A 72089-nucleotide genomic window follows, 5' to 3' on the forward strand; every position below is an offset into this window, starting at 1 on the left:
GCCGCGAAAATGCCGCGAAAAAGCCGCGAAAAACGCGCCGAAAACGTTTTTCACGCACGAAAATCGCAGACGCCAGTGGGTGGGCGCCCTTACAGGGCTGACACAATACATGAAGAGATGGATCATTTGGAAAATGTCGCTTGAGTATTAAAAGTCTAGTGAATTTATTAACAGCCAACTGAGTCCGAATCAACAAAACTGGTAAGAAGGCATGAAATTCAAGCGTTTAGCGAGCTCCTGGAGCTGTGGAAAAGAAATACTTAAAACAGATAAAATGCTAACTTTATTAAAGCCATCTAGATGGGACGTGTGCACTGACATAATTGATAACTTCTGTTTCTTGTGACCAAAGCCAGATGTTCTTCTGGATCTTTTTTGATACATTTCAAGCCTTAACCTCAACTTCTGCGTTCAGAATTCGAGTCAACAGATTTGCATTCTAAGGCCCCAAAGACATGGATGTGTTTTAGTCCCATTATATGGCCATGATAATCACGGCCGCATAACGGGACTAAACAGAACCATTGATTTCAATGGTTTTGTTTATGCTACTGGGATTCTCACCCGTACAATTAACTATGTACAGGAAAGATAGGACATGACCCATCTTCCTGTTCTTTTTACAAACTTCTGCGCTATGGTGCTGGAGTTTGAACAGCCGAAGAGGAAAAAAACCTTGTTCATGCACAACTAAGCTCCATAGCGGCAAGTGTAGTTGCGCATACGGTTATCTTAAAGGGTGCTACGGAGGGTTTTTTGTGTTCTTCAGGTGTTCAAACTCTGCGTTATAGTGCAGGAGTTTGAAAAAAACAGTTAGAAGATAAGTCCTGCCCGATCTTTCCAACGCATAGTTAATACAACATGTACGAAAGATAAGTCCTATCTTTTCTCACCCGTACAATTAACGGGCGATGATCCCCATAGTAAAAACGAAACCATTGAAATCAGTGGTTTGGTTTTGTCCTGTTATGCGTTTTTTACTTGGATGAATAGCCAGAGGAAAAAAAATTGCAGCATGTCCTAATTTTGATCAATTGTTGAACAAAAAAAGTACCTGTCAATATGCAGTATCCCCAACATTGGATAGCACACGGACGGGATGTTCATGTGCTGTCTGCTCCAAGTTGTGCCCAATAATCTCAGACGCAACTTTTTAAATATCCGTGTGCATGTATCCTAAGGGCTTATTCAATTGGAGGGGGCAGGACAGGGAATGAACTTAGCTCCGCCCCCATCCCAACCCTCCCATTGCAAACAGTGGCGAGGGGTGGAGAAGGGGCGGGAGCTCAGTGCACTGCTCCCGGCCCATCCTGCCTCCTCCCCTTGCAGAGAAGGACAGCGTATATTGGCCGGGCGTGAAAACCTGACCGATATACACCTGTCTGAAAAAGCCCTAAGGTTTACTGAACTTAGATTTTTTTAATATAAAATTTTATAGACAATATAGATTTGGGAGATTTAGAGCTGCCGGCTGAAGTTGAGCATATCCTTGTAGAAACCGCATTGTTGGCATGGTCTACAACATCCCTCAGATATTTAGACTTTTTATTTGCATAGTGTAGTCTTCCATTTTACAAGTGTTTGACATCATGTTATCCTAGAGATAAGAGAAATCCAGTATGGTGGAAAACTTGAATAAGGGTACTACTTTTACATGGACCAAGAGTCATCAGAGTGATCACTCAAAACAGTGATTATTGGCAACTGTCATTCCATATAAACGCAGGACCCAACTGGGCAAGTGAGTATGAATTACTCACTTGTAGGAGTTGCTTGGTTTTTAGTGCCTGCCAGCCCATTTAAACAGGCAGTCGTTCATCTTTACACTCTGTTATGTTCTACCCCCATTCAGTCAGCAATTAGTGCTATGCTAAAAAAAAAGCAGCAGTGATAATCTTTTGGACAGCTGTCGGGTGGTTAAGCGCCCAATAGTTGCCCCGTGTAAAAGTACCCTAAAGCAAAACATATATCAGAAATCTCCTTCTGTAAATCTTCAAATCTACAATGAGTTTCAAAACTTCGAAGGAGAAATTAGATGGACTGTTGTTTCAGGCAGATACAAATTCTGGGGAATACATATTTGCAGGGATCTTTTTGATCTGCAGCCTGGGAGGGATCATCTCTCAGTCTATATAAGTTTTAAGGATGCTGTCATGTTTGGAATTCACTTGTTTGAAGCTTTTTTAGTTTATCTAGTTTCCATAAACTCAAGGAAATCTGAGAATATTGAGGATTGGGTTGTGTATTGTGTGCGAGTTATAATTGATCCAGAGTTATTACTAAGAACTTCAGTGTTTGAAACATGTAGGCCAAACCCCTGGTCTATATGTATGTTGCCATTTTTTTTTTATTATTTCAAAATATTAATAAAGATTTTGGATTTTGTTTTGTCTGTGCTGGAATCCACTTTTCTAACATATATGCAATATATAATTCTGGTGCTGCATTTAAATGTATCAGAGTAATCTTTGTGCTCCTCAGGAAGGGGAATGGTTAACACCTCTATAATGATGTGAGGGGATCAGATAATCAGCTGTGTGATCTAGCAAGTGGTGCAGAGAAACTTTTTTATCTGCTTTGACACTTTGCAACGTAAGTTTCAGGGAGTATTCAGTGGAAACCTACGTGTTTCTCTGATAACCACCATATATCGCCATGGTATCGCAGGTATAAATAGATGTCATCCAGAGTACTTGGTGTCTTAAATAATGATATACACTTATATTAGATACCTGGGGATGCACAAATTATGTTTCATAGATGTGCTAGTTGTCTTTTCTGATCCCTTGGTAGCTAGAGGCCACTAAGTGTCTGTATACCCATTCACATCGAACAAAGAAAGTCTTAGGACAATATATATAATGATTGAGCTCCACATATCAGTATAGAGCTATATAAAATGATTTATCCTCCATATTTAACAATGGAGCTAGGGAACTCTATACTGTTGTTCTAAAGAGGTATTCCAATGTATTTTTGGATTTGCCTTACCTATCAGCAATTTGGATTTGGCTGACGGTTTATTGACCCTGCCGACTTGTGTTAGCTTCACCTCCTGCTAATATAGATCCACCTATAATGTGAGGTCACGTTTAGATTTTTTTTCAGAGCCACTTTAAATTCTCAATCTTCCCCTGGCTACTATAATGCCTTTGGACAGTAGCCTGGTAGTGTAATAAATAAAGCACCCGGCTTACTATGTAAACTTATTATAGCAGACTGCGATGACAGAGCAGCAGAATAGAGTATGCTCCACACAGGAAAGGGCTGTTGTCAGCACTAACAGGGAGCTTTGATTAATTAAATGGAGGTTCACTTCTTGGTTCAAGTGCCCATCCAACGGCGGATTCACCGATTCCATAGTGGGCCAGTCCGAGCCTACTGAGTGGCATGATGGAAGTTAAATGTGACAACACTGCTGCGTGGCCGAGACTGCTAGAGAACAAAATCATAGTGTAGCGAAGAGGGCCAATGGGCCCGCTAGCTCAGAGGCTCAGTCACAATTGCAACCCCTGCGAGACCTATAGCCATACAAATAAATAAAACAATATCCGTTTAATGAATGTGCTGCACAGGATAATAAGGGAAATTGTGACTTTTTTCTCACAGGATATTCACTCATCGCATATTTGTTGCAGAAATGTATGTAATTGAAAATCCATCCCATACATCTGAATTGGCTCTCCTACCGAAACCTGACAGACCCCATTACAAGTCAATAGAATCCATCAGGATTGCCAACATAGAAAATCGCACTGCCGTGCATTTCCACAAGAAGTGACATGTCCTGAGACAAAGAGCTGATTGCCCAGTCAGATACTATTGGTCATCCTGAGACATCCACTTTAGGCCACCTGCACACGGGTGGAAATCCCGCGGCGGTATTTCCCGCGGGATTTCAGCCACTGAAAGTTTGCATAGGAGTGCATTACAATACGCACTCCTATGCAGACGGCCGCGGTTTGGCCGTGCGAAATCTCGCTCGGCAAACAAACGGCGGCATGCCCTATTTTTGTGCGGGGCACGCACTCACCCGGCCGCCGGCTCCGGGCTGCGCAGCAGCTGGCACATGAAAGAGCCGGGGCCGCCAGGCGCGGGTGAGTACGTGCTCGTCCCTGCAGGCTCTCGGGTCGGGTCCTGCGGCGAGAATTCTCGCTGCCGGATCCGACCCGCTCGTCTGCAGGCGGCCTTAAAGTGACCCACTGGTCCTGGACAAACAAAGATTGTGGAACTGGTTCTCTGACAACCTGATGCACACTGTGCGCTAGCGTGCATTGGTATTCTAAGATACTGCATGCTGTTCTGCCTGGCCAGTGCAACTTATGTGGGCAGAACTGGGCAACCAGAGCAGCGTGTAGTGTAGCCATGCACAGTGTTTACCAGATAGTCAGAGAACTGTACGGCCATCTTTGTTTCAGGACTGAAGAGTCACTTTAATTGTGTTTTCTTAAAGGGGTGGTCTCGCGAAAGCAAGTGGGTCTATACACTTCTGTATGGCCATATTAATGCACTTTGTAATATACATCGTGCATTAAATATGAGCCATACAGAAGTTATTCACTTACCTGCTCCGTTGCTAGCGTCCCCGTTGCCATGGTTCCGTCTAACTTCGGCGTCTTCTTGCTTTTTTAGACGCGCTTGCGCAGATGCATCTTCTCCCTTCGGCTGGTCTTGGAAGCATCGGAGTTTTGGCTCCGCCCCCTTTTCGCGTCATCGCGTCATCAGATCATCTGGTGCTCCACAGAGAGCTTCCTCTTTTCTTCTTACCTTCATACTATACATTCTGTAGACTTCTCTTCATTGCTGCTTAACAAAGGGTTGTAAAGAACCTCATTGTCCATAGCGCCCAATGTCAGGATCCATATTCATTTCACAGAATATCTATCCCTGACCACCAATCTCCATTCGTATTGCTCTCTTCGCCTTATTTTTTATTTTCCCCATCATATATCTCTATATACTACATTTTTGTTTTATATTATATTTTATTTCATGAACCACCATTTAGTGATGTCTATATTATGTAGTGTGTTCTCCAGCGGGACTGAAAAAGAGGCATATTTGCCTCGAAACGCTAAGTGTTTTCTGCTGGATTTTATCTTATTTTAATAAAAGAATTACATTTTTATTCAAATATGTGCACATTTTTCTAAAAAAAAAAGTTGCGCCACTGTATCAGTTTTTTTGCCCTTTTTCCTTCACTAAATGTGCGGAATATGTGTGTGGTTTCTATGCCGAAATCCGCATCAGAATCTGTGTGTGTTCCGCATCCCATTAGCCTGGGTTCGCACTGGGCGGATTTGCCGCAGAAATTCCAGCCTGAATTTAGCTGCGGCAAATCCGCCTGTGGCCGCTAATCCCGAGTTGAGCCAGCCATGTGGACAAGATTTCTGAGAGGGGGAGCGAGCTATCAGTGGCCACAGCAGCAGAGAGTCTGCATCCAGGACGCCAAATCCGGCGCAGCATAGCTGTCAGAAGCTGTTGCTGCAGCGCAGATTCGCTGGCCTCAGCGTGTTGGTTTTTTTTTCCTGCTGCAGCCATGCCGCTTCAAAACCCGCGGCTAAGTGCCGTTTGTTTTTGAGCAGCGGATTACCGTCAGAAATCTCTAACGTTTTTTTGCTGCGGCCAAACCGCGAGATTTCCGCCCAGAATCCGCTCAGTGAGAACCCAGCCTTATGGTTAATGGGAATCCATGCCATAAATCATACGGCACAGATTTTTCGACTCACTGATTTGAAATCCCTATTGCTGAAAAAAAGAGCAGCCAATTGTATCAGACTCCATCTGCTTACGGAACCGCTGCATTTGAAAATATAAATCCACTGTGTGCATGAGGCCCTACTCAGTAGACTTAGCACTTCATAGTTTCTATGACATTGTTTGAAAACAACGCTATGCAAAGTCATACAGAAGTCGTATAATCTGCAAACTTGGGTTTAAATCTGCTAATAGGAAGATGCCATATTAGCACATCATTGGAACATTAAAATTTTTTTATAATTGCTCTATGTGACTCTTTTTTTACATCATGTACAAATAGAGATAACTTTTAGTTTTGTTTTATAGAAATCAGTCACTATCATTGATTTCCAGAACCTAACAACCATATTCAGTAATGTAATACCACTTAAAGGGGTTGTCCCGCGGCAGCAAGTGGGTCTATACACTTCTGTATGGCCATAATAATGCACTTTGTAATATACATTGTGCATTAATTATGAGCCATACAGAAGTTATAAAGAGTTTTATACTTACCTGCTCCGTTGCTGGCGTCCTCGTCTCCATGGTGCCGACTAATTTTCGCTCTCCGATGGCCAAATTAGCCGCGCTTGCGCAGTCCGGGTCTTCTGCAGTCTTCTATGGAGCCGCTCGTGCAGAATGCAGGCTCCGTGTAGCTCCGCCCCGTCACGTGCCGATTCCAGCCAATCAGGAGGCTGGAATCGGCAATGGACCGCACAGAAGAGCTGCGGTCCACGGAAACAGAGGATCCCGGCGGCCATCTTCAGCGGTAAGTATTGAAGTCACCGGAGCGCGGGGATTAAGGTAAGCGCTCCGGTAAGCTTTCTTTACCTCCCTGCATCGGGGTTGTCTCGCGCCGACCGGGGGGGGGGTTGAAAAAAAAAAAACCCGTTTCGGCGCGGGACAACCCCTTTAATGCCAGATTTCTGCAGTTAAACATTCTTTGCAACTTTGCAACTTTGTTGCCCCTTTACACTCACATAGCACTTTTCTACAAGTGGACTGTGCTTGCCAAAAAGTGGCATGGTCTCCCAAAGCTCTTGAATTTACTATTATTTACACTACATTTGACAACCCTGCCTTGTTGCTGCACCTAACACAGTGGTGGGTTGGGAATAGCACTGTTACAGATCAGAGCCAAAGGGCCATTCAGCATCCCCCGTTTACTGCCAGCTTTCCGTACTTTGACATGCAAATGATATTGTATATCCAGGATTCCACAGGAATTGCGCACCGTAGCATCCGAGGAATTAAATAACTGCCATTAGAAAAAGCTGCATCCAATCGCCATCAATTTGACCGTATCTCCAACACATTTGTATGTGACAACTGACCATTGCAATTTAGTGGTGGCGAACCTATGGCACTCATGTCAGAGGCGGCACGCAGAGCCCTCCATGCTGGCACGTGCCACCATCAGCCGCTCACCACGTGAGTGAATACCGTCAGTGGTGCCACAGCTCCCCTGCCAGTATTCACTCAGCGGCGCTGATCCCAGTGCACACTGTGCCGTTAGTGTGCAGCTGTGATCCTCCTCCCCTGATGTCTCCTCCATGGTTCTGCAAGAGCAGGGAAAGGAGGCATCTGGCAGCACACATTGACGTCACAGTGTGCACCTGGGATCAGCGCCAGCAACGCCGAGCAGAGGAGCAGTGGCGCTTCCACGAGGAGGAGAGGGTAAGTATATGGGGCACCAATGCTACTGGGGCCACTGTGGGATGTCACTATTACTGCTGGGGCCACTGTAGGATGTCACTATTACTGCTGGGGCCACTGTGGGATGCCACTATTACTGCTGGGGCCGCTGTGAGGGGGGGGTCAGTGTTACTGCTGGAGCCGCTGTGTGGGCGGCCACTGTCACCACTAGGGCCGCTTTGGGGGTCACTGTCACTGCTGGAGTATGTTTACACGTGGCTGCAGAATGCCCTCAGTGGAAATTTCCCTGGGAAATTCTGCAGCATTACCGCATCCAAAAAGTAGTCAAAATGTGCACCCTGTCTATTTTGAACCAGCCTTGTCCTTTTTATAATGACGGAGGTAAAAATCATATGTCGTGATAAGCCCCACCCCTGACATGTTGGCACTTTGCGATAAATAAGTGGGTTTTGGGTTGCAGTTTGGGCACTCAGTCTCTAAAAGGTTTGCCATCACTGGTTTAAGGTATATGTTAGCACATAGCTGGAAGCTCAGTTTGCTGCCTCGGGTGCAGATCTGGCACAAATTTTATATGAAATTGCACAGCAAGCTGAACTATTTTGACTGGCAAATGCTGGAGGAAATGACAGAAGCCAGATGGTCTCCATTGTAGTCAGTGAGGCTCGTTTGGTGCTGTTTGATTCCATCATAGGACTGATTCATTTGATCAAGTATTCGGTTTTTCTGCTCCCATGATGGTGCAAGAAAACGGAAACCCTGAAGAGGAACCATGTGCTGGCGTGAACCCAGCCAGAAAACTCTAGTGCATAGACATGACACAACAGCGGCTCATCACAACCTGTACTACATTATCTCACTAAGGCTATGTTCATGTTGCATTTACTCCTTATATCCATAGGTCCGCATCCTGGCTCAAGTCCAAAGTCCCAAAACCTCAGCTGGGATAGGAACCCTGAACTTGAGGAGTACACAATATGAAAGATGTGCTGGAGCAGAGGCCCACATTGTTGTAAGAGTAGGCAGTACATGACAGGGTTAATGGAGAGGAAGGTGTTAATTAAGAGGAGGAGAAGCAAGGAAAGGGAAGGGTTAGAAAGCTGTAAAAGAAAGGGCAGGAAAGGAGGAGCCGCATTCCAGGAGCAGAGTGGAAGTTGAAAGAAGGAGCAGAATGTGCAGCAGGTCAGCGAGGAAGTCCCACCCGCCCTTATTGAAAGTTCATGGGGGTTGTTATGTTAATGGTGAAGGGAGAGCTAGTCATAGCAGCAGTTAAGGGGGTCTTTGGAGTCAGCAGGAAAAGTGGGGTGTGGAGGAAAAGCAGGGGCTGGATAGCTACATTCCCCCCTTTATTGATTATTTGGTGGGTCTGTTGCCTCTTGGCTCTGTCAGGCCTGAGTCCCTGCAGAGATGGTGGAAGTGGCTAGCCAAAGAATGGTTAGTGGGTCTCTGAGTCGGGAGGTAGGCGACTGGAGGCAATTTGGCAAGTTTGGGTCTCTCGAGTCAGTTTGCTTGCAGCGGGAGGCATTTTTTGGGAAATTGGGTGTCCCAAGTCAGTTGGTGTGTGGTAGGAGATATTACAAATATTTCCCTAGTTGGTGAGGCGATAGAATTGTTTGGGGCTCCAAGGCCCTCCCCCCCTTTTGGGATTAAAATGTTATATTTATGTAAATGTTATGTTGTAATAAAATGGCTGTTGTGGTCAATTTATCCAAAAAGAGAAGTGTCTGTGTTTAATTAGTTCGGGCTGATGGTGAGGAGGGAATAAGGCTGCAGCATGGATGACTCTGTTATACCCGGGTCATGCCTTATCTGTGATTTTTCTTCTCTATGTCTTCCATCCTTTACATTCTTGGAGCCCAAGATGGACTTCTCTGCTGCTGAGTGTGATGATCATCTTTTCTCCACTCCCCCCCTCTACAGACAGGTGACAGAAGAATGGTAAAGCCCTGGGATTGTCCAATACTCATGGTATGGTATGTACATGAGAATCCCTGGTCTTTATTGTTCTTCTTCTTCCTTGCACTTTGTGTCTACAATGGAGAATGATTTTCACACTAAGCAGCAGAGCAATCCATCCTGGTCTCCATGGATGATGGATGGAATAAGAGCGGCTGCCAAAAACACTGCACCTTATAATTGTAGACGCATGGAAGCTGGTAGAAAAAAACACGAGTTTTTTGCTAACTGTCCATGAAGTTACATATGTTTGGCAACTCAGATTATAACCTCTTATATTTGGAAGGTTTGGGCCTCCCTCGTCCTCGGTTGCCATCAGCTCATGTATGTATTTGTAGTTGCTTGCCCTGCCAGAGGAAGTGCGAAATGACTTTATTCAGTTTTATCACATCTGTGCGTTTAACCCTTTAGTCATGGAGACTGTTTGCCCCAAATTTTGGTAATCTGACGTGTGTCTCTTTAACATAGAATAACTCCGTAAAGGCTTTGCATATCCAAGTGATTCTGACATTGTTTTTTTCGTCACATATTGTACTCCATTTAGGTGGTAAAAATAGACCCATAGAATTTATTAATATTTATTTAAGGTTCCAAAACATGGAAAATTTGGGAAAAAATGTTATTTTTTCACATTTTCAACTGTAATATCTCAAATATGTGCAAACATACTGTACAAATTTTTGCTAAGCTATATATTTCCATCTGTTTACTTTATTCTGGATGCACATTTGAAAAACTTATTTTTTTAACCATTTAGGAGACGTACAAATTTAACATTACTTGTCAACTTTTTGAGCAACACTTTGTTTTCCTTCACCAAGCCAAGATTGCAGAGGCTCATAGGTGTCAGAATGATAGATACCCCCACAAATGACCCCACTTTAAAAACAACACCCCTTAATGTCTTCACTGTGGCGGGTCAGGAGTATTTTGACCCCACAGTTTTTTTTCAGGAAGTAATACAATTTAGAGGAGAAAAAATAAAATTTTATATGTTTGCAAATATGTCATTTTAAAGACCTATATATATAGTGAACATGAAAATTAGGATTTAGACCCGAAATGGATACCCCTGTTTGTCCTGTATTCAGAATAGAACAGACATTTAGCTTGAAGGTGATTTAGGCCCCATTGCCCACTTGTAAAGCCATTGAGCAGTCAAAATGACAGAGAACCCCCACGAATGACCCAATTTTAAAAACTAGACCCCTTAACGCATTCATCTAGTGGTGAACTGCATATTTTGACCCCACAGTTTTTGAATGAATCTAAGCAAAGCAGAAGGAAAAAATTACGATTTTCATTTTTTGGGCAATTGTGTCATTTTAAAAAGAGGTTTTTTTTGTACAGCACACATATGAATGAAGACTTTCACTCCAAAATGGATACCCCTGTTTGTCCCATGTTAAGAAATATACCCATTGTGGCCCTAATCTTCTGTCTGGCTGCACAATGGAGCCCAAACCGAAAAGAGCATTGAAGTTCAACTGTCTTTAACTTTTACGTGATCGTCATTATCCATTGGATAATGGCGATAACAGCGATCACATGACCTGAGACCGCTCACTGCAGCCCTCGGTCACTGCTCCAGGCTCTCCTTTAGCTGTCAGGAGCCAAAAGATTTAAAATTTCCCAGACCCTCCCCAGCTTCTGCACTTGCGTCCACTATTTTGCCAACATGTGCATGTACCAAAGTTGGGTAAAAAATCAGTGGATGAAGATCCCGTAGGGGGACATTGCCGGAGGCCTTAGGCCTCCTGCACACAGGCGGATTCCGGCAATGTAGGTCAACCTGGTGCCCCTGGAGTACCTGTCCTGTGGCTTCTGCACACGCTGCAGATGTGCCAGCTAGCACTCCATCGCACATGCGCAGTACCCGCCGGCTTTGGTGGGATGACACGTATTTCGTGATATTTCCGCAGTGCTGACTGCGAATGTTGCTGTGGGACAGACGGGATCAATTGACTTCAATGGAAGCAGGCCATGTGTAACCTGCACAAAATCGCAGCATGTTGCAATTTATCTCCACAAGCAAAAAATCGCAATCAATTTTTACTCGTGGAGATCAAATGGCGTTTTGGCCTTGAATACTATGGGCTGTATTTGCTGTGGAGTCCAGAGAAGGACGCCCGCAGCGGACTCCACAATGCAAATACGCCTGTCTGCAGGAGGCTTCATCTCCCCTCTCCGTGAGGGGAGATGAAACTTAAACTTTTTAAACTTTTTTTTTACTTTACTTGATCACTGTTATCTGTTGGATAACAGTGATCATGTGACTGGGAACCGCATACAGCAGTCTCCAGTGATATCTCTCTGCTCTCGGCTACACATGCTAGCCGGGAGCAGAGGGGTTTTAAATTTCCCAGGGCACAAGCCCTTCTGTGCACGTGTCCGAAGTTTCTATCGGGCGCGCATGCGCAGAAGGTGACGTGAGGTCCTGGAAGGACCATATCGCCGCGGGACACCACGGAGGATCGTGGTGAGTATTTTCACCTCCCCTCAAAGATCTGATTCACGAGGCAAGGTGAAACTTTAACTGTATATAACTTTTTTCAAATTTTCCGTGAACTCTGTTAACCAGGTAGGTGGGAGCCAGGAAATTTTACATTTCCCAGGCCATCCGGGCTTCTGCACATGCGTCGCCAATTTTTCATTAGCACACATGCAGAGGAGAGGGCGGAGCGTCCATTCCGGAGCAGGACATCGCTGGGCATCGCATAGAACCTGGGTGAGAAGTTTCAGCCCCCTTCATGGATGCAATCCATGAGGGGAACTTCAACTCTATCTTTTTTTCACTTTTTATTTACTTTAATGTGATCGGCGCTATCTGCATGCAACTGTCACATCCACAGCCTGCAGGGATTTAATCTTCAGGGGATGCATGTTTCTACGTCCCTAAAGGACTAAAGCCCACTTAGCCAGGACATAAAAAGGCAATGGGGCTGTCACTAAGGGGTTAAGTTACAGGGGAACATTTTGCAAAGAGTAGATTAATTTAGAGATACTCATCATTTCAGTGCTATTTTACAATAAAAATACACTTGAAGCTTTATTAGATGTAAAGACGTATTCACCTGTACAATTACCTAGAGGTAGTGTTACTACACCAGCAATTTATATTACATTTATTTTTGTGTCCTCTAAAGGAAATCATCACAGCGTGCATCAATGCTCAAATATTACCCATTGTACCTAATGTATAATATGCACATGTTAGGGCAATTCTTTTTTTACTAATAGTAAATGTTCAGTCTGCCAACCACTTCAGGACGTCAGGCAGGCATTTTTCCTACTAGGGCAGATTGTTTTATGCCTTACAGCTATGGGTATTTTTGCTTTCCTATTCATCAATAGTGGGGGGGAAACTTCTGAGATTTATCCTTCCCTCTTTCCTCTCCCCTCAGCTAGCTGAACTTAATGGACATGTGTTTTTTTCAACCGTAATATGTACCATAACTATGTGTATGTAGTACCCCAAAATTTTAGGTTGTTCTTTTGGGGATCCCTTATTATTATTCACCCTGTATATTTCTCGCTTTGTTATAGATGTAATTCTTCTTGGAAGTATGACAACAAATCTCCCTTAGGCCTCCTGCACATGGGCGGAAATTCCACGGCGGGATTTCCTGCAGAATTTCCACCCTTGCCCACTGACATAGGATTGCATTAGATAATGCAATCCTATGCAGACAGCCGCAATTTAACCGCGTAAAAACTTGCGCGGTAAACAAATTGTGGCATGTCCTATGCTGTGCGACCCTCGCAGAGGCCCGCACAGAAACATCACGGCTGACACGATGGCTCTGCTCTGCGCATGTGCTGGCTGGGTGGCAGCCGGCACGAAGTCGAGTGGAGAAGACACCTGGAGGAGGTGAGCCACGGGTCACTGCTGGGGCACGGCTCGCATTCCGCTGCGAGAATTCTTGGAACGGGATCCGAACCAGCTGTCTGCATGAGGCCGTATTGTTGGAACAAGTGCAACACATTCCCTAAGTAAATAAATAGCTACATACAAAAACATTTCTATCTCTGCTCCACCATCAAGTACAGAGACTTTGTTCGGTCTGCATTTTGATGACTATTCTCCTCTAGCATTAGGGAGTTGGCTATGCCTCTGGGTATTCCTCTGGCTGTACTGCCGTTTTGAGATTAGCCCAGAAAAGTTGTTGTTCTTCTTCTTCTGAAGGCCACTCAATGTAGGTTTTTGTGTTCATGAGTTTTCTCAGTTTGCAGAACCTTTTTGGAATCGTTGATTTCTTAATGGGTTCCAGAACAACTAAAATTGCAGTATCATTGTTTTCATCGAAAAGACGAAAGTGAGAGAACTCCAGCTCGTACTTGCACCACTCACTTTGGACAAAATGCTCTGATAAGATAAACAGGGTTTTGTGGCTTCTCTCCATGGCATCAATGATATTGTCAATTATCCATTTCCCTGGTACAAAATCCCGCTTATGATAACATACTCTCAGTGGGGAAATTCCATTTTCTAGCTGCGGTATCATCAAATTCTCAACCCACTCAGAGTCCCTTTCACTGTAAGATAAAAATGCATCATAACAAATATCTCTCTCTGATACCTTTAAAGGCTTCCGCTTAGCTTTTAACCAAGCCCAGGTCATTTTTGCATACCAAATACAATGAAGACAGTGGCAAAGCAGCATAATAGTGGCTACAACCAATATTGATATAATACAGGACACAGTCACAACTAATGTCCTATGGCACATTAATATAGGAAGACGTGCATCTTTAATCCGAATACCTCGTACTGAAGAAGGAGAATCACATATATAGTTGTCCGGCCATCCCAGAAGAACTTCATTATGTTGCTTAACGAGGGCCACAAACTGACAGGAGCAGATATAAATGTTGTCAGTTGCATCCAATTTTGTCGAATTTCGGAAGTGAGCCAAATCTGATTGGGAAAAATCACTGAGTCTATTTTTCCTGATAACTAATAATGTTAGGCTTGGTAACTCTGCTCTTATAGGTAACTTGGCCAATCTATTATCTGATATGTAGAGTTCCTTCAAATTTGGTAAATGGGCAGCAAATTCTTCTAGACGATTGACACTTATATCCAAAACCCCTAAAGTGTCAGGAAGGCAGTTGTCAATCAATTTTAACTTGGAATTAGAAACATTTAAGTATTTCAATTTCTTAGGCCAGATGCAGGAAGACATAGCGGAGTCACTAAACATATTATGACTTAAATCAATATAAGTCAATGATGGAATTTTTGAAAGAGTTATTGAGACTTTTGGTAATGAGGATAAAAGATTTCTGCTCACATTTAAGGTTTGTAGAGAAGGCCAAGCCCCGTAACCCTCAAAATAACAGGCTGCACTTTGCAAAAATAAATTCGTGAGCAGATTCACGCTCACATCAAGGTATTCCATCATCTTAAAGGATCGGGAAAAATTACAAGGAATGAAAAAAACTTTGCTATTTATGCAGGTGACACTTGTAATTCTAGGTAATACCTGATAAATTACACGAAGGTCTGATAACTGAAAAAAATTCGGTATGTATAGGTTCTTAATAATAATTGTTGATAATGATGAGTTCTCATTTTTCAGAAACTGAAGACTGTGTAATGTTCCCAAAAGCTCACTGTCCTCCAAAGTCAAACCAGTAACATTTTTGTATGTATGAATAATTTCTATGAACCTTGCTGTACTACTGTCAGTCAGTAAGCAGTCTTTACACATTAAAGTCCTCACCGTTGTATCCTTAAGCAGAACAAAGGCTTCCGAATCCTCACTGTTTTTGAAAGTCATATTCCTTATTTCTAACCAGGTAGCTGAATGTGTAATATCACTTATTATTTCTGGTAGTAAAGTTAAATTTGAAGCAACAGTAAAATGTCCTATATGTTGTATAGATTGTATGGAGCCCTTTGTATAATGTTGTAGATGTGAAATATTTAAGTAGAGTTCGTCCAAGCTGAGCAAACCATCAAAGTCTTGTTTATAAAGGGCAACAAAGTCTAGATTTCCAAATTTCAAATTCCTCAGGGAGGGCAGAGAGGAGAACATCGGCTTTTCACCAAGCGAAGTGTAGTGATTACCCAGCAAGTTCAAACATCTCAGCTTGTGAAGACCTCCAAACCAAACGGGTGACAAGCTGGGTAACTTGTTATACGACAGGTCCAATTCCTCAAGGTTTTGTAGTGACTGAAAAGAGTTATTGCTGATATTAAGGATTTCATTTCGATACAGCCGAAGCACTCTGAGGTTTTCGTATGGCTTCAGCTCATCATCTGAAATACTCTGAATTAAATTGTTAGATAAGTCCAAACCCTTCATTTGCCGTGGCAGCGTGGAAGGAATAGAAGTCAAATGTTGCGAGGAGCAGTCACAAAAATCCAAATTGTCACAGTAACAGTCCATTCCATCTTTTGCATATGTTGCCATTACTAACGAGTAGATTAAGCAGCAATTCAGTAGGTAACGCATCATTGTTTTTTCTAAGGCAAAATAAAGAAAATGATAAATTATCAGGGTCCTTGTAGACACATAATGTATATGAGAAAGCATATTAAACAACAATACATTAGATTTCAGATTCTACAAAAAATCTGGGCAAAAACCATGACTTGACCACATCATGTAATTAAGGGTCCTTTAACCTGATCGTTCTTGTGATTTTACACAGGAACTATGTAAGGACTGTGGATGTGGAATCACTGTGTCAACCTACCGGGTAAGTGAAGATCTGATCCAGCACGGCTGACAGCCGACCCCAGTGTGGGAGGTAAGATACCAGATGAACAGCCCCGTATACGGATGGAAACTAGGGAAGGTATCTTGCGGGGCACTCGTCCCAATAAGGACGACTCCACGGTATTCCTCTAGGTACTGACTTACCCTGGCGGGCCAGAACACCTATGGAGCAAAGATAGAACAACAATGGGGAGTACAGAAACAAAGAAGGAACAAGCTGACAAGGATAAACAGAGAAGCAGACAACAGGAATAACAGACCACAGAGTACACGAACAAAAGAACGCAGAACACAAGAATAATGCAAGGTAGCAAGGTAACTGCTGAAGCAGCAGCTGCACATGAAGTGTAGAGAACAAACTCTCAACAACACTGCAGCAAGATCTGAAAGACCTAGGGCAGCTATATAGGATGGTGATTAGAAAAGGAGCATCAGCAGAATAGGAGACCAGAAGCTATTAACCCTAGGAGTGCTGGAAGAGAGTGAATATACGTTCAGGGAACAGAGTGAATGGGACAACGCCCATATTTGCCAGACACAGAAGCTGAAGATTGTGTCTGAACAGTGCATCTAACAATACCTCCCCTTTTACGCTCCCTCTTCCTTCTGCCGGTTCTCCGCAGGAATTAATGAATCCGACGTGGAGCGTTGATGTTCTCAGATAGCTCCTATGACATTAACATCAAGAATATTTTTTACCTCGAAGATGTTCTCCGAACTAACTTGAGTGGCATTTGGTCTGGGATTTTTAGAAAATCTATTGAGCACAAGTGGTTTGAGGAGAGAGACATGGAAGAAGTTGGGGATACGCAAAGAGGGTGGGAGTTGCAGCCTGTAACAAACAAAATTAATTCTCTCCAACACTTCAAATGGACCCAAAAATCATGGGGCGAGCTTATAAGATGGAACTTTCAGCCTTATATGTTTGGAGGAAAGCCACACTTTATTCCCTGGGACAAGCTGTGGAGATGACCAACGCCTGCAATCAGCAAACCTCTTCATGGAAATGATTTACTTCTCCAGATTAACCCTGGCCTCCTGCCAAATCGTTGCAAAGCTCTCTGCTGAAGAAGCTGCTGCTGGAACCTCGGAAGTCGTGGAAACTGGCAGGGGAACTCTGGGTTAATGCCCATACACTATGAAGAAGGGAGAAGTCTTTGTGGAGTTGCTGACATGCTGGTTATGAGAAAACTCCACCCTGAACAGAAGACTGACCCAATTATCCTGGTGAGCATTGGTAAAATGGCGGAGATATCCGGTCAGGATCTGGTTGGTACACTCCACCTGCCCATTAGACTGTGGGTAGAAAGCCGAAAAGAAGTCTAATGATATATCCATCAATTTACAGAGAGATCTCCAAAATTTAGATGTAAATTGCACCCCTCTATCTGACACAATATGCTTAGAAAAGCCATTGAGGCAGAAAATATGATCAATAAATTTCTCGTCAAGTTGACTGGCAGATGGCAAATAGAGCAGAGGCACAAAATGAGCCATTTTAAAAAATCGGTCCACTACTTCGCATATAACAATACAGCCACTGGACGGAGGTAAATCTGTAATAAAGTCCATGGCAATATGCTGCCATGGAGCCTCAGATAAGGGTAATGGACACAAAAGCCCTTTGGGTCTCAGTTTCTGTGGTTTATAGTGGGCACAGGAGGGACAGGAGAACATGAAATCGCGGATATCCTTAATCATGGATGGCCACCAGTACCAATGGCGAATTAAGTCGCTAGTCTTGCATTGCCCAGAATGACCAGCTAATTTGGAACAGTGACCCAAGGATAGGACACCTCTCCTCCTGGCCTCAGGCACGAACATCTTCCCTGGCAGGATATCCTTAACCCGAGCAGGAGCTACGGTCACCAATCTGGCAGGTCCAATGATGCGCCTCTTCTGTGTCGTTATAGTCAAATGCTCTGGAAAGTGCTTCAGCCTTAATAATTTGGTTGGCAGGCAGAAAATACAATATAAAATCAAACCGTGCAAAAAAACAAGGTCCACCAAGCTTGATTGGTTGAGCCGTTGTTCAGTCTGAAAATCCATCAGATTTTTATGGTCGGTGTAAATTACAATGGGATGTGAGGTTCCCTCCAGAAGATACTGCCAAAATTCTGGAGCCATCCTAATAGCCAGTAACTTGCGGTCCCCTAGAGAGTGATTTCGCTCTGCTGTAGAAAATGACTTCAAGAAAAAAACGCATGTCACCTTCTTGCCAGATGCCCCTTTTTGCAGTAGGAATGACCCTGCACCCGAAGAAGAAGCATGGACCTCCAGAAAGAACTGCTTTGTACCATCTGGTCGGTGCAGCACGGAGGCAGACGAGAAGCTACTTTTAGAGCTTGAAAAGCAGAATCTGCCTTAAGGGACCACTGCTTGGCATGAGTTCCCTTACGTGTGAGAGCAGAGATGGGAGAAGTCAGGGAGGAGAAGTGTAGGATAAACTGTCGGTAGTAGTTTGCAAAGCCCAGGCATCACTGGATTACCCGAAGGACAGAGAGACAAGGCCAATTCAGTACTGCAGAGACTTTTTCAAGATCCATCTCCAAACCATGTTTGGAGACAATATATGCCGAAAACGGAAGCGACTCATATTCAAAAACGCACTTCTCCAATTAAGCAAGCAAATGATTTTCTCTTAATTGTTGGAGCACTGTGCAAACCTGCCTTTGGTGCGAGGGTATATTTGGGGAAAAAATCAAGATATCGTCCAAATACACAGCGACACATTGCTGAAGGAGATCTCTGAAAATGTTGTTAACAAACTCCTGAAAGACGCCTGGAGCGTTATTCAGAACAAAGGTCATCACCAAGTATTAGTAGTGTCCGTCTTGGGTATTGAAAGCTGTCTTCCACTCATCTCCCTTGCAGATGTGGATCAAGATATAAGCACCACGCAGATCAAGCTTTGTGAAAATCCGAGCGCCCCACAGGCGATCAAATAACTCAGGGATCAAGGGTAAAGGGTATTCATTCTTAATCGTGATCACATTCAGACCATGATAGTCAATCCAGAGCTGTAGCAATCCGTCTTTCTTTTTAACGAAGAAAAAAAACAGCTCCGGCAGGAGATTAAGACTTACGGATAACCCTCTGGCCAGGTTCTCTGTAACATATTTGGCTGTGACCTGGGTCTCAGGCAGGGAAAGAGGGTATACTCTACCTGGAGGAGGCACGGAACAGGCACAAGGTCAATTGGGCAATCGTAGGAATGATGCGATGGCAGGCATTCAGCTTCTTTCTTGTCAAAGACGTCCATAAAACCATGTTAAGGTTCTGGTAGGCCCAGGAGGTTACAGGGTAAAGTAACCTGGTGGACAGGATGCACAGGACGCAAGCACATGGTATAGCAGGTGGTGCCCCAACTTAATACCTCACAGTAGGTAGTAACCATGAGTGGTCTCTCGAGACGCCAGGCAGGAATTCGGTAGTGGTCCAGCAAAGCCTGTTGGAGGAAGTTGCTGTTCATGTTGATGTATCATCTCCTAGAATAATTCAGGAAGATCACCGTGGTTGGAGTCGGCGAGATCCATGGCTGCAGCGTACTGTAAGGACTGTGGATGTGGAACCACTGTATCAACCTACCGGGTAGGTAAAGATCCGATCCAGCATGGCTGACAGCTGACTCCAGTGTGGGAGGTAAGATACCAGATGAGCAGCCCTGTATGCGGATGGAAACTAGGGAAGGTATCTTGCCCTAAACTAAAAACTGGGAGACGGAGACCCCTGCCTACAAGCAGAGCATTCGTCCCCATAAGAATGACCCCACGGTCTTCCTCTAGGTGCTGACTTACTCTGGGGGGCCAAAACACTTATAGGACCAAGATAACAACGGGGAGTACAGAAACAAAGAAGGAAGGATAAACCGAGAAGCGGACAATGAGAATAACAAACGACGGAGTACACCAACGAAGAACACAAGCAGAAGGCAAGGTAGGAAGGTAACTGCCGAAACTGTGGCTGCACATGAAGTGAAGGGAACAAACTCTCAGCAACACTGAAAGGCCCAGGGCAGCTAAGGAGAACGGTGATTAGAAAAAGGAGCAACAGCAGAATAGGAGACCAGAAGCTAATAACCCTAGGAGTGCTGGAAGGGAGTGAATATAAGCTCAGAGAACAGAGTGAATGGGGCGACGCCCATACGTGTCAGACACAAAAGCAGAAGAGTGTGTCTGAACAGTGCACCTAAGAAACTATCCTCTCTCAGTGAATGGAAGCAGAGCAGGCTGGAGATCGTTCCGACCCGCCTGCAACCATTCACAGTAAACGGGCAGTTGTTCATAGATGAACGACTGCCTTTTTACATGGATCAATTAGTAGTTCGGTTCTTAAGAATGCCTAAACTAAATGACGAACAAATTATCATTCGGCGTTCAGCGTGTGCACGCATTGACACTGAATGACAATCGTTCAGATTTGCTATACCATCATGTCTTTTTGTTAGCTATTAAAGGGTATTATATCTACAAGATTACTTGGTTTCTCTTACTTAGAACAATGAAAATTTAAACCCTTCGAGTCATAAAAACACCCCAAAGAATGTTTTTAGAAATGCAACATTGTAGACAAGCTAGAACAAATATTTATCACTGTTTTATGGATAGGAAAGAATGGTATACACTTCTCTGTGGGGAAAAGAGGATTGTTTACCATTAGTAATAATGACTAGAGATGAGCGAATGTACTCGGCCCCGCCCCTTTTTTGCCCGAATACCGCGATTTTCGAGTACTTCCGTACTTGGGCGAAACGATTCGGGGGGCGCCGAGGGTGAGTGGGGGGTTGCAGCGGGGAGTGGGGGGGAGAGGGAGAGAGAGAGGGCTCCCCCTGTTCCCCGCTGCTACCCCCCGTGCCGCCACACCTCCCCCCGCCCCCCGGCGCCCCTCGAATCTTTTCACCCGAGTACTGAAGTACTCGAAAATCATGGTGCTCGATCGAGTAATTACTCGAAACGAGTACGTTCGCTCATCTCTAATAATCACCTGTGTATATCCTAGATCCTTTAGGTACCTAATGAAAAAAGTAACCATCATGCTTCCAGCATACCTGGACCTTCAGGTGACTTTTCAGAATAAGTTGCCATGAGTGTACATAAAAATTACACTGTATCTAGCCATTATATGAGTTCTATCCTGCATTTATCACCCTTTTTCCCTCTGCAGGCTGCAAATCTAATTTTCATTTCTCTCTTAGCTGGTGGGAAGAGACTGCTGTTATAATGTCTCCTGTGCATATAGGGAAAACAGCAGATTCTGCTCACTAACACTTAGTAGCACACGTCAGCATGGAGGACATTACAAAAGTCCTGAGCAATGTAGATTTAATTTTAGTATCTGTAAATCAGTTACCATTTAGTTGCTGCAGCATCTCCGTCTTTAATTCTTGCTTCCTCCTCTATCTAAAGACTTCTATTAGTAGCACGATTTGCTACCCTATTTCACTCCCTGTATTCCGTACGTCTCTTTTACTGGTGATGGACTTCATATGACATTAGGTAGTTGATAGCAATTTAGAAAAAAAAAAGATCACTAGTGACCAGCACTTTAGAGAGATGTTTCTGCATAAAAATAAAATTTTAGATAAATTAAGCTTTTTTGCATTTCCCTAGTTTTGATCCCAAGAACTGAAGATGCTGCCCATGTTTCTGGTGGAGAAGTGTCTGAAATGCAGTCAATCACTCACCATAAACATATATGGGGGATACAGAAACAGCTGAGTGCTCTCAATCATTTGTCTGTATATCTCCTATATTCTTTAATGGAGAGTGACTGTTCCTACATGCCCGCTTTTCCTCCGGGAACAGGGACTGAACAGGTCAGGATTTTTAGGGTCTCAGTGATTGGATGGTTACATCAAACTGTCAAAACAAAACAATTTCTTGTAACAAACTTGCAGCTAATAATCCGGGCAAAGTCAGGGGATAGTTCTGCATTTTGGACGTCTTGCCTTTTATAGTACTCATGTAGAATTATTCTTCAATAGCTGCTGCAGGTATTAATCCAGTTGATATATAGTCGCCTCCAGAAAGTAAGTGATTGTTCCAGTAATCCAGTTGTATTCACAACAGCTTCCTAAGCAGGAAATAGACCATAATGTAAAATATTGCTGCAAAATGTTAATGTTTTTATTTATGCTTAAAAACAGTAAAATTCCTTTAATCCAGAGTCAATAGGATTATAGATGCCAGATTAAAAATAACATGGATTATCAGGCAATTAGACAAGACACAATCTGCTGCTATCACTTTGTCTTTTAAGCTCGGTGCAGATTGCTTCTGAGCCTCTCAGTGGCAGTATACCTCCATGGAAGGCTCTGACATAATGGCACTGTGCAGGTATACAGCGGCATGTGTCATGCATAGAGTCTCATCATATAAAACTGTATACCACATGGTATTTGTTTCTTTTTTGCGTTGTTCCTCTGTATAGGAAAGTCTAGTCCACTGTGGTTTCCCATACATTTTATAATAGAAATCCTTTGGCCTCTATGGGGTGAATAGAGCACTATCGATGTGTTTTACCTATATACTGGGAACATTTCCTGCATATACGCTAAATGTAGCAATATACACTGAGTATTACCTCTAATAACTGGTTCTCTCCACATTATATAGCAGTTCTATGCTGGAAACAAATTGTTAATTCCCAGGCTTTCCAAGCTGGATTAAAGGACTTCCATTGAAGCTGTTTTTCTGCATCTTCATTTATTACCCTTGAATTCCATAGATTAACAAAAATCTCATGTCTTTTGACCAGTTTTATGAGCGTTAAGGAATGGCTTGAAATGCAAGGTCCAAAAGTAATCATAAATCATTCTTTGTTTGGTCTCCTAATAAGAGCATACCTGAGTAATTTGTGTTCAAACTTCTGCCCAATACGTAAATGGTGCAGAGCGGTCCGGTGGGCATGCCTGACCGTATTTGTTAGCAGCCTGTTGGTCAACCTTCTAGGATTCTCAGACACGGATGATGCTGTAGGCATCGTCCACGTAGTGCAGCGAAGTCTTACACGATCGTCAGCTGGCGTCAACTTTCCCTTTTGTGGGCAGCTTCGCTGTGCTCAATGAGCCCCGTGTGGCGCAGAGAGCTAAGGCAGCAGGAATGCAGTCCTAAGCTCTTGCTCACGACCTGAAGGTTGTGGGTGCAATGCCCCCATGGTTCGGGTAGCCGGCTCAAGGTTGACTCAGCCTTCCATCCTTCCGAGGTCAGTAAAATGAGTACCCAGCTTACTGGGGGTAAAAATGATTGGGGAAGGCAATGACAAACCACCCCGCAAAAACAGACTGCCAAAGAAAAAATCACAATGTGATGTCATGACTCTATGCTTTTAACAGGGGACTTTACCTTTTACCTCACTTTGCTCATGCGTCAGGTCACAATTGCACAAGACGCTATATGTGTTATCCATGTCGGAGAATCATAGAAGGGTGGACTTAGGTGACCATCAGGCTGCTGGCAGACACAGTCTGGCATGCCCACCGGACCGCTCTGCATCATTACCATAGTGTGCAGAAGATGTTTAAACCAAGATTACTCAGGTATGAGACCAAACAAAAGCACTATGCAGAATACAGAATACAGCAATGCCCATATTGCAGCGCTCCGCTTGGATTCAATTACAAAAATCTGCTGACCGGTAATATAATGGATAATGTAATAATATAGAGTTAATTAAAAGTGTGCACATACACCAGCTGAACTGTGACAGACAACGCTGCCCCTGACATCCTCTTTCAGGAGTACAATAGCTGGAGCGTACATGTTACAAACTTTTAGCATGTCGTCTTTTTTTCTTTATCAGAAATCAGTGCTTAATACTAATACTAATAATTATAATCAAAGCTTTTAACAGGGAAGTGTAAACCTACGCCATTCTGCATGCACTGACATGATCTGCCTCCTTCACATGTGGAACTTGGCACATGCAGTACAGAGGGCAGATCCAAGTCACTCATCACATATAAACCCCTTAGTAACACTTTACTTACCTGCAGATCAGGGTCAGAGGTGGTGGGTTGCCCGGCTGTGCCCCATGTCGCTGTGCTAGCAGCTGGTTACGTGTTGTATGAGGTCTGGAGTTGTGTGGTGTCTGCAGAACAGCCCATACTACACGGGGCGGGAGCTGTAAGGAGTTCTACTTGTTACTGGGAATTCCTGGTTGCACAGAGCACTGCTCAATTCCGTCTGGAGGAAGAGGGGTGTAACGGTCTTTGATGATGACAGTCACTAGGTTTGCCCAAACTCAAAATGAATGTCTCTGATCAGGTCACACAGTTTTATACATAGCATAGAACTCAAGAAAGCTTTAAAAACACCTGGCAAATGCTTGTCTGAACCCCGTCATCTCAGTACCTGCTACAGCTGCAAAATTAATGCAGTGTATGGCTGGGTTCACACGGAGCAGAATTGCCGTTGAATTTTGATGAGGGAACATCACTGATCCCAAGAACTGAAGATGTCGCCCATGTATCTGGCGGAGAAGTGGTTTTAGACATAGCATAGAACTCAAGAAAGCTTTAAAAACACCTGGCAAATGCTTGTCTGAGCTCATTCTCTTACAGTGCAAGAAATAGCTACAATAGGTTTGTGTCTTAAATACACTAGTGAGGGCAAAAAAGAAAGCTGCGCCCAAACATCTTAGCTCTGTCAATTTAAATAAGTTTCTTCTAGAAGCAATCCCTTCAACAGAAATCAATCTATTGCATAAATGGATACGTACAATATTAGTTCCCAATGTCAGAAGAGCCATCGTAAGGGCAATCAGATTCCCTCATTTGGATCTGAAAGATGACATATGGAGAAGAAATCTCCAGTTCATAATATGAAAGGGGCCTTAGTGTAAGGCACATGTGTCAAACTCAAGGCCCATGGGCTGAATGCTGCCCGCCACGTTATTTTGTGTGGCTCACAAGAAGGTCCAGATGCAAAAGGACCGCCTCTACACTTTCCTCAGAAGTTGCAGCTAATGCTTGGCAGAGTGGGTGGCGCCAGCACAGAGTAAAGTTGACATCTTGAATTCTGAGCTCCGGCACGCACCTCCACGCCACTCTGTTCTACTCATATGTGATAGTACAGCTCTGACAGCTCTAACCGGACACCGTAGCCATCTTCCAAAGTAGAAAGCTCGGGGCTAAGTAGGTGGAAGGGAATAAACACCATCATAGTGCATAGAAGAGCTCCAGTTTCGGTCTGTAAAATACACAGTGCTTTCAGACTGAAACTGTGCGCATTCACTGCATATTTGGCTCTTCTTGAGTTTTTTGCAAGCGGATTCACTACATTTTTGATATGCACAAAGAAAACACAAAAAGGTCCCATAGCTTTCTCTTGCTTTCATGCGTAAATATGCAATGAATATACATGTATTGTGCATATTTACGTGATCCCGTTGACTTTAATGGGCAATTTTAGTCTGTAATACAACAAAAAATTGAACATGCTGTGATTTTTTTCATGCGTGTGAAAGATGTGTGTCTGAATAACCCAAAGCTAATCAATGGTGTTTAAGCTGTCCAAATTACATGTGTAATGTGCAGTGCAAATACACCCGTGAGACTGAAACCTTATAAATAGCCTTTTAAAGGTAACCACAAAGCTGATGTGGCCCTTGGTGATAAGGAGTTTTGATATATATGGGTAGCCTTACACCAGGGGTATTAAATTAAAGATGTTTTCTGGGATTTAAAAAAAATATTTATAAAATTACAGCCTTAAAATTGTGTAGAATAAAAAAAAATTGGATAATCATCTCCTCAGGGACTTCCTGTCCACCATTGGAGCCCCGAAGCCCACCGTTCAGAACACAGCAGATAGTCACATGCCGTTCATTGTGCATGTGACCACTCAGCCAATCACAGGCTACATTGAAGCTGAAGACTTGAGTGGCTGAGTAGTCATGAGTACAATGAACAGCACATGACAGTCCTCTGGCTTCTACCGGGTTCCGAGTGGCAGGCATCAAGGCTCCAGCACTGGACGGATAGTGTCTGATGTAGGGGGGTATACATTGTTCTTTATCTTATGCTACTATAAACTTGGATTTTTTTTAATCCCAGCAAACCACATAATGTTGGTGATCTGCTAACATGACACCACTTTATGTTGGCGAAGGAATGTGCATGGCGGCTGACTGACTTTTTCTGAACACAAGATTTTGGGGTAGAGGAGGATCAGGCATGTTGGATTTTAACAGTGCTGGTCACTAGTGATCTTTTTTTTTTCTAAATTGCTATCAACTACCTAATGTCATATGAAGTCCATCACCAGTAAAAGAGACGTACGGAATACAGGGAGTGAAATAGAGAATAATAGCATCTGTTTAATGGATATTGCAAGCTCATGTCATACAGTGGCAAATATTGACAAATGACTTGTGGGTTACTAAGTTAATAAAAACATATATGATCACCTGATGTGTATCTTACTGCACTCTGTGGGATGGAATACCATAGCCAGATGGAGGCCAAAAAGGACAGTCTTTGCACATATTTGAACCCCTTTCTTTTAAATGGGCTCATACACACGAGTGATGTTTCTGGCATGGCACCACGATGCGATACAGGAAACAAATCATGGCATGTTCTATCTTGCTGCCTGATATCACATCGCAGCCCCATTGGTTTTAATGGGCCGGCAGCAGCAGCACCTGCCCCTATTGACAGCAATGGGAGAACTCCACGATCCTGCACAAAGTGATGCAAGGCTGTATTCACATGAAAACGCCTCGCATCTCTTGGTATTTCACATGGTGGGAAGCGAGATATAGGGGCTGGACTCCCGGACTCATATCGCACTCACCCGTGTGAAATTAGCCGAAGCCAGCTAATAGGTAGTGCAAAGTTAGACTAGACAATGTAAAGATTCAACAGATTTATCATTCAGTAGAGTCACAGTGATAGATTTGGTGCATTTTAAGGCCTCCTTCCCACGAGCGTGACGGGCTCCGCAGCGTAATATTCCGCTGCGAAGCCCGTCACGGCGCCCCCCAGAGCCCCTATACTTACCTGCGGGAGATAGCGTGAAATCGCTTCCCCGCCCACCGCCGCGCGTCACCGCCCGTCACCGCCCACCGCCCTCGCGTCACCGGCCGTGTCACGTGACGCGGCCGGACCGCGTCATTTGGCGTCATATGACGCTCGGCGGTGGGCGGGAAAGCGTTTTTTCACGCTATCTCCCGCTGGTTACAGCGGGAGATAGCGTGAACGGACGGCTTCCATTGACTGCAATGGAAGCCGTCAGTGCGTACAGCCCGTCCTCACCCGCAGAAAATAGAGCATGCTGCGGGTGAGGACGGGAGAAATCGCGGTGCGTAATTCCGCGGTGGAATTACGCATCGTGAGCATTGTGCTATTAGGTTCAATAGAACCTAATAGCTGCGGGCAACGCAGCGGATTTTCGCCGCGAATTACGCGGCGGAAATCCGTTCGTGGGAAGGAGGCCTTAGACTAAGTTTGTACACACTACTAGGTTGCTTTCAGATGAGCGTGGTCCATGTTTTGTGGGCCGTTATACAGAGCTAAAGTAAAACTATGTTTTCAGATGGACGTATTTTTCATGGCAGTTTTTTGTTTTTTTTAAATGCTTTATTTTTTCATTTTTTTTCCCTCCACATTACCATTCTTTTCTATTGGGCGAATAGAGATCAGTATTTACCCCATAGAAAATAAAATATATGGAGGCAAAAATAGATGAAATAGTAATAATATGGAGTTGTAATGTCATCTGTCCCACATCCGTAGAATGGACCTGTTACAATATGCCTGCCTTGTTGCTGCACCTAACACAGTGGTGGGTTAGGAATAGCATTGTTACAGATCAGAGCCAAAGGGCCATTCAGCATCCCCCATTTGCTGCCAGTTTTCCGTACTTTGACATTTAAATGATATTGTATATCCAGGATTCCACAGGAATTGCACACAGTAGCAGCCAAGGAATTAAATAACTACCATTAGAATAGGCTGCATCCAATCTCCATTGATTTAATCATTTCACCAACACATTTGTATGCAACAACTGAACATTACAGTTTAGGGTATACGTTAGCACCTACCTGAAGGCTCAGTTTGCAGCCTCAGGGGCAGTTCTGGCACAAAATCCACATGGAATTGCACAGCAGACTGAACTATTTTGACTGGGAAAATGCCGGAGGGAATGACGGAAGCTGGACAGTATCCATTGTAGTCAACGGGGTTCGTTTGGTGCTGTTCGATTCCATCATAGGACAAATTCACTTGAGCAAGTATTCAGTTTTTCTGCTCCCACAAAGGAGCAAGAAAACAGAAACCCTAAAGAGGAACCAATTGCTGTCGTGAACCCAGCAAGAAGACTATAGGGAACAGACATGACAGAGTAGCGGCTCATCACAACCTATACTACATTATCTTTCTTAGGCTATGTTCATGTTGTGTTTACTCTTTATATTTACTGGCCCTCATCCCGGCTCAAGTCAAAAATCCCAAAAACGAAGCTGGGATAGGAACTCTGGACTTGAGGAGTACACACAATATGAATCAAGCCTTATTGGTGAAATGTCTTCTCTATGTCTTCCAGCCTTTATATTCTTGGAGTCTAAGAAGGAATGTTGCTGTGTGTGATGATCAACTTTTCTCCCCCCTCTACAGACAGGAGACAGAGAAATAGCAAAGCTCTGGGATTGTCCAATACTCATGGTATGGTATGTACATGAGAATCCCTGGTCTTTGTTGTTCTTCTGCTTCCTTGCTCTGTGTGTCTGCAGTGGAGGATGATTTTCACAAGTAGCAGAGCAATCCATCCTGGTCTCCATGGATGATGGATGGAAGAAGAGGGGCTGCCAAAAACAGTGCACCCTCTAATTGTAGAAGTATGGAAGCTGGTAGAAGAAAATACTATCTTTTTGCTAACCGTCCATGAAGTTACAGATGTTTGTCAACTCAGATTACAACCTCTTATATTTGGCAGGTTGGGGCCTCCTTCGTCCTCGGAGCCATCAGCTCATGTATGTATTTGTGGTTGCTTGCCCTGCCAGAGGAAGTGTGAAATGACTTTATTCAGTTTCATCACATCTGTGCGTTTGAGTTACAGGGGAATATTTTCCAAAGGGTAGATTAATTTTAAGATACTCATCATTTCAGTGCTATTTTACAATACAAATACACTAGAAGCTTTATTAGATGTAAAGACATATTCACCTGTACAAATACCTAGAGGTAGTGTTAATACACCAACAATTTATATTACATTTCTTTTGTGTCCTTTAACCCCTTCAGTGACAGGTTTATTATTACTATATCAGCGCAGCAAGCCCCTGAGATTTTCCTGAGGTAATTCCAAGTGGCAAACGTGTACAGTGGCACAATAACTGTGTGTCCTGGCGAGCATTTCAGCACAAGAGCTGTCCACGGAAATCTTCCGGAGTTTAACTGCATGGTCAGTGCAGCACGTCCCGGAGATTTTCTGGGCATGCCACAAAAGGGGTTAAAGGAAATCATCACAGCATGTATCAATGCTCATTTATTACCCATTTTACCTAATGTATAATATGCACGTTAAGTCAATTCTTTTTCACTAATAGTAAATGTTCAGTTTGACAACCAATTCAGGACAACAAGAAAGAATTTTTCATACTTGGGCAGATTGTCTTATGCCTTATGGCTATTTTTGCTTTCTTCTGCATCAATTGTGGGGGGAAAACTTTTGAGATTTACCCTTCCCTCTTTTCTTTCCTACATATCCTCTCCCCTCAGCTAGCTGAACTTAATGGACATGTATTTTATTCTCAACCATAGTATGTACCATAACTATGTGTATGTAGTATTCAAAAAGTTTAGGTTGTTCTTTTGTGGGATCCCTTATTATTCCCCCTGTATATTTCTTGCTTTGTTATAGATGTAATTCTTCTTGGAAGTATTACAACAAATCTCCCATATTGTTCTTCTGGAACTTGTACAATACATTCCCTAAGTAAATAAATAGCTACATACAAAAACATTTCTATCTCTGCTCCACCATCAAGTACAGAGACTTTGTTCGGTCTGCATTTTGATGACCATTCTCCTCTAGCATTAGGGAGTTGGCTATGCCTCTGGGTATTCCTCTGGTTGTACTGCCGTTTTGAGATTATCCCAGAAAAGTTGTTGTTCTTCTTCTTCTGAAGGCCACTCAATGTAGGTTTTTGTGTTCATGAGTTTCCTCAGCTTACAGAACCTTTGGGGAATAGTTGATTTCTCAATGGGTTCCAAAACAACCAAAATTGCAGTATCATTGTTTTCATCGAAAAGACGAAAGTGAGAGAACTCCAGCTCGTACTTGCACCACTCACTTTGGACAAAATGCTCTGATAAGATAAACAGGGTTTTGTGGCTTCTCTCCATGGCATCAATGATATTGTCAATTATCCATTTCCCTGGTACAAAATCCCGCTTATGATAACATACTCTCAGTGGGGAAATTCCACTTTCTAGCTGTGGTACCATCAAATTCTCAACCCACTCAGAGTCCCTTTCACTGTAAGATATAAATGCATCATAACAGATGTCTCTCCCTGATACCTTTAAAGGCTTCCGTTTAGCTTTTAACCAAGCCCAGGTCATTTTTGCATACCAAATACAATGAAGACAGTGGCAAAGCAGCATAATAGTGGCTACAACCAATATTGATATAATACAGGACACAGTCACAACTAATGTCCTATGGCACATTAATATAGGAAGACGTGCATCTTTAATCCGAATACCTCGTACTGAAGAAGGAGAATCACATATATAGTTGTCTGGCCATCCCAGAAGAACTTCATTATGTTGCTTAACGAGGTCCACAAACTGACAGGAGCAGATATAAATGTTGTCAGTTGCATCCAATTTTGTCAAATTTCGGAAGTGAGCCAAATCTGATTGGGAAAAATCAATGAGTCCATTTTTCCTGATAACTAATAATGTTAGGCTTGGTAACTCTGCTCTTATAGGTAACTTGGCCAATCTATTATCTGATATGTAGAGTTCCTTCAAATTTGGCAAATGGGCAGCAAATTCTTCCAGATGATTGACACTTATATCCAAAACCTCTAAAGTGTCAGGAAGGCAGTTGTCAATCAATTTTAACTTGGAATCAGAAATATTTAAGTATTTCAAGTTCTTAGGCCAGATGCAGGAAGAAATAGCGGAGTCACTAAACATGTTTTCACTTAAATCAATATGAGTCAATGATGGAATTTTTGAAAGAGTTATTGAGACTTTTGGTAATGAGGATAAAAGATTTCTGCTCACATTTAAGGTTTGTAGAGAAGGCCAAGCCCCATAACCCTCAAAATAACAGGCTGAACTTTGCAAATATAAATCCTTGAGCAGATTCCCGCTCAGATCAAGGTATTCCATCATCTTAAAGGATCGTGAAAAATTACAAGGCATGAGAAAAACTTTGCTATCTATGCAGGTGACACTTGTAATTCTAGGTACTACCTGATAGATGAAATGAAGGTCTGTGAACAGAAAAAAATTCGGTATGTATAGGTTCTTAATAATAATTGTTGATAATGAGGAGTTCTCATTTTTCAGAATCGGACGACCACGTCCTGTTCCCAAAAGCTCACTGTCCTCCAAAGCAACACTAGTAACATTTTTGTTTGCATGTATAATTTCTATGAGCCTTGCTGTACTACTGTCAGTCAGTAGGCAGTCTTTATACATTAAAGTCCTCACCGTTGTATCATTGAGCAGAGCAAAGGCTTCCGAATCCTCCCTGTTTTTGAAAGCCATATTCCTTATTTCTAACCAGGTAGCTGAATGTGTAATATCACTTATTATGTCTGGTAGTAAAGTTAAATTCGAAGCAACAGTAAAATGTCCTATATGTTGTATAGATTGTATGGAGCCCTTTGTATAATGTTTGAGATGTGAAATATTTAAGTAGAGTTCGTCCAAGCTCAGCAAACCATCAAAGTCTGGTTTATAGAGGGCAACAAAGTCTAGATTTCCAAATTTTAAATTCCTCAGGGAGGGCAGAGTGGAGAACATCGGCTTTTCACCAAGCGAAGTGTAGTGATTACCCAGCAAGTTCAAATGTCTCAGCTTGTGAAGACCTCCAAACCAAACGGGTGACAAGCTAGGTAACTTGTTATATGACAGGTCCAATTCCTCAAGGTTTTGTAGTGACTGAAAAGAGTTATTGCTGATATTAAGGATTTCATTTCGATACAGCCGAAGCACTCTGAGGTTTTCGTATGGCTTCAGCTCATCATCTAAAATAACCTGAATTAAATTGTTAGATAAGTCCAAACCCTTCATTTGTCGTGGCAGCGTGGAAGGAATAGAAGTCAAATATTGCAAGGAGCAGTCACAAAAATCCAAATTGTCACAGTAACAGTCCATTCCATCTTTTGCATATGTTGCCATTACTAACGAGTAGATTAAGCAGCAATTCAGTAGGTAACGCATCATTCTTTTTTCTAAGGCAAAATAAAGAAAATGATAAATTATCAGGGTCCTTGTAGACACATAATGTATATGAGAAAACATATTAAACAACAATACATTAAACTTCAGATTTTACAAAAAATCTGGGCAAAAACCATGACTTGACCACATCATGTAATTAAGGGTCCTTTTACATGGGACGACCTGATCGTTCTTGTGATTTTACACAGGAACTATGTAAGGACTGTGGATGTGGAATCACTGTGTCAACCTGCCGGTTAAGTGAAGATCTGATCCAGCATGGCTGACAGCTGACCCCAGTGTGGGAGGTAAGATACCAGATGAACAGCCCCGTATACAGATGGAAACTAGGGAAGGTATCTTGCCCTAATCTGATAACTGAGAGAGGTAGACCCCTGCCTACAAGCGGAGCACTCGTCCCAATAAGGACGACCCCACGGTATTCCTCTAGGTGCATTGCCCAGAATGACCAGCTAATTTGGAACAGTGACCCCAGGATAGGACACCTCTCCTCCTGGCCTCAGGCACGAACATCTTCCCTGGCAGGATATCCTTAACCCGAGCAGGAGCTACGGTCACCAATCTGGCAGGTCCAATGATGCGCCTCTTCTGTGTCGTTATAGTCAAATGCTCTAGAAAGTGCTTCAGCCTTAATAATTTGGTTGGCAGGCCGAAAATACAATATAAAATCAAACCGTGCAAAAAACAAGGTCCACCAAGCTTGATGGTGGTTGAGCCGTTGTGCAGTCTGAAAATACGTCAGATTTTTATGGTCGCTGTAAATTACAATGGGATGTGAGGTTCCCTCCAGAAGATACCGCCAAAATTCTGGAGCCATCCTAACAGCCAGTAACTTGCGGTCCCCTATAGAGTGATATTCACTTCAAATATATAAGCGCTTCCCTGCAATTCATCCAGAAATGTGTAAAAATAAAAAAAATATATATACTCACCTGGTCCCGGCAGACGGAGTTCAGCTGCGCCCGGCGGCAGTCCTCCTGAACTGCTCTGAACAGCTGTGAGTAGTATTCAGCAGCCGGGGATTTAAAATCCCCGCCTGCTGAATGAGCTGCCTCTGATTGGTCACAGCCTGACCAATTAGAGGCAGATCTCACTCACACCCAGTCATGAATTCATGAATGGGTGAGTGAATGCTGCCTCTGATTGGCTCAGCGCAGCTCTCAGCTGAATGACAGCAGTTCAGCACCACAGTGCAGGGGACAGCAGGAGAAGACGCGGCTGTGACCCGGCAGCTCAAGGGAGCTGAGTATCTATTTTTTTTCTTTTTTAAATCACTTTTAATTCATTTCCAGGGAATGGCTTATATGTGAAGCCCTTCCCTGAAAAAGAATTCAGGTGTGCCAGCAGACCATTGTCTTCAATGGAGTCGCCGGCAGCAGCAGCGGCTCCATTGAAGAGAATGCCTGCATTTTTATTCTTTTTTACACTAAAATCTTTCTTTTTCAGGTAAGGGCTTATATATTTAAGCCCTTCCCGAAAATTCATCCTGCGCTCGCTGGCAGCCCATTGCTTTCAATGGAGCCGGCTGTATTGCTGGCTCCATTGAATTCAATGGGCTAACATCGTTCTTCTCTGCCACAGCTGTTACAGCTGTGGCAGAGGAGAACGATCTTAATGCTGACATTATTTTTTTTTACAAATTTTAGGATGATTTTCAGGTATGGGCTTATATTTTTAAGCCCTTCCCAAAAATTCATCCTGCGCTCGCTGGCAGCCCATTGCTTTCAATGGAGCCGGCTGTATTGCCGGCTCCATTGAATTCAATGGGCTAACATCGTTCTTCTCTGCCACAGCTGTTACAGCTGTGGCAGAGGAGAACGATCTTAATGCTGACATAATTTGTTTTTTGTTTTTTACAAATTTTAGGATGATTTTCAGGTATGGGCTTATATTTTTAAGCCCTTCCCAAAAATTCATCCTGCGCTCGCTGGCAGCCCATTGCTTTCAATGGAGCCGGCTGTATTGCCGGCTCCATTGAATTCAATGGGCTAACATCGTTCTTCTCTGCCACAGCTGTTACAGCTGTGGCAGAGGAGAACGATCTTAATGCTGACATAATTTGTTTTTTGCTTTTTACACATTTTAGGATGATTTTCAGGTATGGGCTTATATTTTTAAGCCCTTCCCAAAAATTCATCCCGCGCTCGCTGGCAGCCCATTGCTTTCAATGGAGCCGGCTGTATTGCCGGCTCCATTGAATTCAATGGGCTAACATCGTTCTTCTCTGCCACAGCTGTTACAGCTGTGACAGAGGAGAATGATCGTTATGCTGACAGTGGGGGGGGGTCTCACTCTTGCCACTATTGTGGCTTAATAGTGAGACCTCGGAGCCCGAAATGCAGCCCTGCATGTTGCTCCTCGCCTGCCCTATCCATTTCTGTGTTTTTTACATGACTTTGGTGATTTGCTAAGATTTGCACAAATGAAAACCTTAGCGGAGCACCAGTCATATACAAAAATGGTCGAGTCGCCCATTGACTTCAATGGGGTTCGTTACTCGAAACGAACTCTCGAGCATCACTGAAAGTTCGACTTGAGTAACGAGCACCCGAGCATTTTGGTGCTCGCTCATCTCTAGTTATAAGCACCACGCAGATCAAGCTTTGTGAAAATCCGAGCACCCCACAGGCAATCAAATAACTCAGGGATCAAGGGTAAAGGGTAGTTATTCTTAATCGTGATCACATTCAGACCACGATAGTCAATACAGGGCCGTAGCGATCCGTCTTTCTTTTTAACGAAGAAAAAAACAGCTCCGGCAGGAGATTAAGACTTACGGATAACCCTCTGGCCAGGTTCTCTGTAACATATTCGGCTGTGACTTGGGTCTCGGGCAGGGAAAGAGGGTATACTCTACCTGGAGGAGGCACGGAACAGGCACAAGGTCAATTGGGCAATCGTAGGAACGATGCGATGGCAGGCATTCAGCTTCTTTCTTGTCAAAGACGTCCATAAAACCATGATAAGGTTCTGGTAGACCCAGGAGGTTACAGGGTAAAGTAACCTGGTGGACAGGATGCACAGGACGCAAGCACATGGTATAGCAGGTGGTTCCCCAACTAAATACCTCACAGTAGGAAATAACCATAAGTGGTCTCTCAAGACGCCGGGTGGGAATTCGGTAGCGGTCCACCAAAGCCTGTGGGAGGAAGTTGCTGTTCATGTTGATGTATCATCTCCTAGAATAATTCAGGAAGACCTCCGTGGTTAGAGTCAGCGGGATCTATGGCTGCAGCGTACTGTAAGGACTGTGGATGTGGAACCACTGTATCAACCTACCGGGTAGGTAATGATCTGATCCAGCATGGCTGACAGCTGACTCCAGTGTGGGAGGTAAGATACCAGATGAGCAGCCCTGTATGCGGATGGAAACTAGGGAAGGTATCTTGCCCTAAACTAAAAACTGGGAGACGGAGACCCCTGCCTACAAGCAGAGCATTTGTCCCCATAAGAATGACCCCACAGTCTTCCTCTAGGTGCTGACTTACTCTGGGGGGGCCAAAACACTTACAGGACCAAGATAGAACAACAGGGAGTACAGAAACAAAGAAGGAAGGATAAACCGAGAAGCGGACAATGAGAATAACAAACGACGGAGTACACCAACGAAGAACACAAGCAGAAGGCAAGGTAGGAAGGTAACTGCCGAAGCTGTGGCTGCACATGAAGTGAAGGGAATAGAGATACTCATCCGAGCTTGATGCTCGTTCGAGTATTAGGGTGTTCGAGATGCTCGTTACTCAAGACGAGCACCACGCGGTGCTCGACTCCATTACATTTCCTTCCCTGAGAAATTTGCGCGCTTTTCTGGCCAATAGAAACACAGGGAAGGCATTACAACTTCCTCCTGTGACATTCCAGCCCTATCCCACCCCCCTGCAGTGAGTGGCTGGGGAGATCAGATGACACCGGAGTATTTAAATCTGCCCCGCCCGCGGCTCGCCACAGATGCACGCTGAGAGAGATCAGGGAAAGTGCTGTCTTGCTGTAGCTGCTATAGGGAGAGTGTTAGGTGTTATTTTAGTCTTCAAGAACCCCAACGGTCCTTCTTAGGGCCACATCTAACCGTGTGCAGCACTGTTGAGGCTGCTTTTAGCAGTGTTGCACAATTTTTATTTTTTTTTGTATATCGGGCGTGCGGACCATAGCGTCCTCAGTCTGCAGTCATTTTACAGAGTATAGGGGCAGTACTGCTGAGGCAGGGACAGTGGTACAGGGAAATCCATATACAGGCTATATCACAGGCAGTGGGCTTTTTCCCAAAAAGTGGAAAAAAATACTATATTTGGCCTGCCTGTGACCGTCTTCAGTTTACGGCGTGTGTGCTGGGGGTAGTAGTCGCTAATTAATACCCAGCCTTGCGCATAATTTTGTTCTGGCTGCACTGTGCTTTCAATAACCACAGTCATCCTCCAACAGGGAAATCCATATACAGGCTATATCACAGGCAGTGGGCTTTTTCTCAAAAAGTGGAAAAAATACTATATTTGGCCTGCCTGTGACCGTCTTCAGTTTACAGCGTGTGTGCTGGGGGTAGTAGTCGCTGATTAATACCCAGCCTTGCGCATAATTTTGTTCTGGCTGCACTGTGCTTTCAATAACCACAGTCATCCTCCAACAGGGAAATCCATATACAGGCTATATCACAGGCAGTGGGCTTTTTCCCAAAAAGTGGAAAAAAATACTATCTTTGGCCTGCCTGTGACCGTCTTCAGTTTATGATTAATACCGAGCCTTGCGCATAATTGTTTTCTGGCTCTGCTGTATTCGTTACATGATCGCCGTCATCCCGCCAGAGGGAAAGAGTATACATATATACGCCGCATACGGTGTCTGCCTGGTTTTTCACCTCACCATTTTAAAAAATTGAAGCAAAATACTTAAGGCCTACCACTGGCCTTTGGCCACTTGACTGGTTATGCCCTGTGAATTCCAGTAGCTCAGTCATACGCACCTAAGTCTCACTACAGGCTTGCGCATAATTGTTTCCTGGCTCTGCTGTGCATTCCGTAAGCGAAGTCAGCCTCCAACCACAGGCCAATAAGCGGCACATTTAATTACAGCGTTCTGTTTATGCTCTACTCGTAGTACACCATGCTGAGAGGTAGGGGTAGGCCTAGAGGACGTGGACGGGGGCGAGGACGCGAAGGCCCAAGTCAGGGTGCGGGCAGAGGCCAAGCTCCTGGTCCAGGTGTATCGCAGCTGACTGCTGCGGGATTAGGAGAGAGGCAAGTTTCTGGGGTCCCCAGATTCATCTCACAATTAATGGGTCCACGCAGTAGACCTTTATTAGAAACTGAGCAGTGTGAGCAGGTCCTGTCGTGGATGGCAGAAAGTGCATCCAGAAATCTATCGACCACCCAGTCTTCTACGCGTCCACAGCTGCAACTCTGAATCAACGCAAAACAATCCAATTGCAGGAATACAGCTTATTGTGGAAAAACTTGCTTTTTATTTTCTCTTTGGTGCTTGAATGATACAGAGAACGCGTTTCGGTTATGAAACCTTGTTCACCTCTGACTAACAAAGCCATTATGCAAACCTTATAAAGGTTTAGTGAAAATAAGTGAATTAAAAACATATGTGCAATTAACCCATGGCAATCTATTCTTTCAATTACCAAAACCTGTCCCTCCTGCAGGAACTTGTCTTGGTTGTTATATATATGCATAATATATTAAATGATATATAGAAACGAACATTCATGTATTATATGCTCCACTCAATAACATAAAATGTGAAATCCATACATCATCATTGCAGAAGCAAAAATAAAAATAAATAAAAATAAAAATAATCTTTCTAACAGCAACATAGAAATACAACACAAATTATTGGTATGTAGTAATGCAAGCAGCATTAGATGAGGCATGTACCAAAATAGAAACAATCAATAGGGAAGAATTACTTAAGGATAAATGTACAAAGAAAAAAGGGAATATTAATAAGGGAATGGTTTTCTCTACGGCATATAGCAGAAATTTTTATGAAATTAAAAAAATATTTTTCAAATTTTTGCCTGTTTTAAGACAGGATGACACTGTTGATAAGATATTAAAGGAAGGAATTAAATGTGTTGCAAAAAGAAGTAAAAACCTGGGAGATTTAATAGCACCTAGCACCTTTTCCTCCAAAAAGGAAAAACCGCAATGGATGAAATTTCAGGGTTTTTTCCGCTGCGGTAATCCTAGATGTACTGTCTGTCACTTAGTGGATAAGAGAAAAACCTTTTCTGATAGCGATGGCAATAGAGAGTATAAAATTTACAATTTTATTAACTGCAACACTATTAATGTAGTTTATATGATTCATTGCAAAGAGTATAATTTGAACTACATAGGTTGCACTACACGAAAGCTGAAGACGCGAATCAACGAACATATCCGTGACATTAAAAAGGATAATGTGAATAGTTCAGGTGCGGTAAAACACTTTTGTGAGAAACACAAAGGAAATTTAAATAGTTTCTCATTCTTTGGTATTGAAAAAGTCATAAACAAAAAGAAAGGAACAATTAACCCGGATAAAGTGTTTAAAAGGGAAGCGTTTTGGATATTAAACTTAAACACAAGATTCCCGAAAGGAATGAACTATAAAACAGACCTTTTATACATTTATTAGTTGCAGTAAATATTGTTCATCAAAAAATGGATATTAATTCCAACATAATTCCACTTTACTAGTAATATATGATGTACTGTTACAATGTGTTGCTGCTTGCATTACTACATACCAATAATTTGTGTTGTATTTCTATGTTGCTGTCAGAAGGTTTATTCTTATTCTTATTCTTATTTTTATTTTTATTTTTGCTTCTGCAATGATGATGTATAGATTTCACATTTTATGTTATTGAGTGGAGCATATAATACATGAATGTTCGTTTCTATATATCATTTAATATATTATGCATATATATAACAACCAAGACAAGTTCCTGCAGGAGGGACAGGTTTTGGTAATTGAAAGAATAGATTGCCATGGGTTAATTGCACATATGTTTTTAATTCACTTATTTTCACTAAACCTTTATAAGGTTTGCATAATGGCTTTGTTAGTCAGAGGTGAACAAGGTTTCATAACCGAAACGCGTTCTCTGTATCATTCAAGCACCAAAAAGAAAATAAAAAGCAAGTTTTTCCACAATAAGCTGTATTCCTGCAATTGGATTGTTTTGCGTTTATTCAGAGCCAGAAGTAGCCGGATGGCAACAGCTTGTGAGTATACTTGCTTGCGGAACTGAGGCTTGCAGCACATGAAGATAAGGTGGGACTTTTGTTTTTTGCAACTCTGAATCCTCTGGCTGCTGCTCCTCCTTCCTCCCAGCCTCCTCACTCCATGAAAATGACACATTCTGAGGAGCAGGCCCCTGCCCAGATTGGGCAGCAATGGTTCCTCTCCCACTGGAGGAGTTTGTCGTGACCGATGCCCAACCTTTGGAAAGTTCCCGGGGTCCGGGGGATGAGACTGGGGACTTCCGGCAACTGTCTCAAGAGCTTTCAGTGGGTGAAGAGCACGATGACGATGAGACACAGTTGTCTATCAGTGAGGTAGTAGTAAGGGCAGTAAGTCCGAGGGAGGAGCGCACAGAGGATTCGGAGGAAGAGCAGCTGGTCGATGAGGTGACTGACCCCACCTGGTTTGCTAAGCCTACTGAGGACAGGTCTTCAGAGGGGGAGGCAAGTGCAGCAGCAGGGCAGGTTGGAAGAGGCAGTGCGTTGGCCAGGGGTAGAGGCAGGGCCAGACCGAATAATCCACCAACTGTTTCCCAAAGCGCCCCCTCGCACAATGCCACCCTGCAGAGGCCGAGGTGCTCAAAGGTGTGGCAGTTTTTTACTGAGAGTGCAGACGACCGGCGAACTGTGGTGTGCAAGGTTTGTCACGCCAAGATCAGCCGGGGAGCCACCACCACCAGACTCACCACCACCACCAGCATGCGCAGGCATATGATGGCCAAGCACTCCACAAGGTGCGACGAAGGCCGTTCACCGCCTCCGGTTTGCACCACTGCCTCTCCCCCTGTGCCCCAACCTGCCACTGAGATCCAACTCCCCTCTCAGGACACAGGCACGACCGTCTCCCGGCCTGCACCCACACCCTCACCTCCACTGTCCTCGGCCCCATCCAGCAATGTCTCTCAGCGCAGCATCCAGCCGTCGCTAGCGCAACTGTTTGAGCGCAAGCGCAAGTACTCTGCCACGCACCCGCACGCTCAAGCGTTAAACGTGCACATAGCCAAATTGATCAGCCTGCAGATGCTGCCGTATAGGCTTGTGGAAACGGAGGCTTTCAAAAATATGATGGCGGCGGCGGCCCCGGGCTACTTGGTTCCCAGTCACCACTACTTTACCCGATGTGCCGTCCCAGCCCTGCACGACCATGTCTCCCGCAACATTGTACGCGCCCTCACCAACACGGTTACTGGCAAGGTCCACTTAACAACGGACACATGGACAAGCACAGGCGGGCAGGGCCACTATATCTCCCTGACGGCACATTGGGTGAATTTAGTGGAGGCTGGGACCGAGTCAGAGCCTGGGACTGCTCACGTGCTGCCCACCCCCAGATATGCGGGCCCCAGCTCGGTGCTGGTATCTGCAGCGGTGTATGCTTCCTCCACTAAACCACCATCCTCCTCCTCCTCCTCCTACGCAACCTCTGTCTCGCAATCAAGACGTGTCAGCAGCAGCACGTCGCCAGCAGTCAGTGTCGCGCGGCGTGGCAGCACAGCGGTGGGCAAACGTCAGCAGGCCGTGCTGAAACTACTCAGCTTAGGAGAGAAGATGCACATGGCCCACGAACTGCTTCAGGGTCTGACAGAGCAGACCGACCACTGGTTTTCACCGCTGAGCCTCCAACTGGGCATGGTCGTGTGTGACAACGGCCGTAACCTAGTGGCGGCTCACGCACATGCCATGCCTGGCCCACGTCTTTAATTTGGTGGTTCAGCGGTTTCTGAAAAGCTACCCACACTTGTCAGACCTGCTCAGAAAGGTGCACCGGGTCAGCGCACATTTCCGCAAGTCCAACACAGACGCTGCCACCCTGCGGACCCTGCAACATCGGTTTAATCTGCCAGTGCACCGACTGCTGTGCGACGTGCCCACACGGTGGAACTCTACGCTCCACATGTTGGCCAGGCTCTATGAGCAGCATAGAGCTATAGTGGAATACCAACTCCAACATGGGCGGCATAGTGGGAGTCAGCCTCCTCAATTCTTTACAGAAGAGTGGGCCTGGTTGGCAGACATCTGCCAGGTCCTTGGAAACTTTGAGGAGTCTACCCAGATGGTGAGCGGCGATGCTGCAATCATTAGCATCACCATTCCTCTGCTATGCCTCTTGAGAAGTTCCCTGCAAAGCATAAAGGCAGACGCTTTGCGCTCGGAAATGGAGGCGGGGGAAGACAGTATGTCGCTGGATAGTCAGAGCACCCTCATGTCTATATCTCAGCGCGTTTTGGAGGAGGAGGAGGAGGGGGAGGAGCATGAGGAGGAGGGGGAAGAGACAGCTTGGCCCACTGCTGAGGGTACCCATGCTGCTTGCCTGTCATCCTTTCAGCGTGTATGGCCTGAGGAGGAGGAGGAGGATCCTGAAAGTTATCTTCCTAGTGAGGACAGCCATGTGTTGCGTACAGGTACCCTGGCACACATGGCTGACTTCATGTTAGGATGCCTTTCTCGTGACCCTCGCGTTACACGCATTCTGGCCACTACGGATTACTGGGTGTACACACTGCTCGACCCACGTTATAAGGAGAACCTTTCCACTCTCATACCCAAAGAGGAAAGGGGTTCGAGAGTGATGCTATACCACAGGACCCTGGCGGACAAACTGATGGTAAAATTCCCATCCGACAGCGCTAGTGGCAGAAGGCGCAGTTCCGAGGGCCAGGTAGCAGGGGAGGCGCAGAGATCAGGCAGCATGTACAGCGCAGGCAGGGGAACACTCTCCAAGGCCTTTGCCAGCTTTATGGCTCTCCAGCAAGACTGTGTCACAGCTCCCCAGTCAAGGCTGAGTCGGCGGGAGCACTGTAAAAGGATGGTGAGGGAGTACATAGCCGATCGCACGACCGTCCTCTGTGACACCTCTGCTCCGTACAACTACTGGGTGTCGAAGCTGGACACGTGGCCTGAACCCGCGCTGTATGCCCTGGAGGTGCTTGCTTGCCCTGCGGCTAGTGTCTTGTCAGAGAGGGTGTTTAGTGCGGCTGGGGGAATCATCACGGATAAGCGTACCCGCCTGTCAACTGACAGTGCCGACAGGCTTACACTCATAAAGATGAACAAAGCATGGATTTCCCCAGACTTCTCTTCTCCACCAGCGGACAGCAGCGGTACCTAAAGAATACGTAGGCTGCACCCGCGGATGGAAGCATCGTTCTCTATCACCATAAAAAACGGGGACCTTTTAGCTTCATCAATCTGTGTATTATATTCATCCTCCTCCTCCTGCTCCTCCTCCTGAAATCTCACGTAATCACGCTGAACGGGCAATTTTTCTTAGGCCCACAAGGCTCAGTCATATTACTTTTGTAAACAATGTTTATACGTTTCAATTCTCATTAAAGCGTTGAAACTTGCACCTGAACCAATTTTAATTTTAACTGGGCTGCCTCCAGGCCTAGTTACAAATTAAGCCACAGTAACCAAAGTGATTAATGGGTTTCACCTGCCTTCTTGGTTGGGCATGAGCAATTTTTCTGAGGTACATTAGTACTGTTGGTACACCAATTTTTTTGGGCCCTCGTCTACAGTGTAATCCTAGCAATTTTTTTGGGCTTCGCCTGCACTCATGGTACAGCAAGGTGTGTAAGGTTGGCCTACACTTTTGCTACAAAAATGTAACTGGGGCCTTGTCTATACTGCAACTACTGAAATGTGAAAGAGACTGTTATCTCCCTAAACTGCTGCAACGGGAATGTTACTGTGGCCTGTCTTGACTGCTACTACTGAAATGGAACTAAGACTGTGCTCCCCCTATACTGCTGCTTCGGAATTGTTACTGGGGCCTGTCTTGACTGCTACTACTACTGAAATGGAACTAATACTGTGCTCCCCCTATACTGCTGCTAGTGATATGTTACTGGGGCCTGTCTTGACTGCTACTATTACTGAAATGGAACTAATACTGTGCTCCCCCTATACTGCTGCTAGTGATATGTTACTGGGGCCTGTCCCTAATGCTACTGCTGAAATGTTACTAATTCTGGGCTTTGCCTATACCGCTGCTAATGCTATGTCACTGGGATGTGGAAACGGAGGCTTCCCAAAGACATGATGGCGGCGAGGCCATTTCCCACCAACGCGGTTGCTGTTAAGGTGCATATAACCACGGACACGTGGAGAGGACACGTAGTGCCTCAAAAACATCCCCCTCCTCCTCCAACAATGAAAACAGTCTTGGCAAATACCTTTGCATTGGTCCGTCTGGTGGCAGTCCAAGAATTTCACCTTTAACGACACAACAAGAGAGCCCCCCCACCATCCCCCCGCCACGGCCCACTTAATCCTGGCCACATTCCAAAAACCAACGAAATAAAACCGCGCTACTAGGTCCGCAGTCGCAACCACATTCCCACCAACGCGGTTACTGTTAAGGTACATATTACCAGTCTGACTGGGGCATGCACTGTGGGCCAAAGCCCACCTGTATTGTATCTGACGTTAGCTCTGCTGAGCAGGGCACTGCAATGGGATTTGTTTATGTACTGCCGGTGGGTTCCAGGGAGCCACCCATGCTTTGGGTCCACAGGGACTTCACATTAGGGATTTGTACCTGCCTGTGTCTATGTATTAAAAACCCCGGTCAGACTGGGGCATGCAGTGTGGGCCGAAGCCCACCTGCATTTAATCTGACGTTACATCAGCTGTGCTGGGCAATGCAATGGGATTTATTTATGTAACGCCGGTGGCTTCCTGGGACCCACCCATGCTGTCGGTCCACACGGAGTTGTACCTGCCTGTGTCTACTTATAAAGAACCCCAGTCTGACTGAGGCATGCAGTGTGGGCCGAAGCCCACCTGTATTTAATCTGACGTTACCTCTGCTGTCCAGGGCACTGCAATGGGATTTGTTTATGTACCGCCGGTGGGTTCCAGGGAGCCACCCATGCTTTGGGTCCACATAGACTTCACATTAGGGATTTGTATCTGCCTGTGTCTATCTATTAAAAACCCCGGTCAGACTGGGGCATGCAGTGTGGGCCAAAGCCCACCTGCATTTAATCTGACGTTACCTCAGCTGTGCTGGGCAATGCAATGGGATTTATTTATGTAACGCTGGTGGTTTCCTGGGACCCACCCATGCTGTCGGTCCACACGGAGTTGTACCTGCCTGTGTCTACTTATAAAGAACCCCAGTCTGACTGAGGCATGCAGTGTGGGCTGAAGCCCACCTGTATTTAATCTGACAGCTCTACTATCCGGGGCACTGCATTGGGACAAACTACAGGAGCAATACAGCGCTAATGAGACGTGCACAGCTACGCTAGCATTGGAGTCCGCTGTAGGCACGCGATTGCTGAGGGTTTGTGCAGAGGCCTATGTCCTGGGTGCAGTGAAAGTCCGCTTCCAGCCTAGGATTGCTGAATCTGTGGGCTGAGGCCTATGCCGTGGGCGCGGTGCAAGTCTGCCATGTTTGGCCGCTCAGATCAATTTTTTGTTCATGTCTTGGGTTTCCTAGGACCCACCTATGCTGTTGGTGCAAACTTAGTTCCCATTGCGGTGTTTGACCTGTCTGGCACAAAGGCACTGACTGACTTGGGTAGGGGGCAGAGCGCTGACGGCTTTCCCCTTGCAGTGTGGCTTGAGCTATGCGACACCTTGACAGAATGAATACTGTGTGGCACATGGATTCCCCATTGCTATGCCCACATTTGCAGCTCCTGACGGAGGTGGCACAGGATTGGAGTTCTCATTGCTTCTGTACAGCATTGTGGACTATCGCCCCGCCCCTTTTAAAGAGGGTCGCTGCCTGGCCCTGCCAACCCTCTGCAGTGTGTGCCTTCAGTTCCTCCTCATGGCAGATGCACTTATAAATAGACATGAGGGTGGTGTGGCTATGAGGCCAGCGTGTGGCATGAGGGCAGCTGAAGGCTGCTCAGGGACACTTTGGTGTGCGCTGTGGACACTGGGTCGTGCGGGGGGGGGGGTTGGGCAGCATGTAACCCAGGAGAAGTGGCAGCGGAGTGTCATGCAGGCAGTGATTGTGCTTTGTTGGAGGTAGTGTGGTGCTTAGCTAAGGTATGCATTGCTAATGAGGGTTTTTCAGATGTAAAAATTGTTGGGGGGGGGGCACTTTTGCCACTATTGTGGCTTAATAGTGGGACCTGGGAACTTGAGATGCAGCCCAACATATAGCCCCTCGCCTGCCCTATCCGTTTCTGTGTCGTTCCCATCACTTTCTTGAATTTCGCAGATTTTCACAAACGAAAACCTTAGCGAGCATCGGCGATATACAAAAATGCTCGAGTCGCCCATTGACTTCAATGGGGTTCGTTACTCGAAACGAACCCTCGAGCATCACGGGAAGTTCGACTCGAGTAACGAGCACCCGAGCATTTTCGTGCTCGCTCATCTCTAGAAGGCAACAAACTCTCAGCAACACTGAAAGGCCCAGGGCAGCTAAAGAGAATGGTGATTAGAAAAAGGAGCAACAGCAGAATAGGAGACCAGAAGCTAATAACCCTAGGAGTGCTGGAAGGGAGTGAATATAAGCTCAGAGAACAGAGTGAATGGGACAACGCCCATATGTGTCAGACACAAAAGCAGAAGAGTGTGTCTGAACAGTGCACCTAAGAAACTATCCTCTCTCAGTGAATGGAAGCAGAGCAGGCTGGAGATCGTTCCGACCCGCCTGCAACCATTCACAGTAAACAGGCAGTTGTTCATAGATGAACGGCTACCTTTTTACATGGGTCAATTAGTAGTTCGGTTTTTAAGAATGCCTAAACTGAATGACGAACAAATTATCATTCGGCGTTCAGCGTGTGCACGCTTTGACACTGAACGACAATCGTTCAGATTTGCTATACCATCATGTCTTTTTGTTAGCTATTAAAAGGTATTATATCTACAAGATTACTTGGTTTCTCTTACTGGGAACAATGAAAATTTAAACCCTTAAAGAGTCATAAAAACACCCCAAAGAATGTTTCTAGAAATGCAACATTGTAGACAAGGTAGAACAAATATTTATCACTGTTTTATGGATAGGAAAGGATGGTATACACTTCTCTGTGGGTAAAAGAGGAATGTTTACCATTAGTAATAATGACCTGTGTATATCCTAGATCCTTTGGGTACCTAATGAAAAAAGTAACCATCATGTTTACAGCATACCTGGACCTTCAGGTGACTTTTCAGAATAAGCTGCCATGAGTGTACATAAAAATTACACTGTATCTAGCCATTATATGAGTTATATCCTGCATTTCTCACCCTTTTTCCCTCTGCAGGCTGCAAATCTAATTTTTACTTCTCTCAGCTGGTGGGAAGAGACTGCTGTTATAATGTCTCCTATGCATATAGGGAAAACAGCAGATTCTGCTCACTAACACTTAGTAGCACACGTCAGCATGGAGGACATTACAAAAGTCCTGAGCAATGTAGATTTAATTTTAGTATCTGTAAATCAGTTACCAGTTAGTTGCTGCAGCATCTCCGTCTTTAATTCTTGCTTCCTCCTCTATCTAAAGACTTCTATTGGTAGCACTATTTCACTCCCTGTATTCTGTACGTGTCTTTTACTGGTGATGGACGTCATATGACACTAGGTAGTTGATAGCAATTTAGAAAAAAGAGAGATCACTAGTGACCAGCACTTTAGAGAGATGTTTCTGCATAAAAATAAAATTTTAGATAAATTAAGCTTTTTTGCATTTCCCTAGTTTTGATCCCAAGAACTGAAGATGTCGGCCATGTTTCTGGTGGAAAAGTGTCTGAAATGCAGTCAATCACTCACCATAAAAATATATGGGGGATACAGAAACCTTGGAGTGCTCTCAATCATTTGTCTGTATATCTCCTATATTCCTTAATGGAGAGTGACTGTTCCTACAGGCCCACTTTTCCTTCGGGAACATGGACTGAACAGGTCAGGATTTTTAGGGTCTCAGTGATTGGATGGTTTCATCAAACTGTCAAAACAAAACAATTTCTTGTAACAAACTTGCAGCTAATAATCCGGGCAAAGTCAGGGGATAGTTCTGCATTTTGGGCGTCTTGCCTTTTATAGTACTCATGTAGAATTATTCTTCAATAGCTGCTGTAGGTATTATTCCAATTAATATATAGTCGCCTCCAGAAAGTAAGTGATTGTTCCAGTAATCCAGTTGTATTCACAACAGCTTCCTAAGCAGGAAATAGACCATAATGTAAAATATTGCTGCAAAATGTTAATGTTTTTATTTATGCTTAAATACAGTAAAATTCCTTTAATCCAGAGTCAATAGGATTATAGATGCCAGATTAAAAATAACATGGATTATTAGGCAATTAGACAAGACACAATCTGTTGCTATCACTTTGTCTTTTAAGCTCGGTGCAGATTGCTTCTGAGCCTCTCAGTGGCAGTATACCTCCATGGAAGGCTCTGACATATGGCACTGTGCAGGTATACAGCGGCATGTGTCATGCATAGAGTCTCATCATATAAAACTGTATACCACATGGTATTTTTTTTTCTTTTTTGCGGTGTTCCTCTGTATAGGAAAGTCTAGTCCACTGTGGTTTCCCATACAGTTTATAATAGAAATCCTTTGGCCTCTATGGGGTGAATAGAGCACTATCGATGTGTTTTACCTATATACTGGGAACATTTCCTGCATATACGCTAAATGTAGCAATATACACTGAGCATTACCTCTAATAACTGCTTCTCTCCACATTATATAGCAGTTCTATGCTGGAAACAAATTGTTAATTCTCGGGCTTTCCAAACAATTAAATGCTGGATTAAAGGACTTCCATTGAAGCTGTTTTTCTGTATCTTCATTTATCACTCTTGAATTCCATAGATTAACAAAAATCTCATGTCTTTTGACAAGTTTTATGAGCATTAAGGCATGGCTTGAAACGCAAGGTCCAAAAGTAATCATAAATCATTCTTTAGAGAGAACCTTTGTTTGGTCTCCTAATAAAGCATACCTGAGTAATTTGTGTCCAATACGTGCACAATACGTAAATGGTGCAGAGCGGTCCGGTGGGCATGCCAGACCGTGTCTATTAGAAGCCTGTTGGTCAACCTTCTAGGATTCTCAGATATGGATGACGCTGTAGGCATCATCCACGTAGTGCAGCGAAGTCTTGCGCGATCGTCAGCTGGCGTCAACTTTCCCTTTTGTGGGCAGCTTCGCTGTGCTCAATGAGCCCCGTGTGGCGCAGAGTGCTAAGGCAGCAGGAATGCAGTCTTAAGCTCTTGCTCATGACCTGAAGGTTGTGGGTGCAATCCCCGCCTGGTTCAGGTAGCCGGCTCAAAGTTGACTCAGCCTTCCATCCTTCCGAGGTCAGTAAAATGAGTACCCAGTTTACTGGGGGGTAAAAATGATTGGGGAAGGCAATGACAAACCACCCCGCAAAAACAGACTGCCAAAGAAAACATCACAATGTGATGACATGACTCGGTGCTTTTAACAGGGGACTTTACCTTTTACCTCACTTTGCTCATGCGTCAGGTCACAATCGCACAAGACGCTATGTGTGTCATCCATGTCGGAGAATCATAGAAGGGTGGACTTAGGTGACCAACAGGCTGCTGGCAGACAGTCTGGCATGCCCACCAGACTGCTCTGCATCATTACCATAGTGTGCAGAAGATGTTTAAACCAAGATTACTCAGGTATGAGACCAAACAAAAGCACTATGCAGAATACAGAATACAGCAATGCCCATATTGCAGCGCTCCGCTTGGATTCAATTACAAAAATCTGCTGACCGGTAATATAATGGATAATGTAATAATATAGAGTTAATTAAAAGTGTGCACATACACCAGCTGAACTGTGACAGACAACGCTGCCCCTGACATCCTCTTTCAGGAGTACAATAGCTGGAGTGTACATGTTACAAACTTTTAGCATGTTGTCTTTTTTTTCTTTATCAAAAATCAGCGCTTAATCCAGTACTAATAATTATAATCAAAGCTTTTAACAGGGAAGTGTAACCCTACGCCATTCTGCATGCACTGACATGATCTGCCTCCTTCGCATTGCTGGAACTTGGCACATACAGTACAGAGGGCAGATCCAAGTCACTCATCACATATAAACCCCTTAGTAACACTTTACTTACCTGCAGATCAGGGTCAGAGGTGGTGGGTTGCCCGGCTGTGCCCCATGTCGCTGTGCTAGCAGCTGGTTACGTGTTGTATGAGGTCTGGAGTTGTGTGGAGTCTGCAGAACAGCCCATACTACACGGGGCGGGAGCTGTAAGGAGTTCTACTTGTTACTGGGAATTCCTGGTTGCACAGAGCACTGCTCAATTCCGTCTGGAGGAAGAGGGGTGTAACGGTCTTTGATGATGACACAGTCACTAGGTTTGCCCAAACTCAAAATGAATGTCTCTGATCAGGTCACACAGTTTTAGACACAGCATAGAACTCAAGAAAGCTTTAAAAACACCTGGCAAATGCTTGTCTGAACCCCGTCATCTCAGTACCTGCTACAGCTGCAAAATTAATGCAGTGTATGGCTGGGTTCACACGGAGCAGAATTGCCGGTGAATTTTTATGTTGGGACATCACTGATCCCAAGAACTGAAGATGTCGCCCATGTATCTGGCGGAGAAGTGGTTGGAATGCAGTTAATCACTCGCCATAAAATATATGGGGGATACAGAAACAGCTGAGTGCTCTCAATCATTTGTTTGATATTTCTCCTATATTCGATGATGGAGAGTGACTGTTCCTACATGCCCAATTTTTCCTCTGGGAACAGGGACTGAGCATCTCAGGATTTTTAAGGGTTCACACAGAAATTCTGCTGCATTTACAGTAACAGCAAAGTCCACAATCTGCAGCAGATGCCAGCATTCTGCTGGAAATCAGCCCCGTGTGGACACAGCCTACGCCTCCAGCAAAAGATTTTAGGACCTTAGGTATTGTGTTTAGCAATACTAGGACTGATCGCGTTAGTCTCTTCAATTGGCTGACTGGCCGGAGTGTCAAGAGTCAAACCCTCACCAATCTGATACTGATGGTCTATCCTAGTTTCTTCTAGAAACAGTGGGGCGCCTGCCAATCCTCTATTGCAGTTCAGCTTCATTGAAGTGCAATGTACAGAGCTGAAAATACCCCCCACAACTGATAGACTATGGTACTTAACCATTGCACATAAAGGACTGAGTGCTTAAAGGGATTCTGTCATCAGGTTCATGCTGCCCAAACCAGTCCCCATGAGTAGTTAATTCGGAAAAGCTGCAGAACTTCAGAATACATACACAATGAAGTTTGATTCAGAGTTGAGCTCCGATTTGCAGGTGCGGGCTATGCCAGCCTCCCACCCGCTGCATGCAGATTGACAGCTCTCTCCCCATACACAAGCAGAGAGAGGATCTGTCAGTCTTCCTGCAGCAGTTGGGGATTCTCCAGCTCGGCCCGCCCCTGTGACTTGGAGCTCAGCTCTGAGTCAAACTTAAAAATGTATTTATTATAAAATACTGCAGTTTTTCAGGATAAAGCACTCACAGAGGCAACAGGCATCCCTGTCCCAGGTCTGTGATGCCCGTGGTTTGGGCAGCATGAACATGATGACAAATTGTCTATTAGAAAAACATGACTGTTTTCTTCAAAAAATAGCCCTCGCAGCTAACTGCCTGAAAAATAACATTAATGGGTGATTTTCAGATATCAAGTCCCGAGTTGAAATTGTGCGTTCACATAATCAGGAGCTGCATGTTATCAAGCTCCCATAGGAGTCAATGGAAACTCCTTTGTATCACACACCATAGATAGGTCAGGTCCTATCCTTTTACGCAGCACGGACCTTAGATGTGGGCATTGTAGCCACGCATGTCCTAACTTTGTAAGATGCAAGTTTTTTGTGCTTCTAAAATTCCTTCATCTGAACGTTTCTACAGAAAACCATTGGTTCTATTAGGCCCTTGTGAATGGGGTCTTAAGTGGAGGCTGTGACAGATACCAACAGTAGAGTCCATCAACTATAGAGTGTAATAGCATCTGTTTAATGGATATTGCAAGCTCATGAGATATACTTTTAATGTCATAGTGACAAAAATCACTTGTGGGTTACTAAGTTAATAAATACATATATGATCACCTGATGCGTATCTTACTGTACTCTGTGGGATGGAATAACATAGTCTATTACATTATTCTTTTTTTTTACTACACTATCATCTACTGGCCAGATGGAGGCCAAAAAGGACAGTCTTTTGGCCTCCATCTGACTAATTTAGCCCTATGGAGACATTTAGCGTGCACTCTAAACAAAAAGAAGATATGCAGACCAATGGCCTTATAATATGGAACAGTAAGAAATCTGGAACTGATGTACTATTGAAAATACATCCGAAAACTATCTTTCATGATTCGCACCACATTTATTCATGTTTTGAGACACCTTCTGACACATTTTATGCCTTGTTCAGCAAAGTGGCGTGGATTTGTGGGAAAGGGGGTATTCTACATGTGTTGCTGTGCGCAAAATTCAGCCAGCTTCACACGGCGAAACAATTTTGCGCAAATATGATCCCCATTCTATGTATCTTTTCAGATGGATGTATTTTTCATGGCAGTTTTTTTTTTTAAATGCTTTATTTCTTTAGTAGGGATGAGCGAGTATACTCGCTAGAGCACTACTCGCTCGAGTAATGTGCCTTAGCCGAGTATCTCCCCGCTCGTCCCGAAAGATTCGGGGGCTGGCGTGGGGAGCTGCGGGGGAGAGCAGGGAGGAACGGAGGGGAGATCTCTCTCTCCCTCTCTCCCACCCGCTTTCCCCTGCTCCCTGCCGCAACTCACCTGTCAGCTGCGGCGGCCCCCGAATCTTTAGGGACGAGCAGGGAGATACTCGGCTAAGGCACATTACTCGAGCGAGTAGTGCTCTAGCGAGTATACTCGCTCATCCCTATTCTTTAGGCTTTTTTTCATCCATATTACTATTATTTTCTCTTGGCAAAATAGAGATCAGTATTTGCCCAATAGAAAATAAAATATATGGAGGCAAAAATAGATGAAATAGTAATAATATGCAGTTGTAATGTCATCTGTCACACATCCGTAGAATGGATCGGTTACAATATGCCTGCCTTGTCGCTGCACCTAACACAGTGGTGGGTTGACAATAGCAATGTTACAGAACAGAGCCAAAGGGCCATTTAGCATCCCCCATTTACTGCCAGATTGCCAGTTGAAATTCAGATGATACTGTATATCCAGGATTCCACAAGAATTGCACACAGTAACATCCAAGAAATTAAAGAACTGGCATTAGAATAGGCTGCATCCAATCTCCATGAATTTGACCATATCTCCAACACATTTGTATGCGACAACCGTGTAGTGACCAAGTACTTGATCCTGGTCCCCTCCATAAATGTCATACAGACATACATGTATGTCTTATGTTGATGCACTGTGCAAAGCTGTCTTGTCATTTCCAGTATGTGTGTTGCACAGCTGTGGCGCTTGAGAGGTTAAGGGAGTGATTGAGAGGGGGAAAGGGTCCATGTTTTCAGGAAATTGGTGGTGCAAGAGGTCTGGGAACATGAGGGCAACTTCAGCCCTCATGTGCTGAAGCATGGAAGAGGAGAGATTTCCTGTTCTGCATGAGATTGGATGCTAATGGAGTGAGCCCCATAGAGAGAAAGAAAGAGAGAAAGCATCAGTAAGCATGACTTTGTTCCTACAAGGCCCAGTGCAGTGGTACTATCTGATTTAATCTTTTCCTACATGGCCATCTGAAGTCTGGATCACCACGTAGAGGTACACGCTTTGTTTGTCACACCCACGCCTCTCCAGTGCTGGGTGGAGGTACTACAAGTCAATAATCTCTGTTCACACATGTGCGTCTTTAAGTTTAGAAGAGCCATGTGGAGGTACTGATCTTTGAAGTCTGTTTACTTACCTGCCCTGAGAAGTCTACAATTTAATTGGCTTGTATTGTCTACTTTTGATTTCAAGTAAAGTTTATGCCGGGCTCCAAATGTTCCTAGAGACATGTGTATGAATTACTTATCTGCCAAGGGTCATACCGGTGTGTTTAGGAACGGTGGCGTTACCCCCTGTTATCCAGTTGGTGGGCATTCCCTATCCTAGGGGTGTCCGAAGTGGGCTGCAGTGTTGCTCTGGCCTTGGCTGCATGTGTCCCTCCAGGAAGGAGCAAGGTAAGTGCCACCGTGACGAGACAGCACTCTACTCTTCCAGCTCTCCACGTATGTCAGGTGTCCAGGGTCTCCTGATGTGATGCTACAACTGAACATTGCAGTTTAGGGTTACGTTAGCACCTAGCTGGATGCTCAGTTTTCAGTCTCAGGTGGAGATCTGGCACAAAATCCACATGAAATTGCATACCAAGCTGAACTGTTTTGACTGGGAAAATGCTGGAGGGAATGACAGAAGCCAGGTGATCTCCATTGTAGTCAACGGGGTTTGTTTGGTGCTGTTCGATCCTTACATAGAACCAATTAATTTGGGCAAGTCTTCTGTTTTTCTGCTCCCGCAATGGAGCAAGAAAACGGAAACCCTGAAGAGCAACCAAGCGCTGGCGTGAACCCAGCCAGAAAACTTTAAGGAAGAGACATGACACAGTAGTGGCTCATCACAACCTATACTACATTATCACCTATGTTCATGTTGTGTTTACCCCTTATAACCATGGGTCCCTAGTCCAAAATCCCAAAAACGAAGCTGGGATGGGAACCCTGGACTTGAGGAGTAAACACAATATGAATGCCTTATCTGTGAAATTTCTTCTCTAGGTCTTCCATCCTTTACATTCTTGGAGCCCAAGATGGACTTCTCTGCTGCTGTGTGTGTGATGATCATCTTTTCTCCACTCCCCCCTCTACAGACAGGAGACAGAGGAATAGCAAAGCCCTGGGATTGTCCAATACTCATGGTATGGTATGTACACGAGAATCCCTGGTGTTCGTTGTTCTTCTGCTTCCTTGCTCTGTGTGTCTGCAGTGGAGGATGATTTTCACAAAAAGTAGCAGAGCAATCCATCCTGGTCTCCATGGATGATGGATGGAAGAAGAGGGGCTGCCAAAAACACTGCACTCTCTAATTGTAGTAGTATGAAAGGTGGTAGGAAAAAAACACTAGTTTTTTGCTAGCTGTCCATGAAGTTACATATGTTTGGCAACTCAGATTATAACCTCTTATATTTGAAAGGTTGGGGCCTCCCTCGTCCACGGTTGTGATCAGCTCATGTATGTATTTGTGGTTGCTTGCCCTGCCAGGGGAAGTGTGAAATGACTTTATTCAAATTCATCACATCTGTGTGTTTGAGTTACAGGGGAATATTTTGCAAAGGGTAGATTAATTTTGAGATACTCATCATTTCAGTGCTATTTTACAATAAAAACCCACTTAATGCTTTATTAGATGTAAAGACGTATTCACCTGTACAAATGCCTAGATGTAGTTTTAAACGCACTAACAATTTATATTACATTTATTTTGTGTCCTTTAATCCCTTCAGTGACGGGTTTATTATTGCCATGTCAGGGCAGCAAGCCCCGGAGATTTTCCTGAGGTAATTCGAAGTGGCAAACGTGTACAGTGGCACAATAACTGTGTGTCCTGGCCAGCATTTCAGCACAAGAGCTGTCCACGGAAATCTTACGGAGTTTAACTGCATGGTCAGTGCAGCAAGTCCCGGAGATTTTCCGGGCGTGCTACAGAAGGGGTTAAAGGAAATCATCACAGCGTGTATCAATGCTCATTTATTACCCATTTTACCTAATGTATAATATGCATATTAAGTCAATTCTTTTTCACTAATACTAAATGTTCAGTTTGACAACCAATTCAGGACATCAAGAAGGAATTTTTCCTACTAGGGCAGATTGTCTTATGCCTTATGGCTATTTTTGCTTTCTTCTGCATCAATAGTAGGGAAAAAACTTTCGAGATTTACCCTTCCGTCTTTTCTTTCCTGCCAGGGGAAGTGTGAAATGACTTTATTCAAATTCATCACATCTGTGTGTTTGAGTTACAGGGGAATATTTTGCAAAGGGTAGATTAATTTTGAGATACTCATCATTTCAGTGCTATTTTACAATAAAAACCCACTTAATGCTTTATTAGATGTAAAGACGTATTCACCTGTACAAATACCTAGATGTAGTTTTAAACGCACTAACAATTTATATTACATTTATTTTGTGTCCTTTAATCCCTTCAGTGACGGGTTTATTATTGCCATGTCAGGGCAGCAAGCCCCGGAGATTTTCCTGAGGTAATTCGAAGTGGCAAACGTGTACAGTGGCACAATAACTGTGTGTCCTGGCCAGCATTTCAGCACAAGAGCTGTCCACGGAAATCTTACGGAGTTTAACTGCATGGTCAGTGCAGCAAGTCCCGGAGATTTTCCGGGCGTGCTACAGAAGGGGTTAAAGGAAATCATCACAGCGTGTATCAATGCTCATTTATTACCCATTTTACCTAATGTATAATATGCATATTAAGTCAATTCTTTTTCACTAATACTAAATGTTCAGTTTGACAACCAATTCAGGACATCAAGAAGGAATTTTTCCTACTAGGGCAGATTGTCTTATGCCTTATGGCTATTTTTGCTTTCTTCTGCATCAATAGTAGGGAAAAAACTTTCAAGATTTACCCTTCCCTCTTTTCTTTCCTACATATTCTCTCAGCTAGCTGAACTTAATGGACATGTATTTTATTGTCAACCATAGTATGTACCATAACTATGTGTATGTAGTATTCAAAAAGTTTAGGTTGTTCTTTTGTGGGATCCCTTATTATTCCCCCTGTATATTTCTTGTTTTGTTATAGATGTAATTCTTCTTGGAAGTATGACAACAAATCTCCCATATTGTTCTTCTGGAACTTGTACAATACATTCCCTAAGTAAATAAATAGCTACACACAAAAACATTTCTATCTCTGCTCCATCATCAAGTACAGAGACTTTGTCTAGTCTGCATTTTGATGACCATTCTCCTCTAGCATTAGGGAGTTGGCTATGCCTCTGGGTATTCCTCTGGTTGTACTGCTGTCTTGAGATTATCCCAGAAAAGTTGTTGTTCTTCTTCCTCTGAAGGCCACTCAATGTAAGTTTTTGTGTTCATGAGTTTCCTCAGTTTGCAGAACCTTTTGGGAATAGTTGATTTCTCAATGGGTTCCAGAACAACCAAAATGGCAGTATCATTGTTTTCCTCGAAAAGACGAAAGTGAGAGAACTCCAGCTCGTACTTGCACCACTCACTTTGGACAAAATGCTCTGATAAGATAAACAGGGTTTTATGGCTTCTCTCCATGGCATCAATGATATTGTCAATTATCCATTTCCCTGGTACAAAATCCCGCTTATGATAACATACTCTCAGTGGGGAAATTCCGCTTTCTAGCTGCGGTACCATCAAATTCTCAACCCACTCAGAGTCCCTTTCACTGTAAGAGATAAATGCATCATAACAAATGTCTCTCCCTGATACCTTTAAAGGCTTCCGTTTAACTTTTAACCAGGCCCAGGTCATTTTTGCATACCAAATACAATGAAGACAGTGGCAAAGCAGCATAATAGTGGCTACAACCAATATTGATATAATACAGGACACAGTCACAACTAATGTCCTATGGCACATTAATATAGGAAGACGTGCATCTTTAATCCAAACACCTTGTGCTGAAGAAGGAGAATCACATATATAGTTGTCCGGCCATCCCAGAAGAACTTCATTATGTTGCTTAACAAAGTCCACAAACTGACAGGAGCAGATATAAATGTTGTCAGTTGCATCCAATTTTGTCAAATTTCGGAAGTGAGCCAAATCTGATTGGAAGAAATCACTGAGTCTATTTTTCCTGATAACTAATAATGTTAGGCTTGGTAACTCTGCTCTTATAGGTAACTTGGCCAATCTATTATCTGATATGTAGAGTTCCTTCAAATTTGGCAAATGGGCAGCAAATTCTTCCAGATGATTTACACTTATATCCAAAACCTCTAAAGTGACAGAAAGGCAGTTGTCAATCAATTTTAACTTGGAATCAGAAATATTTAAGTATTTCAAGTTCTTAGGCCAGATGCAGGAAGACATAGCGGAGTCACTAAACATATTATGACTTAAATCAATATAAGTCAATGACGGAATTTTTGAAAGAGCTCTTGAGACTTTCGGTAGTGAGGATAAAAGATTTCTGCTCACATTTAAGGTTTGTAGAGAAGGCCAAGCCCCATAATCGTCAAAATAACAGGCTGAACTTTGCAAAAAAAAATCCGTGAGCAGATTCCCGCTCAGATCAAGGTATTCCATCATCTTAAAGGATCGGGAAAAATGACAAGACATGAGAAAAACTTTGCTATCTATGCAGGTGACACTTGTAATTCTAGGTACTACCTGATAGATGAAATTAATGTTTGTGAACAGAAAAAAATTTGGTATGTATAGCTTCTTAATAATAATTGTTGATAATGATGAGTTCTCATTTTTCAGAATCGGAAGACCATGTCCTGTTCCCAAAAGCTCACTGTCCTCCAAAGCAAAACTAGTAACATTTTTGTAAGTGTGTATAATTTCTATGAGCCTTGCTGTACTACTGTCAGTCAGTAGGCAGTCTTTATACATTAAAGTCCTCACCGTTGTATCATTGAGCAGAACAAAGGCTTCTGGATCCTCCCTGTTTTTGAAAGTCATATTCCTTATTTCTAACCAGGTAGCCGAATGTGTAATATCACTTATTATTTCTGGTAGTAAAGTTAAATTTGAAGCAACAGTAAAATGTCCTATATGTTGTATAGATTGTATGGAGCCCTTTGTATAATGTTGGAGATGTGAAATATTTAAGTAGAGTTCGTCCAAGCTGAGTAAACCATCAAAGTCTTGTTTATAGAGGGCAACAAAGTCTAGATTTCCAAATTTCAAATTCCTCAGTGAGGGCAGAGTGGAGAACATCGGCTTTTCACCGAGCGAAGTGTAGTGATTACCCAGCAAGTTCAAACGTCTCAGCTTGTGAAGACCTCCAAACCAAGCGGGTGACAAGCTAGGTAACTTGTTATATGACAGGTCCAATTCCTCAAGGTTTTGTAGTGACTGAAAAGAGTTATTGCTGATATTAAGGATTTCATTTCGATACAGCCGAAGCACTCTGAGGTTTTCGTATGGCTTCAGCTCATCATCTGAAATACCCTGAATTAAATTGTTAGATAAGTCCAAACCCTTCATTTGTCGTGGCAGCGTGGAAGGAATAGAAGTCAAATATTGTGAGGAGCAGTCACAAAAATCCAAATTGTCACAGTAACAGTCTGTTCTTTTTTTTGCATACGTTGCCATTACTAACGAGTGGATTAGGCAGTAATTCAGTAGGTAACACATCATTCTTTTTTCTAAGGCAAAATAAAAAAAATGCTAAATTATTAGGGTTCCTATAGTCACAAAATGTATATGAGAAAACATATTAAAGGGGTTTTCCAGGGAGAATACTATTGATGATCCTTAGGATAGGTCATCAATAATTGATCGGCTGGGGTTCGTCACTTGGGACATGCTATCAACGCCGCAAATACACAGAGGTCAGAGCAGAAGTCTCCGACCTGACCTATGTGCCGTGGCTGGCGCTTGTAATTGCGGGCATGGCTCTCATGGATTTCAGAGAGAGCCATGCCAACAGTTACATGCGTCGGCCACTACACAGAGGTCGGAGTGGAGACTTCTGCTGATTCAGCTCCGACCTCTGTGTATTTGCGGCACTGACACCATGCGCCCACTCAGCTGATTGGTTGGCGTCCTGAGCGACGGACCCCAGCCGATGAACTAGTGATGACCTATCCTGAGGATAGGTCATCAGTAGTATTCTACATGGAAACGCCCTTTAAACAACAATACATTAGACTTCAGATTCTACAAAAAATCTTGGCAAAAACCACGACTTGACCACATCATGTAATTAAGAGTCCTTTAACATGGGATGACCTGTCGGGAGCAAATGCCTGACAGGTTATACCAGGGATGGTCGTTCTTGTGATTTTACACATGAGCTATCATCGCTCAGTGAAGCGGAGTGGCCACGGATGCTTACTGAGTACAATCACATTTTAACCCTTAAACTGTCATAAAAAACACCGCGGACCAAACCATGTATATCCCTATAACGTGTGGTCACAGTGTTTTGGGATTAAAAAACACCCCAAAGAATGCTTCTAGAAATGCAACATTGTAGACAAGCTAGAACAAATATGTATCACTATATTGTGGATAGGGAAGAATGGTATACACTTCTCTGTGGGGAAAAGAGGAATGTTTACAACAAGTAATAATGACCTGTGTATATCCTGAGTCTTTTGAGTACCTAATGAAAAAAGTAAACATCCCTGGACTTTCAGGTGACTTTTCAGAATAAGCTGCCATGTTTATACATGAAAATAACACTGTATCTAGCCAGTATATGACTTGTATCTTGCATTTATCACAATTTCCCCTCTGCAGGCTGCATACTAATTTTAATTTCTCTTTTAGCTAGTGGGAAGAAAGTTCTGTTATTATGTCTCCCATGCACACAGAGAAAACAGCAGATTCTGCTCACTAACTCTTTGTAGCACACACAGAGGAATAACATCAGCATGGAGGACACTACAGAAGTACTGAGCAATGTAGATTTTATTTCAGTATCCGTATATCAGTTACCGGTTAGCTGCTGCAGGAAAGAGTCTTTGCTTCTTGCTACCTCCCCTATCTATAGACTTCTATTGGTAGTACGATTCACTACCCTATTTCACTTCCTGTGTTCCGTATTGTTATTTCTTTTACTAGTGATGGACTTCACATGACAATAGGTAGTACATAGCAATTCAGAAGGAAGAGAGATCACTAGTGACCAGCACTTTAGAAAGATGTTTCTGCATAAAAATATAATTTTAGATAAATTAACCAATTTTACATTTTCCTAGTTTTCACACTGGCTATCATATTAACACAAATGTCTCGAAGTACAGTGATCATTTAAAGGGAATTGTGACAAACAACTTTTATGGTATTTCAAATTAATCTGATCAGTGAGAGAACATCATTAACCTCAAGAACTGAAGATGCTGCCCATTTTCCGGGTGGAGAAGTGTCTGAAATGCAGTCAATCAATCACTCACCATAAACATATATGGGGGATACAGAAACCTTGAAGTTCTCTCAATCATTTGTCTGTATATCTCCTATATTCTTTAATAGAGAGTGACTGTTCCTACATGCCCACTTTTCCTCTGGGAACAGGGACTGAACAGGTCAGGATTGTTGGGGTCTCAGTGATTGGATGGTTTCATCAAACTGTCAAAACAAAACAATTTCTTGTAACAAACTTGCAGCTAATAAAACCGGCCAAAGTCTAACTTCGTTCAACCATTCATAAATGTTGGGGGGGTTACGTCTTTCCAATGTCTCGGGATTAATGTTTTTGCTGCATCTAAGAGAAATGGGAGTAGTGGGTTTCTCCCTTCAGGTGGCTTCAGGGGAAGTATGTTTAGTAGGAGCAGCTTGGGTGTGAGCTTTACTTCAAAATCAAGAATTGATTTTAGAGTCTTCTGTATTTCCTGCCAGAAGGGAGTTAAGGATGGGCACGAGAACAAAATATGTGAGAGAGATCCCACTGCCTTAGAACACCTCCAGCAGGTCTGAGGGTATTTTGGATCAATTCTGTGGAGCAACTCTGGGGTTTTGTACCACCTGGAGATTATTTTATAGTTCAATTCTTGATATTTTATTGAGAATGAGCTTGAGCGTGAATTGTTTAGGATAGTTTGAATTTCCTCTTGAGAAAGTGTAATGCCTAGATCTTTCTCCCAGCTAGGGATATAAGAGGGGTTCTCTTTATTGTGGATGAGCGTATTATATATTTTAGAGGTTATCCCCTTAAAGGGGCGGTATGTCTTGAGGAGTTTATGGGGGAGTAGATTATGGTTGGTGCTGAGAATATCCGATTGAAAAATGGAATAGCTTTGAAAGAACTAAATACCTGCAAGAAGGAGAACCAGAAAAATATCTTAAAATTTGGAACAAGTGGATCTCCTACAGGAACAAACAATCCCCCATTTAGCATTGTAGCAGCCAACCAACGTCGCTCCTCCAATGCTACCCCCCTCATATACCTCCAACTTGGATCATAAAGCAAAGTCAATAGAAGATTGATTCTGTTACCCCTTTACTTCCCCTTCTCCCATCCTTGATACCGTCCCCATATTCCTTTCTTTTTCTTTTATTTTCTAGTATGTTTTATTTTTATTGTTTCACAGCTAAATTGTTACTGTTAAATGTATATGAAGACAAATCTCTGTATGTTATATTTTTCTGCATCCCCCCCCCCCCTTTTCCTTTCTGTACCCAAGGTAATACTTTAAATAAAGAATTTAAACAAAAAATAAAAAAACAGCCAAAGTCAGGGGGTAGTTCTGCATTTTGGGCGTCTTGCCTTTTATAGTACTCATGTAGAATTATTCATCAATGGCTGCTGCAGGTATTAATCCAGTTCATATATAGTCGCCTCCAGAAAGTAAGTGATTGTTCCAGTAATCCAGTTGTATTCACAACAGCTGTCCTAAGCAGGAAATAGACCATAATGTAAAATATTTCTGCAAAATGTTATGTTTTTATTTATGCTTAAATACAGTAAAATTCCTTTAATCCAGAGTCAATAGGATTATAGATGCCAGATTAAAAATAACATGGATTATCAGGCAATAAAATGAAACACAATCTGCTGCTATCACTTTGTCTTTTAGGCTCCGTGCACATTGATGATTAATGCCCACTTTCCAAACGATTAAATGCTGTATTAAGGGAGTTCCATTGAAGCTGTCTTTCTGCATCTTCATTGATCACCCTTAGGCTACTTTCACATGAGCGTTTTATTGCGTCTATTTTGTTGCGATAAAACGCTGGCTGAAAATCGCGACCATCTGAAGTATTGGATTTCAATGCATTTGCTTAGATGGATGATTTTTCGGTGTATAAAATAGGCTGGCCGGAAAAGATGGGGCATATGGTGCGCATTCCGACCGCTGATTTTACACACGCCCGGAAAAGATATGAATTGTCCTATCTGTTGCGGGAATATGCGCGTCCGTTCCCATAGACTCCTATGGGAGCTGACAGAAAAGGGAAAGGGGAAGGAGTTTAGCAGCAGCTCACGTTGCTAAAGTCCCTCCCCTTGCCAGCAGCTCCCATAGGCTGGGGCAGAGAGGGGGAGGAAGTTTAGCACACTAGCTCTGCTAAACTCTCAACCCCTCTATTTGCCTGCAGTCGGCAAGGGGCGGAGAGGGGGAGGGAGTTTTAGCAGAGTTGAACTCTCTTCCCCTAGGTTCCCCTTGGTCGCAGCTGCATCTAGTTCATGCAATTTTCAGCTGTGGTGCGGGTGGCCGAAAATCGCTGCGCTTGTGTGAAAAAGCCCTAAATCAGTGAATTCCATAGATTAACAAAAATCTCATGTCTTTTGCCCAGTTTAATGAGTGTTAAGGCATGGCGGGAAATCCAAGTTCCTAAAGTAATCATAAATCATTCCTTAATGGGAACCTTTGTTTGGTCTCCTAAAAAAGCATACCTGAGTAACTTGTGTTCAACCTTCTCTTGCGCAATACGCAAATGGCGCAGAGCGGTCCGGTGGGCATGCCAGACCGTGTCTGTTAGCAGCCTGTTGGTCAACTAAGTCCACCGTTCTAGGCATCTCAGACATAGGTGACGCTGCAGGTGTCATCCACATAGTGCAGTGAAGTCTTGCACGATCGTCAGTCAGTGCATACACCTATGAACTTTCCCTTTTGTGGGTAGCTTCACTTTGTTCATGTGCCGCCTGACAATCGCACAAGACACTGTAGGTGTCATCCATGTTGGAGAATCATAGAAGGGTGGATTTAGGTGACCAACAGGCTGCAGGCAGACACGGCCCGGCATGCCCACCGGACCACTTCGCATCATTTGCATAGTGTGCGGAAGACGTTTGAACCCAGATTAGGCTGCCTGTCCACGGGCAAGTTTGAATTGCGTTCCCCGCGGCGATAATCCGGCCGCAGGGAACGCAGTTCAAGCTCTCCATAGCGTTGCTATGGAGAGAGCTTCCCCCCTGTCCACGAGCGGAGAATCATTCTGATTCTCCGCTCGCGGACGGCAAATCGCGGCATGCTGCGATTTGCCGCGATTCACCGCGGTCAGCCTATCTATTAGACAAGGCTGACAGCGGAGATCCGTCTGCCGACTCCTGCTCACGGGCGGAGGCTCCCGTCGGATACCGCAACGCCCGTGGACAGGCAGCCTAAGGCCCCCTGTCCACGGGAGTGATTTTGCCAGCAGTAAACCGCCGGTGAATCACACCATCCGAAGCTTTTCATAGTGCCGCTCCTGTCCACGAGCGGAGAATCAATGCGATTATCTGCTCGCGGCTGGCAATTCGCAGCATGCTGCGAATTGCCCTGATTCTCCACGGTCAGCCTATTAGATTTGGCTGACCGGCGGTGATTCATCTGCGGCTCCTGCTCCCTTGCGGCGGTTCCTCGCGACATCGGGGGACAGGGGGCCTTACTCAGGTATGAGACCAAACAAAAGCACTATGCAGAATACAGAATCAGCAACGCCCATATTGCAGCGCTCCGCTTGGATTCAATTACAAAAATCTGCTGACCGGTAATATAATGGATAATGTAATAATATAGAGTTAATTAAAAGTGTGCACATACACCAGCTGAACTGTGACAGACAACGCTGCCCCTGACATCCTCTTTCAGGAGTACAATAGCTGGAGTGTACATGTTACAAACTTCTAGCATGTCGTTTTCTTTTTCTTTATTGAAAATCAGCACATAATCCAGTACTAATAATTATAATCAAAGCTTTTAACAGGAGAGGGAAGTGTAAACCTACACCATTCTGCATGCACTGACATGATCTGCCTCCTTTACATGTGGAACTTGGCACATGCAGTACAGAGGGCAGATCCAAGTCACTCATCACATATAAACCCCTTAGTAACACTTTACTTACCTGCAGATCAGGGTCAGAGGCGGTGGGTTGCCTGGCTGTTCCCAATGTCACTGTGGTAGCAGCTGGTTGCATGTTGTATGAGGTCTAGAGTTCTACTTATTACTGGAAATTCCTGGTTGCACAGAGCACTGCTCAATTCTGTCTGGAGGAAGAGGCGTGTAATGGTCTTTCATAATGACAGTCACTAGATTTGCCCAAACTCAAAATGAATGTCTCTGATCAGGTCACACAGTTTTAGGCATTTAGACATCAGTATTCTGGTCAGTATTTTGCATCGGTATTTGTAAAACAAAATCAGGAGTGGAGCCCAAAGTACAGAAAAGTTACAAATCTTTTCATTATACTTTCTCTCTGTAGGTATTGTTGTATTATGTCGCCACCGGAAGTTAGAGGTGGCGACATAATACAGGAGTTTGACATAGTCACACCCCCAGCTTCTTTATTGGCTGGGGGCGTGTGTGGCAGGAGGAAAGGCAGCGTCAGCAGTATCGGCGGCACCACAAGAGGCTGGGGAGGCGGCGATGGAAGGAGGAGTCGGCGGCACGAGTAGAGGCTGTGGCCTCGGCATCACCACATGCAGCGCCGGCACCAGGACACAGAGCGGCCGCTGGAGGGAGCGACAGCACGAGAGCTGCTGGCAGCAACCGCTAGAGGAGAGGTCTTAGCAGCAGCGTCTGCATTTCATTTTGCATTGCATTTTGCCTGGCCTGGTTAGGGTGAGGGTTTATTTTCCTGTGAGGCTAACATATAATGTAAAATCGCAGAGGTGAGAGCCGATATACGTCCTCCTCATCTGCAAGGGGGGGGGGAAGATGGAAGAGCCAGGAGCAGAAACTGAGCTCCTGTCCCCTCTCTGCCTCCTCTCCGCCCCTCTGCACTATTTGCAATGAAAGAAGGCGGGACAGGGCGGGGCTAAGTTCCAGGAATTAGTCCCGCCCCCGTTCCGCCTCTCCCCATTGCAAATAGTGCAGAGGGGCGGAAAGGAGGCAGAGAGGGGGCGGGAGCTCAGTTCCTGCTCCTGGCTTTTCCATCCTCCCCCCCCCCCCTGCAGATGAAGAGGACGTATATCGGCTCTCACCTCTGTGATTTTACATTATATGTTAGCCTCACAGGAAAATAAACCCTCACCCTAACCCTCCAGGCCAGGCAAAATGCAATGCAAACCAAGCCGATATACGTTCGTTGGAATGCAGCCTCATAGGAGAAGGAACCCTCACCCTAACCCTCCAGGCCAGGCAATAGTCCATGCCGACGCTGCTACTAGCAACCTTGAGAAATCCGCCAATCGGGAGCTAAGGGCCTGACAGGGGCGTTTCTCCTATCAAACCCCTAACGTCCGGTGGCGTCAAGATACAATAATACCCTTTTTGTAGGTTCCATTCTTTGTTTTGGCTTCCAAATACTGAAGCAAAATACTGCCATCTGAATGAGATCTTAGGCCGGCTTCAGACGGGCGTATTTGCAATGGGTTCATTCACATTTCGGTATTTTGTGCACACGTTTCGGTCTCGCAAAAAAAAAAAATAGAACATGTTCTATTTTTCTGCTTATTTGCACATCAAAGGTCCCCAAAGAAGTCAATGGGGGATGTGGAAAATTGACATGCAATACACAAGGAGATGCATGAAACACTGCATAATTGTGCTAGAAAAGGAACACGTCTGGAACAAATTAGCTATTTCAATTGGTGCATTTGCTTGATGCACAAATGAACATGCCCTGCAGAAGCAAAAACTAAAGTGAAATACGCCAATGCGAGTGCAAATAAGCATAGTTTATTTCACAAACACGCAGCGCCCAGTGTTTTGTGGGCTGCAGTTAGAGGTTTCTTGGCGGTTTACTAGAAATTCTGAGAATGTCTACATACATAGCATAGAACTCAAGACAGCGTCAAAAACACCTGGCAAACACTTGTTCAAAGACAGACATGAGAAACATTATAGGTGCTGTCAGTCAATTCAGTAAGGCTAATTTCACATGGGTGAGCATGATAGTCGCCTAAAAAGGTCATCCAGATATAGAAATCATGGCTGTTCATACAGAAACAGTGAGGCACCTGCCGATAAGCTATGTCCTCTATTGCAGCTCAGCGTCATTGAAGTGAACGTTGAAAATACCCCACACAACCGGTGGACAGCTGCACTGCTATTTATGGAAAAGCAGCCATGTTTTTCTAATGGACAATTCCCTTAAAGAGATTTTGTCGTCAGAATCATGCTGCCCAAGCCACAGTCATCATAAACCTGGGACAGAGTCCCTTTGAGTACCTGAATTACAGCAGTTTTTTTCATGTCCACTAGATTAGCTTCCAGTGGTTTAATGTTGATTTTTCATGCCCAGGAGCCAGTAGTTTAGTGGTCATTTACCTACGGTTTCACTGCCCAATATGTTTAGTGCCCCAGACATTGGTAATTGGGGTTGTGATGATCCAGACAGATTAAGAGCCATGGCGATTCATACAGTTCCCAATGTTGTTATTTAATGCCTCCAGTTTTTGTTGTCTATTAGAGTTTTGCACCCCCGTCCGTGGTGTCAACTGCTCACTTACCCCCCTGCTCACCGCTGTAATGCTTCTCGGCTCTTTGCGCTCCTCTTAAAGGAGATGTCCCGCGCCGAAACGGGTTGTTTTTTTTTTCAACCCCCCCCCCGTTCGGCGCGAGACAACCCTGATGCAGGGAAGTAAAGGAAGCTTACCGGAGCGCTTACCTTAATCCCCGCGCTCCGGTGACTTCAATACTTACCGCTGAAGATGGCCGCCGGGATCCTCTGTCTTCGTGGACCGCAGCTCTTCTGTGCGGTCCACTGCCGATTCCAGCCTCCTGATTGGCTAGAATCGGCACGTGACGGGGCGGAGCTACACGGAGCCGCTCTCTGGCACGAGCGGCTCCATAGAAGACTGCTGAAGACCCGGACTGCGCAAGCGCGGCTAATTTGGCCATCGGAGGCCAAAAATTAGTCGGCACCATGGAGACGAGGACGCCAGCAACGGAGCAGGTAAGTAAAAAACTTTTTATAACTTCTGTATGGCTCATAATTAATGCACAATGTATATTACAAAGTGCATTATTATGGCCATACAGAAGTGTATAGACCCACTTGCTGCCTCGGGACATCTCCTTTAAATGTCTCATTCTCTTATAGTGCAAGAAATAGCTACAATAGGTTTGTTTCAGTGCTTAAATACACTAGTGAGGGCAAAGAAGAAAGCTGCGCCGAAACATCTTAGCTCTGTCACTTTAAATAAGTTTCTTCTAGAAGCAATCCCTTCAGCAGAAATCAATCTATTGCATTAATGGATATGTACAATATTAGTTCCCAATGACACTGAGGATTCCCTCATTTGGAACTGAAACTTGACATATGGAGAACAAATCTCCTGTTCATAATATGAAATGGGCCTTAGTGTAAGGCACATGTGTCAAGCTTAAGGTCCGCGGGATGAATGCCGCCCGCCAGATTATTTTGTGTGGCCCACAGCAAGTCCCAGATGCAAAAGGGCCGGCTCTACACTTTCCATAGAGGATGCAGCTAGTGCTTGGCAGAGAGGGTGCCAGAACAGGGTAAATGTGGCATGTTGGATTCTGAGCTCAGGCATGCAAATCCACGCCACCTGGTTCACCAACTTACAGATGGTACGGCGCTAACCAGGCACCCTAGCCATCTTCCAAAGAAGCTTAGTGCTAAAGAGGTGGAAGAGAATAAACACCATCATAGTGCATAGAAGACCTCCATAGCTATCTTAACCCCTTAGTGACTGGGCTTTTTTGCTTTTTTCCATTTTTGTTTTTTCCTACTCCCTTTTAAAAAATCGTAGCTCCTTTATTTATCCATCGAAGTCGCTGTATGAGGGCTTGTTTTTTGCGGGACGAGTTGTATTTTTCAATGGCATTATTTATTGTACCATATAATGTACTGAAAAACTTTTTAAAAATTCTTAGCGGAGAGAAATGGAAAAAAAACCCGACATTCCACCATCTTTCGGTGCGTCCTGTTTCTACGACGCACAAACTGCAACAAAAACGACCTGATATTTTTATTCTATGGGTCAGTACGATTACTACGATACCAAACTTATATAGTATTTTTTTTTAAGATATTAAATTTTTTTCAATTATTTTCTGCAGTCATTTTGTGCGTGCAATACCTTTTTTATTTTTTCGTCGACGTAGTTGAGCAAGGGCTCATTTTTTGCGGGATGTCCTGTAGTTTCCGATAGTATCAATTTGGAATACATACGACTTTTTGCTCGCTTTTTATTGCGTTTTTTTCTGGGAGACAGGGTAACTAAAAAAATGCATTTCTGGCGTTCTTTATTTTTTTTTTCGGACGATGTTCACCGTGCAGAAAAAATAATGCACTACTTTGTTAGATCGGACTTTTACGGACGCAGCAATATCAAATACATATTTTTATTTTATGATTTAGATTTTTTAATAATAGATATGGCAAAAGGGGGGTGATTTAAACTTTTATAACTTTTTTTTTTTTTACAATTTAAAAAACTTTATTGATCTTTTTTTTTACTTTACTTTGAAGTCCCCCTGGTGGACTTTAACATGCGATGCTTTGATCGCTCCTGCAGTATGACGTAATGCTATAGCATTACGTCATACTGGTTTTTTACAGGCAGTCTTTCAAGCCACCCTGTGTGGATGGCTTGATAGGCAGTCTGCTAAGGCAGCCCTGGGGCCATTCATTAGGCCCCCGGCTGCCATGACACCTGCACGGATCCCCCGATCTCACCGCGGGGGGGCTGTGCGGGACCCCCAAACAGCGTTCGGGGGATTTAAATGCCGCTGTCAGAATTGACAGCGGCATTTAAAGGGTTAATAGCCGCGATCGGCCGAATGGCCGATCGCGGCTATTGCCCGCGGGTGTCAGCTGTAATAAACAGCTGACGCCCGCGCTATATGGAGGGAGATAGCAGCGCTACCTCCCTCCATACACGTCCTGCAGCTGCAGGACGTAAAAACTCTATGGCCCGGTCGTTAAGGGGTTAAGGAGTAGTTACATGTAGGACTCATTCACACAGGCTTATGCCATTTCGGTCTGTGAAATTCAAATCCCCGCCTCCGGAAAGCGCTGACTCTGATTTGTCACAGCGCTCAGTCAATCAGAGTCAGCGCCCAGCCGTCATTGAATGACAGCTGAGCGCTGCTTGTGATTGGTCACAGGGCTAAGCCATTCATTAAATTTTTTTTTTTTTTTTTACTTTCTTTTGCAGCAGCGTCAGCCCTTTTGAAAGCAACAGTTGTGGCAGAGGATTCCTCCATTCCCGCGGGGATGAAGGAATCCCCTGCAATAGCTGTCACAGCTATGTTGGGGGGAGCGCGATGTACTCCCTCTGTTTTCAATGGGGCTGGCGCTGCTGCAGCCGGCCCTATTGAAAACAATGGGTGATAGCGCAGATTTTTCTTAGCGCTGAGAGGCTTCAGTGAAAACATCGCAAATGAGAATGAAACCATTGAAAATCATTGGTTTCATAATGCGTTTTCACTCACTCTTGTATCGCAAAAAACCATATCGCTAGTGGGTAGGAGTCCTTATTGTTTCACAAAGCAGTTTCCATAGCCTGGACAAAATTATGGCAATGGAAACTTGTGTTTGCTGTTGGCCAGTTGTACTTGAAGAGGTCTACAATGTTGCCTTACATCTGCATTGCAAGAGAGTATTCTTTCACCCTATAGTTAGTTTTATTAACCCATAACCCCATTAAGCAGCACAGCACTCAGGGTATAATGGTGGAACTACCTCTAACTTGAACCAGCCCAGTTGGCACCTCCTTGTTATACCCTGCATCACGCAAAAATCTTTTGACCTTTGTCGACTTGCTCCTGCTTGGCTAGTAGACTTACCACTCCAACCAGACACCTTAGTAAGTATACGCAGCAGCCTCCTCATTGACAAAATGTGGCCTCAGCTACACACTATTATCTAGGCGAGCCACCACCAGCCATGCAAGAAGAGTGAAATTGAGGACAGTGTAAATTTAAACATTTCACATAACAGACTGGGACACAATTTATCTCCCTCTCTACATTACAATAAACAGATGTGCTCAGCTTGACTGCTTTATGGGAAAGCCAAGAGAAATAGCCATCTGCATACTTCTGTCTAATGAACATGTGTGACCAGATTTAGGTTTGTCAAATGGTTTCATGACAGCCAGACTTTTGTACTATGATTTCAACTTCACACAATGTTGAATTGACCAATATCTTTTGTGAGCCACTGATGCGTAGCATTCCAGTCTGTACTTACACCCCACTTCTGTAATTGCTGCTGACCAAGGTGAATTGAACAGTGTTAATATCCGTTTTAGAAGTTGAGCGCATGCATTTAATATGTCTTCCTACAAGAAGTAGTCTATAAAAAGAAAAGTTTTGTGTTACACTTCCTTTGTAATCAAGTAGAAATGCTATTTCTGAGTCTGGAAACCATACTGTATGCTTCAAAATCATGAGATGTAAAAGTGCAAACGTTCAGGTTTGTGTACTTAGATGAGTTATATGACATCATTTCTGTCACTTATTAAACATGACAGTAATTATTAACGTGACCCTGTTCCACAACAACTTTCCCTGGATGACCATATAGAGTTGTGTTTAGAGATGAGCGAGCACCAAAATGCTCGGGTGCTCGTTATTCGGGACGAAATTATCGCGATGCTCGAGGGTTCGTTTCGAGTAACGAACCCCATTGAAGTCAATGGGCGACCCGAGCTTTTTTGTATTTCGCCGATGCTCGCTAAGGTTTTCATGTGTGAAAATCTGGGCAATTCAAGAAAGTGATGGGAACGACACAGCAACGGATAGGGCAGGCGAGGGGCTACGTGTTGGGCTGCATCTCAAGTTCACAGGTCCCACTATTAAGCCACAATACCGGCAAGAGTGGACCCCCCCCTCCCAACAACTTTTACTTCTGAAAAGCCCTCATTAGCATGGCATACCTTTGCTAAGCACCACACTAGCTACAACAAAGCACAATCACTGCCTGGATGACACTCCGCTGCCACTTCTCCTGGGTTACATGCTGCCCAACCCCCCCCCCCCCCCCCCCCCCGCACGACGCAGTGTCCACAGCGCACAACAAACTGTCCCTGCGCAGCCTTCAGCTGCCCTCATGCCACACCACCCTCATGTCTATTTATAAGTGCGTCTGCCATGAGGAGGAACCGCAGGCACACACTGCAGAGGGGTTGGCACGGCTAGGCAGCGACCCTCTTTAAAAGTGGTGGGGCGATAGCCCACAATGCTGTACAGAAGCAATGAGAAATATAATCCTGTGCCACCGCCATCAGGAGCTGCACACGTGGGCATAGCAATGGGGAACCTATGTGCCACACACTATTCATTCTGTAAAGGTGTCTGCATGCCCCAGTCAGACTGGTAATATGTACCTTAACAGTAACCGCGTTGGTGG

The 72089-nt window shown here is 44.1% G+C and overlaps 3 protein-coding genes across 11 annotated transcripts; all 3 read right to left on the reverse strand.

Annotated features, from left to right (window-relative positions):
- Positions 1–9954: 9954 nt before the first annotated feature.
- Positions 9955–24224, reverse strand: LOC136572757 (toll-like receptor 2 type-2). Of its 4 annotated transcripts, none has more exons than XM_066573620.1 (4): positions 24064–24224; positions 21760–22148; positions 16054–16238; positions 9955–15820 (listed from the first exon to the last, which is right to left on the reverse strand). In XM_066573620.1, the coding sequence occupies exon 4, from the start codon at positions 15810–15812 to the stop codon at positions 13455–13457; it is 2358 nt and encodes a 785-aa protein (XP_066429717.1). In that variant the 5' UTR covers positions 15813–15820; positions 16054–16238; positions 21760–22148; positions 24064–24224; the 3' UTR covers positions 9955–13454. The 4 variants fall into 4 exon arrangements, with proteins under 4 accessions (XP_066429717.1, XP_066429716.1, XP_066429715.1 ...); XM_066573619.1 differs by having other exon boundaries at positions 21426–22148; XM_066573618.1 differs by lacking the exon at positions 16054–16238 and having other exon boundaries at positions 21426–22148.
- A 4968-nt stretch (positions 24225–29192) lies between these two features.
- LOC136572758 (toll-like receptor 2 type-2) lies at positions 29193–49959 on the reverse strand. Of its 4 annotated transcripts, none has more exons than XM_066573622.1 (3): positions 49797–49959; positions 47734–47858; positions 29193–32495 (listed from the first exon to the last, which is right to left on the reverse strand). In XM_066573622.1, exons 2-3 carry the CDS (start codon positions 47747–47749, stop codon positions 30130–30132), a joined length of 2382 nt encoding a protein of 793 aa, XP_066429719.1. In that variant the 5' UTR covers positions 47750–47858; positions 49797–49959; the 3' UTR covers positions 29193–30129. The 4 variants fall into 4 exon arrangements, with proteins under 4 accessions (XP_066429719.1, XP_066429720.1, XP_066429721.1 ...); XM_066573623.1 differs by lacking the exon at positions 49797–49959 and adding an exon at positions 47470–47644 and having other exon boundaries at positions 47734–47860; XM_066573624.1 differs by lacking the exon at positions 47734–47858.
- Positions 49960–55753: 5794 nt separating this feature from the next.
- Positions 55754–64804, reverse strand: LOC136572759 (toll-like receptor 2 type-2). 3 transcript variants are annotated; one of them, XM_066573627.1, is made up of 2 exons: positions 64668–64774; positions 55754–59038 (listed from the first exon to the last, which is right to left on the reverse strand). In XM_066573627.1, the coding sequence occupies exon 2, from the start codon at positions 59028–59030 to the stop codon at positions 56673–56675; it is 2358 nt and encodes a 785-aa protein (XP_066429724.1). In that variant the 5' UTR covers positions 59031–59038; positions 64668–64774; the 3' UTR covers positions 55754–56672. The 3 variants fall into 3 exon arrangements, 2 of the variants coding, with proteins under 2 accessions (XP_066429724.1, XP_066429725.1); XM_066573628.1 differs by lacking the exon at positions 64668–64774 and adding an exon at positions 60794–60989; XR_010785818.1 differs by lacking the exon at positions 55754–59038 and adding an exon at positions 62092–62232 and having other exon boundaries at positions 64668–64804.
- Positions 64805–72089: the final 7285 nt, after the last annotated feature.

Source organism: Eleutherodactylus coqui, chromosome 7, assembly GCF_035609145.1.
Source record: "Eleutherodactylus coqui strain aEleCoq1 chromosome 7, aEleCoq1.hap1, whole genome shotgun sequence".
Lineage (NCBI taxonomy): Eukaryota > Metazoa > Chordata > Amphibia > Anura > Eleutherodactylidae > Eleutherodactylus > Eleutherodactylus coqui.

What these genes read in the sequence shown, in the direction of transcription:
- LOC136572759 (XM_066573627.1), bottom strand. Translation starts at nt 59,030, where the DNA reads ATGATGTGTTACCTACTGAATTACTGCCTAATCCACTCGTTAGTAATG.